We start from the raw sequence: 69,771 nt of genomic DNA on the forward strand, positions 1-69,771 counted from the left end.
TGGATCCCAGCCCCTGACAGGAACTCGCTGTCCTGTGCAGAGCAGCTGCTGGAGAGGGGAAAGCAGCTCCAGCAGCACCGAGGGAGGGCAGGCATCTCCAGCCCCCTCAGCTCCATGTGCACGGGGCATTTTGCCACTCTGAAAGCCAAAAGAAAAGGGGAGAAAAGGGGGGGAAGAAAATATAGAAAGAAGCTGTGGGAGGAGGGCCAGGGAACACACAGGGAGCTGGATGGGTTCCTTGGAGTGGTGATCCAGACCCAGGATCAGCATTCCCAGAGCAGCCTTGGGGACAGCTGCAGAAAGGCACCAATGAAACAAAATACCTTGGAAAAAATCAATTCAATCAATTCCATATTCCCCATGAAAGCAGAATGTGACCCAAATTAAAAAGTGCAGAAAACCCAGGTACAGATTCCACAGAATCCCAGAATCCCAAATCCCTGGGGCTGGCACAGCCCTGCCAGCCCATGCAGTGCCAGCTGTGCCCACCTTGTGCCCAGCCCAGAGCACTCAGTGCCACCTCCAGGGCACACCTGCAGGGATGGGCACTGCAGAGCTCCCTGGGCAGCCCCTGCCAAGGCCTGAGCTCCCTTTCCATGGGCAAATTGCTGCTGCTGTCCCAGCTGAGCCTGCCCTGGCCCAGCCTGAGGCCGCTCCCTCTGCTCCTGTCCCTGTTCCCTGGAGCAGAGCCCTGGATGTCCCCTCGTGGCAGGGACTTGGGGACACTGAGGGTCCCCTGAGCCTCCTCTGAGGTGGGAGATGAAAATGGATGGAATCAATTCCTGATTCCTTCCTGCAACCACTCCCAAAAAGCTGATATTTACCCATCAATAACAGACATCACCCCCAGAACTGTGCAATTCCCAAGCTGAGACACAACTTCACTCCTGGAAGGTTCCTTTGGTGACAGAATTTAATTTCTCACTCTCACATTGGTGCAGTGACACAAAGCCAGTGCCAAGGTCCCTCCCTGCCCCAGTGCTGGGTCCAGCCCTCACCCACCTGTGCAGCTGAGGCTGGGTTGGGAGCAGGGACTCACAGCTCCCCGGATTTTTCAAATTAAGAATACACATCAGCAGATAATTAAAATGAACCTCATTTAATTCCCACTTCAGCTGCCAAGTTTCCCACAGACATCAGTTCATCCCACCCTAAAAACTTCACAACTTTGCACCAGGGAAGAATAAATTCCATAGAAAAATGATGCCAGTGGGGATATCCTTAAAAACATCATTTCTCATTAGAAAAAAATAAACAGATCTTTTCTTAAAAATAAACCAGGTCTTTCCTTACAAAATAGTATTTTCTTTTATAAACATTTTGATTAGTTTTTGTAATAAATAGTTCATGAAAGTTAAATTAATTAGCATTATATATAAATATGACATTTCCTTTTTAGTGTCATAATCAGTGCCAGAATTGCTACAGCTGCTCAGGGAGCCACAACCAGCAGTAGCAAAAGTTATAGATGATTTAATTCCTCATTTAGTGACAAGTTTCTTGTACTTCAAAAAATAAAATGATTCTGTCAAAAGTCTGTGACCCCGTGTTTGTCTGTGGGGTTTCCCTGTTGGAAAACAGCAATGAGACAAACCCAAAAGTGCAAGGGAAGAATGAGGAGGATATTGGGGCTTTTCCTGAGGCTGCTCCCACTCCTGAGTCAGTGTCCTTGAGCAGAGTCCTGAGGGAGCTCTGCTGTCCTGCTGTCCCTGTCCCCAGCCCCTTCAGGGAGGGTTTGGGGGTGCTCTGCCACCACTGTCAGCTTGTCACAAACCAGGAGCTCTTCTCGGGGAGGGAGAGGCTGGGGAGCACCGGGGGGTTTGCTCAGAAACTGGGAAACAAAGAGGAAATGAGCATTAGGTGTCTGCCCTGCCCCATCCTGTTTGCTCACAAACACTGGGGCTATTAAACAACACTGGGGCTATTAAACAACAAACATTGGGACTGTTTTGCACACACCAAGTGGCTTTCCCAGGCCTTACAAGTCCCACAGGGCCAAGAGCGTCACATCCTCCCTAAAATCTGTTCCAGGCCTGGGAGCAAGATGGAAGTGCCTCTCAAGAATAACCCCAGGGCTCGGAGTCTTTTTGGGACAGAAACTTGGGAAAATCAAAGTTTTGGTTGGGAACAAACACCAAATGGTAACTGGGCTGTAGGGGAAGAGAGATTTGGCAAGAACCCTCTCCTCTGGCACTGGGAGCCATTCCCTGTGTCCTGTCCCTCCAGTCCCTCTGCAGCTCTCCTGGAGCCCTTCAGGCCCTGCAAGGCCACCATGAGGCCACCCCAGAGCCTTTCCTTCCCCAGGCTGGGCAATCCCAGCTCTCCCAGCCTTTCCTCAGAGCTGCTCCATCCCTCTGCTCACCCCAGTGCCCTCACTGAAACAATCCTGAACCGAATCTGGAATGAGAAACCAGCTGCTGTCAGCAGTGCTGGCCACTGCAGGTACAAAAATCTGGGCTGATCCAGCCCAGGTTCCTTCCTCAGACACTTTCCTGGAGTTAAAACTCATGATTACACTCCTGACAGGACTTTGCTGCAGGAGAAAAAAGGAGCTGGTTTAAGTCTGAAAGGAGGCAGGAGAGACAGAGATTTCTGTTGCTCATTGGCCAAATGAGGAACTGAAGTTGACACCTGGTACTCTCTCACTTCAAAATCAACAAACCCATCCTGTTTCTGAGCCATAAAAAGCTGGTGATTTCAAATTACAGACCACTGACCATCAGGTGCCAGGGAAAGGAGGCAAAATAAAAGAAGCTCCAAATGTTTTGGCACTGAGAGCCTTGAAAAAACAAGTGGCTCTGCTGGAAAGGGCTGATTTTCCCATGTTAGGCAGGAAACAAACCTCTTTCAAGTGTTCTGGGAAAATGTAGGAAGGGCAGAAAACATGTTTGATCAGTCTGTACAGATAAAAACTGGAGAAGAAACAAACGGTGACAGCTGTGCCCACGACCAGCATGGACCCCACCAGAACAGTCACAATGATCCACACAGGGGTTACACCTGCCAGAGACAAGGAAAAAAACAATTAAAACTGTCATTATTCACTGCTGAGTGATTATTTTTAAATTATCACTTTCTCCATGGAATGTCCCAACCCTGGCAGTGTCCCAGGCCAGGTTGGAGCAGCCTGGGACAGCGGCAGCGTCCCTGCCATGGCAGGGGTGGCACTGCCAGGCTGTGAGGTCCCTCCCAGCCATCCCAGGCGATCCCAGGGTCCCAGGTTACCATTGTGGGTTGTCTGCTCACAGAGCTCCCTGCTCAGCTGCCCTGTCTTGTTCCACTCGGGGATCAGCGCCTGCACTCGCACGCAGTACACCGTCCATGGCTCCAGCTGGGCCAGCACCTCTGAGCTGTGCCTGGTGTCCACCTGAGCTGCCTGCAAACACACACACGGCAAAGGCAACTGTGGGACATCAGTGACTCAGCTGTGGGATCAGCTAAGGAACCACAGAACTGCAATTACAATTAAATTCCAACCGGACTGAATTACAATTACAATTACAATTACAATTACAATTACAATTACTTACTGTACAGCCATCCACACCACTGCCCTCTGGGCTGTTTGCAGCAGCACTAACGAAGTTTCAGGCTAATGAGGGATGAAAAATGAGATCTGGTGGCAGCCAGAAACTGTCACCCAACCCAATGGGATCAGCTTGGAGCACAGCTACACACAAACACCATCCAGCCGCAGAGGGAGCAAGTGGGATGGACAACAGCACAAGAGGAAAAGGCCTCAGGCTGTGCCAGGGGAGTTTCAGATTAAGAAACATTTTAAAACATTTTTAAAACTTCAGGGGAGTTTTAGTTTAGGGACAGGAAAAACTCCTTCACTGGAAAAGCTGTCGAGCCCTGGGATAGGCTGCCCAGAGAAATGGGGCTGCCCCCACCCCTGGAAGTGTTAAAAATGTGTAAATGTGGCACTTGGGGACATGGGGTAGTGGTGAACACAGGCTGCTGGGTTAATGGCTGGAACTGAGGGCTCTTCCAACCTTCCCAACTCTGTGATTCTGTGAGCTGTCATCTAGGCAAAACCAAAAAAAAAAAAAAAAAAAAAAAAAATCTGGGAGCTGTGAGGTGGCTGAGGAGATGAATTTGCTGTTCAGGTTCAGTTCTGTCCCTGTAACTGCAGAGCATCCCTCAGCAGCAATAGGAGATTCCCCAGGCAGGTTTCAATCCTGGAGCTCCCAGGCCCTGCCTGCTGCCTCTGGGGTCCCTGGGGAATGTTCCAGATTGCACCTGCAAGTGCTGCAGGCACAGCCTGCAGGTGCAGCCCTGCTGCTCTGGTGAATGCACTGAGTGCACCCCAGGGCCAGGAACACCTCATCCCTCAGGAGCCTGTGAGTGGAAACCACGGTGGGAAAAAGGGCCCTGATTTCTGGAACTGAATGGCAAAGCACTGAGCAGGCAACAGATACAAATCAGATTACACCTGCTGGGCTCCATTCTAGAAAACTGCACTGATGGACAAAGCACTCATTAGCTGGGACTGGAGCTGCTGGTCAGAGGCTCCCTGTCTGCCGGAACTGAGGCCAAAATGCTCTAATTAATACATTATTAATGATCTTTCTCCATGCACTGTGTTTGGAGGAGCAGAAGTGCCTGTGGAAGAGGCTGGCCCTGACAGGGAGAGAGGGAACTGCAGTGGATACAAACTGCAGAGCTGCAGGGGCCACAGGGAGTGAAAGCCTTACCCATTTTAGATATCTTTGGGGGTAAAAACCCAAAGTCCCACTGAGAGGGAAAAAACACAGAGTTATTGATAATTATGGAAAGAGAAAGTTCTGTCCATGCTGCAGTGTAACTACACAGCTCCTGCATTTACTCTGAGCCCCAGGTGTAGTAAATAGCCTTGATTAACTGTAATTAGGAGAGATCCATTTTTACTCCTAGAATCACAGAATCCAGAATGGGTTGGGATGGAGGGACTCTAAATCCCACCCCTGCCATGGCAGGGACACCTCCCACTGTCCCCAGTGTCCAGCCTGGCCTTGGGCACTGCCAGGGATGCAGGGGCAGCCCCAGCTGCCAGGGCCTGCCCACCAGGGAACAATTCCTCATTGCCAAAGTCCCACCCAGCCCTGCCCTCTGGCACTGGCAGCCATTCCCTGGGTGCTGTCCCTGCAGGCCTTGTCCCCAGTCCCTCTGCAGCTCTGCTGGAGCCCCTGCAGGCCCTGCCAGGGGCTCTGAGCTCTCCCTGCAGCTTCTCCTCTCCAGGTGAGCCCCCCCAGCTCTCCCAGCCTGTAACCCGTGCCAGAGCCTCCAGGAGCTCCCAGGACATTCCCAGGATGGTGTTTTCCAGGAAAAGCACAGCTGCAGCTCAGGAAGTCACCGTACCCGGGAAGCAGAGGCGGGCTCTGCGTCCCTGCTGCCCTTCCTCCAGTAGAGGATCCGGTAGCTCCAGGAGCCGTAGTAGAGCCGCAGCGGCCACCGGTCCTGGCCGTGCTCCGCGAAGGGGCCCGAGAGATCCACGTGCAGCGCCCCCTGCTCCGAGCGCAGCCGCACCGCGGGGGCACCGATGGACGCTGCGGGAGGAGAGGAAGGGAAGGGAAGGGAAGGGAAGGGAAGGGAAGGGAAGGGAAGGGAAGGGAAGGGAAGGGAAGGGAAGGGAAGGGAAGGGAAGGGAAGGGAAGGGAAGGGAAGGGAAGGGAAGGGAAGGGAAGGGAAGGGAAGGGAAGGGAAGGGAAGGGAAGGGAAGGGAAGGGAAGAGAAGAGAAGAGAAGAGAAGAGAAGAGAAGAGAAGAGAAGAGAAGAGAAGAGAAGAGAAGAGAAGAGAAGAGAAGAGAAGAGAAGAGAAGAGAAGAGAAGAGAAGAGAAGAGAAGAGAAGAGAAGAGAAGAGAAGAGAAGAGAGAATTCAGCTTCAGCTGGACATTCACCTGGGCATTCTCACACAGCCCAAAAGTCACCTTTAAATCATGCATTAGAAGGAAGTAATTTCTTTTTCCCGGGTCAGGCATTAATGAATGCCTTCCTCCCAGAACTGCCGTGGAAATTGATTTTGTTTTTGCAGCTAAACCAGGTACCAATGCAGGCCCCATTCCCACACCCTGTAAATGAACTCAGTTCCCTTTTGCCAGCTGTGGTGACTCCAGGAGAGGAAGGACCATTTCCATGGCTATCACTCATTTCTCCTTCTGGCCAAACTGCCACAACATCTGTCTGTCCTAGGCAGACCCTCTAGAAAAGTGATTTATTGGGGCTTTTGTGGGTTTTGTGGGATCATGATCAGCTTGAAAAATGAAAACATTTTAATTATTTATGCCTCGTGCAATCAAGATTCCTTGGCTGAAAATTCACCTTTCTGTGTGAGATGGGGGTTTTTTTTTTGAAGTAAGAAAAAATAGAAATTAAACTTTTTGTCTGGCAAAGCGATGAATAAGGAAGTAACTGAATTAATTTAGATATACAGGAAGTCTGGCTCCTTGAAGACAACTTCTCCCTGTCTGGAAAATAGAAATGTTCCTTATTTTAAAATAAAATGATGCTTTGTTTGAAAATCTCCTCCAAAGAAGTGATCAATGGCAGTGGACCTACTGTGCTTTCTGTGTGTTACAACTAAGATTTTATGGATTATGTAATTAAATGTATTTAATTATGTAATTAATGATAAAATGTTATTAATGATAAATAGAAAGTAGAAATGTTCTTTATTTTAAAAGAAAATGATGCTTTGTTTGAAAATCTCCTCCACAGAGGTGATCAATATTATTGACAGTGAACCTGCTCTGCTTTCTGCCAGTGTTACAAATAAGATTTTATAATTCAATGTTGCTGGAACCCTGGTTACTGAGAATTCCAGACTTTCTGTGCTGCCAGGCACTGACCCCCAGAGAACACTGCACTGACCTGAGGCCCTGGAGAAGCTTCCAGAATGGAATGACAGAGCTGGGATTGTGGGGGTGGAGTTTGGATAGAAGTGTGTGATATCACAGGGTGGGAAACTCAGAGTTGAAGGGTTTAGAATGTAAAAAATATAGAGAGAACAAGATGGAGGTTTTAGGGTGAGGCTGCTCCTTCTCCTTCACCTTCTTCATGGGTTTGGGTGGTTTTGTGTCATTGGACAAAAAAGTCCCCATTGTGGGCAAGGGTGGTTGGGTATTGGGTTAAAAGTGAAAATAATTGAGGTGTCATTTCTTAATTGGGTAGTTTAGCCTTAAAAGACTTTGTAGAGAAAGACAGTGAGCCGTTTTGTACCTTGTCAGTGAAATACTGCAGAACTCACTGCTGTGAGACTGTAACACAGATAAGTAAAAGCAAACACCTAAGCCTGAAACACCACCTTGAGTGCCTTCAATCCTGACCTTCACAGAGGGACAAAACGGCAGCCAAGCCCTGGCACAACGATATTAAATGACAAAACACTCGTCACCCTCCCTCCCAGAGCAGGCAGTGTTTTCGGGAAGAACAGGGAAGCTCACTGTCATCCATGGGCTGGAAGGGGAGGGTGACCCAGGGGGAGCGCAGCTCTCCGGCCTCGGCGCGCAGCCGCAGCGCGTAGCTGCCGTAGGGGGACAGCGAGGACACGTCGCAGCGCGGCAGCCTCAGCCCCGTCCCCAGCGTCTCAAAGCTGTCCCCAGGGTAGTAGATGCTGCAGGGAACAGAAGCAGCGCGTAAGAGATGGGCAGTTACAACTGCCTAAACGGCTTTAAGGCAGCAGAGCTCTTAATGCAAGCGCTTGGCGCTCGTGGACACAAAAATCCCGTGTGTGTAATACTCGCATTAGGGATTTTACACCCATCTATAAATCTATAAATCCATTATAAACCTAATGATAAACTTAATGATTAAATTATAAATTTAAGGATTAAAATTCTAACTTTGCAAGAAATGCCCCTTTCCTGGCAGGGTCCCAAGGCTGCTCTCAGCAGGCAGAGGTCAGAGCACCAGCAATCACTCAGGCCGTGCCAGGGCAGGGCACTGCTGTCCCACTGGGACTCTCTCAGAGCTGGCCCCAGGATGGGCACACGAGGAGAAGCCAGGGAAAACAGGGCTGGGAAGGGACCAGGAGCTGCTTGTGGAACACAACCACAGAGGGCGTGGGTTAGAGGGACCCTAAATGCCACCCAGTGCCACCCCTGCCATGGCAGGGACACCTCCCACTGCCCCAGGCTGCTCCCAGCCCCAGAGTCCAACCTGGCCTTGATCAATACAGGATTTTAATAGATTATATTTAATATATTTTATCCTTTCTGCTTTGCACCAAAAGCCTGCCCAGAAATGTACTGATCAAGGCTACAGAACCCAGAAATACCTCTTGACTAAGCATGAAGAGAAGGCTCTGGGCAAGACTTAGAGCTCCTGCCAGTGCCTGGAGGGTCTTCTAAAGAAAAGGGAGATTTGTATATGGGCAGAGAGTTCAGGACACAGGGAATGGCTGCCAGTGCCAGAGGGCAGGGCTGGGTGGGATCTTGGCCATGAGGAATTGTTCCCTGGCAGGGTGGGCAGGCCCTGGCACAGGGTGCCCAGAGCAGCTGGGGCTGCCCCTGCACCCCTGGCAGTGCCCAAGGCCAGGCTGGACACTGGGGACAGTGGGAGGTGTCCCTGGGATGGGATGGGATGGGATGGGATGGGATGGGATGGGATGGGATGGGATGGGATGGGATGGGAGATCAGGGAAAAGCAAACACTCAGCACAACCAGGTCCCTTCAGTCACAGAAGAGAAGAACCACACACAAAGCCAATAACAGCCAGGGTTAAAATGTGTTTGTGGCTCCAAACCAAACAGGACAAGGCTGCCCTGGGTGTGAATGCCCAGGAAATGCCTCTGCCCCGTCCTCCAGCTCAGCAGAGAAGCCTCTCACAAGCTGAAATGAAGGGACAGCTCCTGGGACAGCCAAGTCCCTGAAACAAAGGCACAGAGTGTGCTCTGCAGAGGACACAGATCCCAAGCACACAGAGCTGCAGGGTGTGAGTGAAAGCCAGCCCAGCCCAGCCTCACCTCTTGGACTGCACAGTGTAGGTGAGGTTTTCTCTGGGGAACCTTGGTGCATCCCACTGCAAGGTGCTGTGAAGATTGACTGAAGAAATTCTCACGTTCTGGGGCTCTGGGACCATTGCAGAAACTGTGGGAGGAATCAGAACCAACATTTCAGTGTTTGCTCCAGCACTTGTCACTCATCCAAAATCTAAATGCAGCCTCTGCTTTGCCTTAGGTGCTTATTCAAAAACAGAGCCCAAATAAATTAAATTTAAATCCTGATGCCTCTCCTGCCTCCTTATGCAACAAAGCAAATTACTGGCTCCACTGACTTCCAGTAAGTGCTTGTGACACCAACATTTCTGGGGCATGACTGAGCTGGTGCTGCCCAGCACTCGGGGCATGAACTCTCCTGAGATTGTCAAACCCCAGTTTTTCTAAGCAGTGCTCCAGCAGCACTGTGGGAACAACAAGGGCGTGGGGATTGATAAACTTCAGCACCTCTGAAGGTAAGAGAGCTATTACATATAATTAAATGTAATTAAGTATCACTAACCAGCATTATTCACAAGTGATAAAACCGCAATTGTTCTCCTTTCTTGGAATGGAATCAAAGAAACCCTAAACTAGTGTAAATATCAATGAAAAGCCCATAACTGTTATGACTTAATTATTCTTACATAATTGTAGGTGTTGAGACCAAAATAGCAAAGATTCCAGCCCATTACTGCACCACAAATGAGCAACGCAAACAAACCCTGCCAGAACAGAGCAGTGTTTAATGTCACAGGTGTCACATCTGGCGAGAGACTCTAAGATAAATAACACATTTTCCATGTCTGTGCTTCACAGAATCATCACGGCTGGAAGAGACCTTCAAGGTCACCCTGTGTGACCCCAGTAGCCCACAATCACCCCTGAGCTGTGTCCCCAGCTGCTGCACAAACGAATGAAATTCCTGTGTCAGTCACCCCCTCTGGCAGGCAAGAGTTTGAACCTGGCTTAAACAAAACCGGTTTCAGACTCTGGTCCTATAGTGTTACCCCTGCACAAATAAATAAATAAATAAATAAATAAATAAATAAATAAATAAATAAATAATTCACAGTGCACATCACAAATACAGAAGTTCAAATCACACACTGGCTTGGGCTGGGAGGGACCTTAAAGCCACCCAGTGCCACCCCTGGCGTGGCAGGGACACCTCCCACTGTCCCAGGCTGCTCCAGCCCCAGTGTCCAGCTGGCCTTGGGCACTGCCAGGGATGCAGGGCAGCCCCAGCTGCTCTGGGCACCCTGTGCCAGGGCCTGCCCACCCTGCCAGGGAACAATTCCTCACTGCCAAGATCCCATCCAGCCCTGCCCCATGGCAGAGGCAGCCACACCCATTTATTATCCTGGCATTCCATTCCTCGTCCAAAGTCCCTCTCATTTCTCTTGGGGCACTGCCCCTGCTCTGAGGATGAGGTCTGAGGCAGGCATGCAAATTCCCAGGGAAAATCCCATTTCCTTGCCAGGCTCCCTTCCCTCACAGTGCTGCCTGCCTGAGCAGCCTCCAGGTAAATTGCTACACTGGGCACTGTGGATCCAAAGAGATCAGGAAATATTTCTGGGTTTTCAGGTCTGTGTACAGCCCTGTCAGCCCATGCAGTGCCGGCTGTGCCCACCTTGTGCCCAGCCCAGAGCACTCAGTGCCACCTCCAGGGCACACCTGCAGGGATGGGCACTGCAAAGCTCCCTGGGCAGCCCCTGCCAAGGCCTGAGCTCCCTTTCCATGGGCAAATTGCTGCTGCTGTCCCAGCTGAGCCTGCCCTGGCCCAGCCGGAGGCCGCTCCCTCTGCTCCTGTCCCTGTTCCCCGGCTGTCCCCTCTGCAGACAGTGACACGGGGCTCTCGGGCCGCGGTTTCGCCGGGATTTGCAGCGTCCCACTCCCGGTACGACCGGCCTCGTTTCCCAGCACAGAGCCGATAAGGCCCGCGGTGGCCGGCCAGGCTGGTCCCGTGTCCCCGCTGTCCCCACAGGGCACTCCCGGGGCCGCTCGGTCCCTCACAGCCCCCGCGGAGCCGCGCCGGGCTCGGGGCAGCGCGAGGCACCGCCGCCTCAGGCGCCCCTCGCTGCCGCTGCCCATGAGGGCACCGCCGCCCGCCGTGCCCGCGGCCAGGCGGCAGCGGGAGCTCGCTCCGTCCCTCCGTCCCTCCCCGGCGGACTCACCGACGAGCAGGAACCCGCTGCAGAGCGCGGCCCGCAGCGCGGCGGCCATGGCGGCTCCCTCAGCCGCGGCGGGGCGGCCGCGCCATGGCAGCGGGAACGGGGCCGCCCCGGCACCCCGAACCTTCCGCTTCCCCACAGGGCAGGGCGGGCACGGGGAACACCGGGAGCCCCGGCACCCCGAACCTTCCGCTTCCCCACAGGGCGGCCACTGGGAGCCTTGGCACCGCGAACCTTCCGCTTCCCCACAGGGCAGGGCGGGCACCCCGAACCTTCCGCTTTCCCACAGGGCGGGCACCGGGAACGCCAGGAGCCCCGGCACCCCGAACCTTCCACTTCCCCATGGGGCGGGTACCGGGAGCCCTGGCACCGCGAACCCTTCCGCTTCCCCACAGGGCAGGGTGGGCACCGGGAGCCCCGGCACCCCGAACCCTTCCACTTCCCCACAGGGCGGAGCGGGCACTGGGCATGGCGGCGGCCCCGGGCCTGAGGGCTCCCCCTCACAGACCGGGTCTCTTTCCCTCACACAGCAGGGCTGTTCACACCAATTTTAAATTTCTCATTTGGATTTTAAATGTCATAAAAATATTTTAATATGAATCAGTAATTGTACAAAATTATACAAAAATAAATTCAAGAGTGTATTAATGCCTCGATCCACTCTTTTGTCAGCTGAGCGTTCCTGTCTCTGCCCCCATTTTTCCATTTGATCAGTGCTCTCTGCACAAATACAGTATATAGCCAGCAGAACAGGTTTCACAAAAATCCAGTGACAGAGATAAAGAATAAAAAAATTGTAAAAGTGGTCTGGTTGGGAGACCAACCTCCCACTGTCCCAGGCTGCTCCAACCCCAGTGTCCAGCCTGGCCTTGGGCACTGCCAGGGATGCAGGGGCAGCCCCAGCTGCTCTGGGCACCCTGTGCCAGGGCCTGCCCACCCTGCCAGGGAACAATTCCTCATTGCCAATGTCCCACCCAGCCCTGCCCTCTGGCACTGGGAGCCATTCCTTGGCTCCTGTCTCTCCAGGCCTTGGAAATTGTCTGTCCCCACCCTCACAGGGAACAATTTCTAATCCAAAATTGCCCTCTGTCAGTTTGAAGCCATTCCCTCTTGTCCCGTCCCTCAATCCGTTGTCCAAAGCCCCTCCTTTGGAGCCCCTTCGGGCACAGAAGGAGCTCTAAGGTCTCTCTGGATCCTTCTCCAGACAAACACCCCCAGCTCTTTCTGCAGGAGCCCACACCACAGGATGTTAATGAAAAAGAAAGATCTGTGTGTTCAGTCCAGAAATAAGAGTTGGACAACACTGATTCCTACGTTATAAAGTAAAAGCAGCTCTCCCTTCTTCATCTCCTCATGTAGCCCGTAACTTGCTCTGTGTCTGAGTCCGAAGAGTCGCTTTCCTCAGAGGAAGAGGAGGAGTTTTGCCACTCGTGGAAGTCATTAGCACAAGGTGCTCCCTGCCCACTTGCCGTGTCCTGCAGCAGCTTTGCCTGCCCACCGTGAGCACAGGGCCAGTCCCCTGCATCCTCCTGGGCTGGGGCAGCAGCTGCAGGGCCGTGCCCATCCTGCTCCAGGGTGCCCAGCAGCACCGTGTTCAGGCTGATGGTGAAGCACCCACTGTCCCCCGGGGGCTCAGGGCCGTCCCCACACAGAGGGCTCAGCAGCTCGCTCCCCGTGTCCCTGTCCCCTGCAGGGTGGCCCTGGGGCTCCTGGGGCTCAGCAGCTGGCGCGTGCCCAGCCTGGGGGCTGCTGGGCTCACAGGTGCTGCTCACTGAGTACCGCTCTGGGCTAACGGGGGTGTCACAGCCCCGGGGGACACTGCCCCTGCCCAGCCTGCCCCGCCTGGTGTAGTCGTGGTCACACGGGGCACTGCTGTCACTGTCACTGCTGTCACTGTCACTGTCGTCACTGGCACTGCCTGTGCAGCCCCTGGCCTTGCTCTTCACCTCTCTGAGGATGATCTCCACTGAGCTCAGTTCCACTGTTTCTGACACGGACACCCACGGGGAGTAGGCCAACTTCCTGATGAATGCCTGGAGAGTAAAAGGATTTAAATAATCAGCCACTTTTGCACATATGCACACGACACCATGAAAAAAACTCCAAATAAGCTCCAGCAATGAGGCTGTCAAACAAATGATTCCTTCTGTGCCACAGTTTGGGCTTTTTCTGCAGAGTTCAGGGTATGTAGGTATCCTAGGCTGACTGTATGATGCTTTTATCTCCCAAATTTGCCCTAAACCAGGACAAATACAATTGTTCCTTCTTTTTCATTCCTGAGCATCACAGAACCCCTGAAAGGTTTGAGTGAGAAGGGATCTTAAAAAATCATCACAGTCCAATCCCCCGCCATGGCAGGGACACCTGCCACTGTGCCCAGTGTCCAGCCTGGCCTTGGGCACTGCCAGGGATGCAGGGGCAGCCCCAGCTGCTCTGGGCACCCTGTGCCAGGGCCTGCCCACCCTGCCAGGGTGAGTTGAGTCTTGTCACTCTCCCAGCTCTTGCAGTCACCTCTATCACAGCTGAGCAATTTTAACATCCTTGAAAAATTATCTTTTGAAGAATTTTCACAATTTTAACATCCCAAGCCCTGTATTCCCCCTGCACTTCAGAGGATTATTCAATATTTGAAGCATTTATCAAGTTGACAATAAAAAATAAATAAAGCTTAGATATTCCTTAGTAATGTGTTCAGCAATTGTTGGGATGTGAGTGATGACAAGGACATGATAAGCAAAGGACAGAAACACGTGGAAGAAGTCTTAGAAAAAAGTGACACCCATCTGCTCTGGGTATGTTTGTAGAAAATGGAAAATATTTGTGCTGAAAAGCCCTACAGAATTAAATGTAAAAGAAATCAGAGACTCTAAAAAAAAAGAACAAGTAAAAAAGATAAAAGATAGAAACAAGAAATCTTGTTATTTGTGACTGAAATTTAATGGCACAATTATTTGTGAATGAAATTATCCATTTAAATTCAATCTATGGAAATAAACTAGCTGGCTCTGGAGTGGCTCCCTCTGTGCTTGATCACAGAAAAAGTCCAAGAAAGATTATTTTATTATTATTATTATTATGAAACAGTGGAACAAGTCCTCCAGGCTCTCCTCACAGGGCAGTTTCTCCAGCCCTCTGCTTCCCCCTTGGCCCTGCTCTGGCCACAGCTTTTGTGCCCTGTGGGGACCAGAACTGGGTGGACTATTCCTGGATGTTCCCCCCTGAGCAGGGGTGGGATGATCCTCTCTGTTAGTAACTTGTCACACAAATAGCAAGAAGTGGTTTTGAACACTTGTTCTGAAGATCAGACAAAGCTTAACAGCCTAGAGAGCATCTTGGACTGAGGTAAACTACAAATGCAAACACACTGTGCTGTTACAGAACTTGTACCTAAAGCACAGGACTGGAAATTCCAGCTGTTAAACCTCCTGCTGCCAGCCAGAGAGGGCAGCTCTGAGAGTTGTTACATACCAGGGTCTGAGGAAGGGAGAACTTTGGGAAAATGAAACCTGCTGCATGCACACACTTCAGGACTGCAGCAATGATCAGTGCAACACAGACAGCACCTGCCACTGTAGCTTCACGGTACCCTGGAGTGAAAAAAAATCAAATAAACACACATGGAGGAAGTGTCCCACCACCACATTCCAGATCTGTCAGTCACAACAGCTAGCAGGAATCCCCAATAATTTTGGTTACAAGGGATCTGTGAAAGTTAAAGTCAGAACAAGACCAAATCCCAAATTAGCTTCAGGAGTTACAAAAGAAGTGACTCCATCTTTCTGCAGAGCTAGTGGAGATCTGTATGGCTCAGGGGACTGCCAAGAGATTTGTTCCCTCTGAGTGCTGAGGGTTTATATTTCACTCCTAAATACCCACAATGGTTCTCTCTTGGGATGTTTCTCTCTGCCAGTGAGGCCCTGAGAGACAGCACCCAGGGAGAGCCTGGGCCAGGAGGGGTTTAGGTTGGGTTTTAGGGACAGATTCTTGCCCAGAGGGTGCTGGCACTGCCCAGGCTGCCCAGGGAATGGGCACGGCCCCGAGGCTGCCACAGCTCCAGGAGCCTTTGGGATACCCAGGCTGGGCTTGGTGGGCTCTGGGCAGGGCAGGGCTGGCACTGGGGGATCCCTGGGGGTCCCTGCAGCTCAGGACATTCTGGGATTCTGTGATCATTTGTTTTCAGGACTGAACTGTAAATGTCCCTGCACCAAAGAACACAGAGCACACCCAGCCCAGCACCCTGCCCACAGCCCCATCACCTTGCTGAGCCTCTGAGTCTGCAGTGACACATTTCCAGGGGGAGGGGACAGAATTCTTGTTCAGGGATGCAGTGACTCCCACGGACAGGCAGTAATTCCTGCTGGGATACAACTCCTCAATGACAACACTGAACACCTCTTCAGTGGTTCTCTGCCGCGACCTCTGCCATGAAAAGCAATGGTTTGAAGTCAGTGATTGGCTGCAGGAGCCCCTGCTCCCTCCCCCTGACCTGCCCCCTGCAGGGAAAGGAAGCTCAGATTCTGCTGGCCATGCTCTCTCTTTTCTTCTAAGAAATCTATTTCTATGTTTTCTTTTGCTTCCATCCACATATTTGGTTTTGGGAGCCTGTTAACCATCAGAGCCATTTCATGCCCTCTATGTCCCTCCTCTAAAGCAGAACTATTCCCAAATTTCCCTACCTTGTGCTCTCCATCCTGTGACTTCAGGGTGATATCATAATCCAGCTCTTGGTAGATATCAATTAAAGACTGCAGCTTCCCATTCTGTCTGAAGTGAGTGGCTGGCAGCTTTATGGTGACATTGAGGCAGTTTGGACAGGAAGTGACATTCACTTCTGGTGGTCCCAGAATTGCTGTTGGAAAACAAGAGAGAGGAAAAAATGATGGAAAAATACAGTTCTAATTTATCCAGGACAATTCCATTTCTGTGATGCACACGGGGCTGGCTCAGCACACTCCAGGAGAGGTCACTGCTGTAAATCCACAAGGCCTTGCAACATTTAACCTCCACAGCCAAACCATCATTTCCCACAGGGCCAGACTTCAAAGGAAAAGGAGTGGAAGGAAGAGGCAGAAAGGGAATAGAGGCTTTACTCCAGCTTCACAGAAATGTGATCTTTGTATCTACATGAGACTAAAGCTGAGGTTAAAGTACAGAACAGAATCCTGGAATGGTTTGGGTTGGGAAGAACCTCAGAGCCCACCCAGTGCCACCCCTGCCATGGCAGGGACACCTCCCACTGTCCCCAGTGTCCAGCCTGGCCTTGGGCACTGCCAGGGGTGCAGGGGCAGCCCCAGCTGCCCTGGGAATTCCATCCCAGCCCCTGCTCACCCTGCCAGGGAACAATTCCTCATTCCCAATATCCATGTAACCCTGCTCTCCTTCAGCTAAAACCCATTCCGCCTTGTCCTGCCCTTTTTATGAAACCAACTGCAGGGACTGCAGGGCTCCTCCTCAGGATGTTCTCCTTCAGTTCTCCTTGTCCCATTCTCCCCATTCCCTCCGTGTTCCCTCATTGCTGACCCTGCAAGGGGACACAGCAGCTGCCTCTGCTGAGCTCAGAGCAAACACCATCACTTCACCCTCCACAGCTCTCCAGCTGCTGCTCAACATCTCTTAGCTCTGACAGCTCAAAACTTCATTTTCAGCAGAGCCAAGGGTGAAGCCATCTCTGGCAATAAAGACAAGGGCAGATGGATTGTTTGTGCATCAATCTCTTCCCTACACCTTATGCAGACCTGGCACTTTTTAACTCAACGTTCACTATCTGAACACACAAACACAATGTTGCTCTTTCAGTTATGTAGCTTACACAGTCAAGAGATTTTTACTTGGTGTTTGTCAATGCACAACTGTATTTTCTTTATAATTATAATGTATTTATTTCAAAACCAGAGCCTCATTCCTTTATCAGAACTACAAATCAGGACTACACATAAATGAAATACTACATACAAATAGCCACCCACACAGTCAATGTGGAGTCTTACAGCAAAGGTAACAGAACACAATTCAGGATCAGCTGTTAATGAAAACTACAAAAAGAAATGCAGAGACAGAACTTACTCTCAGCGAATGGCACAAAACGCAGCAGAGAAGAATTGAGCAGCTGAGCTCCTCCAATGCTCTGAACAAATACAGAATACTCAGTATATATGGCCTTGAACTCCTCTGTCAGCTCACAGGAGAGCTGGGCAATGCCTGAACACTGCTGAGCACTCATCCAGTCCTGGCTCCTGCAGGAAAGAGCAAGAGTCTCACCCCTCTGATGTGAGAAGGCATGGCAGTGTGAGGAGAGCATCTCAAGGGGAAAAAAAATCAGAAAAACTAAGAAAAAAACCAAGAAAAACAGAGAAAACCTCAGCCTTACTATTTTCAGAGAATCCCTGGTGCTGGCAAAGCCCTGCCAGCCCATGCAGTGCCAGCTGTGCCCCATGGGCACTTTGTCCCCAGCCCAGAGCACTCAGTGCCACCTCCAGGGGACACCTGCAGGGATGGGCATTGCAAACCTCCCACCTCTTTGGGTCAATAACCATTAAAAGCAGAATTTGTGCCTTATTTTGTGTCACTTGCCTGTAGTCTTTGTAGAGCACGTTGTAGGATGCTGGCACAGCTGGGTCATGTTCTGCCTGCCAGGACAAAATGTGCTGGAAATTGTGGGAGTCCATCTGGAGGTTGTAAGGAAGCCCCTTTCTCTCTAGAAAGGAAAAAATAACAAAATAAAACCCCAACAAAAAACTCTGAGCTTTGCAACCATTCTAATTAATAAACAAACCCATTTAGAGCAGCTCAGGATTTGCCCCAAAAAGCAGCCACAGGGGAGAGCTCAGCACAGCAGACACAGCAGTGCAAAGCACTGTGCACATGGATTACATTTCTCTAAGTTCTTTCTCCAAAGAGCATGAAGTTCCAAATGATGATTGGTGAGGATGTGCAAGCTATGAAATGTGTTAGGAAAAGCATTTTAGAGATGGTAACACTCTTACCAGGCAGGCTGCAAACAGCTGCAGACAGAAAGGTGAGGCACACTGGAAAGTGAAACTCTGTATTAATGCTTTGGCGTATCCATCCACAGCACCTGACTTGTACTGTAATGACTCATTTGCAACAATTGGTTCATACCCAGCACTCCCCGGGGGAACTCTTACTTTCTTTCACACCTTCCTAGAGTTTCCCACCCTTCCCTCCTCCTCCAGAGCCTGGGAGAAGTGTCCCTGAACCTGGGGCTCCAAGGAGGAGCTGCATCCTGGATCCCTCCCTGTGAGCTTCAGGATTCGAGGTCAGCAAAACCACCCAAGATGTTCTCATCAAATCATCTCTCAGAGGACTCTGACTCTATTCAAACACCTTTTCAAGCCACCCCAGGAATTTTAGGGCTGATCTGGGAAAATATTCCCTTGTTGCTTGACTGATCCTCATAGACCCCAGCAGGGTTTGGGTTGGAAGGGACCTTAAAGAGCACCCAGTGCCACCCCTGCCATGGCAGGGACTCCTCCCACCGTGCCAGGCTGCTCCAGCCTGGCCTTGGGCACTGCCAGGGACCCAGGGGCAGCCCCAGCTTCCCTGGGCAATCCTGCATTCCAGAGGTTCCTCCATGTTCCTGTAAAACCTCCCCAGGAGGCTGTGACTCACCCTGGCTCTCACTGCATCCAGGATTCTTTTCCTTGATCAACCCAGCTTCTCATCATTCCCATCTTTTCAACACAGTGCTTCCAAACACTTGAAGTTTTTGTCCTGACCCCCCTAATTTTCTTTTTTCTCAAGACCCTTCAGCCTCCCTTTTGCTTTGAGTGCAATAAAAAGAAACTTCCCGTTCTTGTTTTAAGGCATTTTTGTGGTCATGCCTGACTCAGGAGATGCTGACTCCCACACCCAGTTGGCCAAAGCAGTCACTGCTTTAATTCCAAACACATTTCTGTTTTACATGAATTCCATGGGAAAATCTGGACAGTTCCTTCCTTATCTTCCCTAAAACTCTCTTTTGTCTCAACCTGTCATGATAAAAAGATGTGCCACAGTCAGCATGACTGTGAAAAGAGAAATCTGGGCCTTGAATTAGAGAATTTAAACAATCTGTATGGAGATCCACAAATCACGGGTTTAACTGCAGCTAAATGTAGAACAATGGATTTCTTACCAGCTAGGAAATCACCCATTTGGAAAAAAAAGGCCAGTGGGGATAAATCAAGCAATATTTTAACTATTATTATCTGGACACAAGCTCAGATTCATAATCAATTGTGTCTGCTGAATTGCTGCTGCATTCCAGTGAGCATTATTTAATTTTCCAATGCCTCTTCTGCATCCAAACCAAATTCCTTTCAGTTCTGAGCTCAAACTGCCTCTGAACTTTGTTTCAACAAACAAGTTTAGCAAAGGAAGTTGAACAGTTGCAAAACTATTTGTGCTACACTCTTACAAAGGAGACACGGCCAAGACAAATATCTGAGAACGAGTAACTGGGAGCGTGGAGCCTGGGGAAACAGGGATGGACTGGAATCTGCCTGGGGAATCCTCTGCAGCATCTTTGAGTGTCTACCACCCTGGCAGTGTCCCAGGCCAGGCTGGACACTGGGGCTGGGGCAGGGGGAGGTGTCCCTGCCATGGCAGGGGTGGCACTGGGTGGGATTTAAGGTCCCTCCCAACCCAAACCAGTCAGGGGTTTTGGGATGATGATCTCACCCTTTTTACCCTTTTTAGAATTAAAGGATCCTAACCTAACAAATCCCCTTCTCACAACAAGTACATCTCAGCCAAACTGAGCTGGTTTCACCTGCTGATCCAGAAACTGAGGAGTGCCGGAAAAACTCAGATTAAAAAATAAAAACCCTCACATGTACCTGAGAGCTCCTGGGCTTGCAGGGAGGCAGAACCACGGGATGGAATGGCCTGGAAGGGACCTAAAGCCCACTCTGGGGCCAGAGTCACCAGTTCAGGCATGGGGGAATCAGGCATGAATCCCATACTAATTTGGGTTGGCAGTGATCCTAAAGGTTATCCATCCCCACCCTGCCATGGCAGGGACACCTCCCACTGTCCCCAGTGTCCAGCCTGGCCCTGGGCACTGCCAGGGGTGCAGGGGCAGCCCCAGCTGCTCTGGGCACCCTGTGCCAGGGCCTGCCCACCCTGCCAGGGAACAATTCCTCACTGCCAAGATCCCACCCAGCCCTGCCCTCTGGCACTGGCAGCCATTCCCTGGGTGCTGTCCCTGCAGGCCTTGTCCCCAGTCCCTCTGCAGCTCTGCTGGAGCCCCTGCAGGCCCTGCCAGGGGCTCTGAGCTCTCCCTGCAGCTTTCCCTTCCCCAGGTTGAGCATTCCCAGCTCTCCAGCCTGGCTCCAGCCCTGCTCATGGTTTATGCACAGAATGGAGCAGGCAGGGGTAACACCAGAGATCCTTACTCTGGGAATTACTCCAGGGAGGTTCCACAACACCATGATGGTCTCTTACGTCATTAACTCAGCAGGATAATTAATGAATTAACAACCCCCCTGCAGTGCTGCTCTCTACCCCAAAGGTTCAGGACTTACCAAGCTGACAGAGAGGCATTGGCACATCCATTGGGGTTCTCATGGAGATTAACAAACAAACCTCTCTGCTTGCAAAAGGAATATTTTGCTTCTGCTCCTACAAGCACATGAAAAACAAGCACATTTTACTAAATGATGACAGTAAATTGCCTAGTAAATCACTTTTAACTAACCCAAGGTTTCTGTACAGAATTGTTTTACCCTCTCCAGTGGCTGAGGGAGGGCAGTGGTACTGAAAGAGTTACTGGGGGAGAGCACTGATCTTTATCATTTAATGGCAATTTTGGTCCATTTCCATGGCAACAGCACTTTCCTTTTTCCACATGGAATGGGCTCCTACCACTTCAAATAAACAGAAACCACTGTATAATTATTTATATTAACTTTGCATTTAGACAGTATCTGAAAATTCAACGCCACTCACTCCAGCTTCATTAATACAATGAAAACAAACTGTGCTTGGCTTTGTTTGAAATAAACTCATCACCATTGTAGGAATTGTTTCCAAAAAGGGAAAAGATCAACAGAGCACTTAGAAAAAAATTAATTACAAAGAAGTTATGAAGTTTGTTACAAATTTTTAATGCATAAGATCTATTAAAATAATCCTTCTTTTCACTGTTACTTTTTACTCTAATTAACATCCTCATAACATTAATATCCACAGCATGTGGTTTTGAGTTAGCTGGGCAAAGGTGTATCTATTTCTAAAGAACCTTCCCCTCAGCTTTAACAAAAATTAACTGCTTTTTAATTCAACATTATTTGCAAATACAACTGGAATTATTTTTCTGCAAAACAACCAGCTTAAAATCATGCCAGAGCACACTCTATATATGAATATATGAATATATTAACACATAACCCTGTATATTCATATATTAACACAGGATAGAAGCAATCTGTTGAAGTCAGGTGAACTAAGCCCTTTATCTGAGAAGTCAATCTCCCAGTGCTCAGAGTGTAGGAAGGCACTGGGTAAGTGTTAGGAACTTGGATCTGTGCAAGTGACAGTCCCACAGCCCCAGGGGATGCTCTCCTCCCCTCACTCTGTTCATTCATTCCAGCAGAATTCATTCCAAAGAGCAGCTGCACCTGCAGGCTGGGACCTTCCAGAGAGTTCCCTTCAGGAGCAGCCTTGGGCACCTGCATTCCCTTGGTAAATGATTTCCTTTCCCTGATAACCCCTCGGCTCCCCCCAGGCCCTGTCTGAAGCACTCCCTGCCCACGGGGATGTGCTGTGTGGAGCTGGGATCCTGGCTGGCCATGCTGCAGGGATAACACTGGGAATAATCCCACTCTGGGAACCACACCAGGCTCCTGGCTGCCTCTGGCTGCTGAGCAAAGGGGGCTCCCACATGGGGCACGCTCGGAGCCAGGTTATTTGTTCAGCACCTTCCACTGCCTGAGAAAACGTGATAAAATGCGCTCATCTCCAGGATTCTAAAGCTGGATGTCCTCTGCAGAACTACCACTGCCAGGGAGATTCCAGGGGAACACCATTTCTGTCAGAACTCTGGTGAGCTTTTGTTGGTCCTCCTCTTCAGAGCTGCATCAGTCCCTGTGAAGTATGGAGAGCAGTGAGTGCAGCCTCATGTCACTCTCTGACTCATAAAATCATGGAATCACAAAAGGTTTGGGCTGGGGAGACCCCAAATCCCACCCAGTCCCAGCCCTGCCATGGCAGGGACACCTCCCACTGTGCCCAGTGTCCAGCCTGGCCTTGGGCACTGCCAGGGGTGCAGGGGCAGCCCCAGCTGCTCTGGGCACCCTGTGCCAGGCCCTGCCCACCCTGCCAGGGAACAATTCCTCATGGCCAAGATCCCACCCAGCCCTGCCCTCTGGCACTGGCAGCCATTCCCTGGGTGCTGTCCCTGCAGGCCTTGTCCCCAGTCCCTCTGCAGCTCTGCTGGAGCCCTTCAGGCCCTGCCAGGGGCTCTGAGCTCTCCCTGCAGCTTCTTCTCTAAAGGGATCGTTTTAGTGGCTCTCAGGTTCACGCTGGATGGGGTTATATTTGCTTCTTTTCTTCAGAAAAGAAAAAAAAAAAGCAGCTTTGAGATTTTGAAAGTCAGTGGCTCATATTTCAGAAAAGCTCTCCCCCAGTTCTCTGAAAGAAGCAGATGGTCTATTTACTTACATAAATCAGCTTATGGGAATACTGAGAGAGGCAGAGACCTGACTGACAGCAGGAAGTCTGCAGAGGAACATTCTGAGCCTGCACAGGGAGCTCTGAGCCCACCCAGCCCAGCCCTGCCCAGGCAGGGTCACTGCAGCAGCGACACAGGAACGTGCCCAGGGGGTTTGGGATGTCTCCAGAGACTCCAGCCCCTCCCTGGGCAGCTGTTCCAGGGCTCTGCCCCTCCAGGGAAGGAAGTTCTGCCTCAGGCTGGGCTGCAATTGCTGTGTTTTATTTCCTGGCCATTGCTGCTCATCCTGCCACTGGCACCACTGAGCAGAGTCTGGCACCATCCTGACACCCCTAGAGCTCCATAAAATCCTGAATCCTCCCGAGCCAGGGAACCACACTGTGCCTGTAGCATTATTCCCACCCTTGACTGCTGGGAGACTTTGGATAAACCGCTTCTAAGGACATGGAAATCACTTAACCTCCACAACCCAAGGTGATTACCAACAGCCCTTACCCCATGGGCTGCCACAGTGCTGGGGAGGAGACACCTCAGGCTGGGCCAGGGCAGGCTCAGCTGGGACAGCAGCAGCAATTTGCCCATGGAAAGGGAGCTCAGGCCTTGGCAGGGGCTGCCCAGGGAGCTTTGCAGTGCCCATCCCTGCAGGTGTGCCCTGGAGGTGGCACTGAGTGCTCTGGGCTGGGCACAAGGTGGGCACAGCTGGCACTGCATGGGCAGGCTGGCAGTGCTTTGCCAGCCCCGGGGATTTGGGACACAGCAAACCACGCCTGGGACAGGGGGCGCTGCGAGAGCCCTCGGCAGCCGCTGTTCCTGCAGCCACCAGCCCGTGCGATCCCCACACCAAACCCTCCCCAGGCACCTCCCGGGCCTGGCCGGGGTCAATGCAGCGAGCGGGACGCTGCCAAGAGCGAACCCGGCGGGGTTTTGGGGCTCCGTGTGCGGTTCTCGGGGCTCCCCATGGGCCCGAGCTCCACAAGGCTCCAGCAGAGCCCCCAGGAATGCCCGGGCAGCGGCCCAGACCGCTCTCCTCAGCCGGGGGAAGCAGCGCGCCCCGCTCCCCCCGGGGAACCGCTCCATTGGCACCGCAGGGCCGCGCCCGGGGGCAGCGGGGGAACACGGCACCGCACACACCCACGCCTGCCAGCCGTACCTCGCGGCGGGGAACGCCCCGGCGCTCCGCTGCGGCTCCTCATTGCTGCTGACCGCGTCTATGGCCCTTGATCAATGCGACCGACGCCCACCGACCCCAGCGCTACCACCAGCTTCATCGCCTAGCGGAAAATGGCGGCGGGGACGGCTAGGTGTTAGCCACGCCCCCACACAGACCACGCCCATAAGTGACCAGACCACGCCCCTATACAGGCAAACCACGCCCCAATCACTCACATACCACGCCTTCATCTCACAAAGCCCCGCCCCTTCCCCTCAGGCCCCGCCCAGCGGCGCTTCCTGAGGGCGCCGCTCGCTCCCCGCACTCGCGGAAGGGCATTTGCTGCCTTTAGTTCGGTTCCTGCCTTTATTTCCGTTCCTGCCTTTATTTGCGTTCCTCCCTTTATTTCAGTTTCTGTTTTTATTTGCGTTCCTGCCTTTATTTCTGTTTCTCTCACTCGTCCGGGCCCGCTCCTCCCCTGGCTCGGCGGAGTTCGCTGACGAGAAAGCAGCGGAAGCGGTGGCTGATCCCCTGCCGCGGTTACAGAGCAGGTTTGGCATGGAAGGGACCTTAAATCCCACCCAGTGCCAGCCCTGCCGTGGCAGGGACACCTCCCACTGTCCCAGGCTGCTCCAGCCCCGATGCCAACCTGGCCTCGGGCACTGCCAGGGATGCAGGGGCAGCCCCTGCCCTGCAATGCCATGGGTAGGGAAGGGCCCGGCGGGTCCTGTCCGTGGGCAGCGGGGTCTGATCAGCCCTGGAGCCAGGAGCGACATCCCTGTCCCGGGGACACCATCACCTGCACGTCCCTCTGAAGGTGTGAAAAACGCCAGTCACTTGTTTTTAAAATGTTAAAAGTTTAATAGTAATAAAATGCTTATAAAAATAGTAATACAATTAGAGTAATAATAATTTGGACTTGGGACAATCCAGTAATTTGGATTAGGACAATATGAGACAATAGAAACAAAGGGTTATGGACAGCCCGGGTACCTTTTCTGGGCAGCACAAGCCCGAAAAAGCCCCACGTTAACAGAGGATTAACCCTTAAAAACAATAACCTGTTGCATATTCATACACCTCATCCATGATGCATAAATTCCATTCAAACACAGGATTCTGGCTGGGCAGTGTCAGCTCCTTCCTCTGAATCCTGACGGCATCTCCAGGGCTGAGTGAGGCAGGAAGAAGTTCAATGCTCCCGATGATGGAGCAATAAATTCTCTTTCTCTGAAAGATTCAGGTGTTCTGTGGCTGCTATCTCAGTGAGAGTCCTTTCCTTAAAAAGTATCTTACATAGCATAGTTTCTATATTAACATTTTGTTATAACTTAAACTATATTTAACACACTACTTAAGAGAATCAATACAACATAACTTTCTAACACAACATATATAATATTCATTTGAATATTTGCCAAAAGCCAATCATGAAATAGGCATTCTTCACAGAAGAGATTGTCCCACTCTGCTCTGGGCTGGAGCAGCCTCACCCCCCGTGCTGGGGCAGCTCTGGGTGTGTCAATGAGAGACCAGAAGCTGTTGGAGAGGGCCCGGAGCAGGGACACGGGGCTGGGGCAGGGGCAGGAGGGCCCCGAGGTGCCCTGGGCAGCCCAGGCTGGAGCAGCCTGAGCTCAGAGCTCCCCGGGGCTGCAGCTCCTCCCGAGGGGCAGCGCAGGGACAGCTCCGAGCTCTGCTCTGGGACAGGGACAGCACCAGGGAGCGCCTGGGGCCGGGCCGGGCCAGCTCAGGCTGCACAGCAGGGAAAGGCTCTTGCCCAGAGGGTGCTGGCACTGCCCAGGCTGCCCAGGGAATGGGCACGGCCCCGAGGCTGCCACAGCTCCAGGAGCCTTTGGCCGGCGCTGCCAGGGATGCCCAGGCTGGGCTTGGTGGGCTCTGGGCAGGGCAGGGCTGGCACTGGGGGGTCCCTGGGGGTCCCTGCAGCTCAGGATATTCTGGGATTCTGGGATTCACTGTCCACTCTGTGCCAGGCCCTGCCCACCCTGCCAGGGTGGAGCAGAACTCCTAATCCCAGTTCTACTGTCTCTGAATCCTACCTTTTACAGCTTTCCCAAAACCCTCTAATTTTAAAGTTTCCCACATTCCTGATTCCCAGTCTCCCACCCAGCCCTGCCCTCTGGCACTGGCAGCCATTCCCTGGGTGCTGTCCCTGCAGGCCTTGCCCTCAGTCCCCCTGCAGCTCTGCTGGAGCCCCTTCAGGCTCTTCATTCCCCCCAGAGCATCCCAAGGTGCATCCCCAGCGCAGGCTGTGCTGTCCCTGGCAGCTCTGACCCTCCAGGGCTGTTCCCTGCCCTGCCAGGCTGGTGAGGAGAGCTCAGGCCATGGCAGTGCCTGCAGAGCTGCCCGGGCAGGGCAGGAGGTGTTTGGGAAACAGCTGAAATGCTGAATTTCCTGCTCGCTGCAGCCTCTGCCCTCTTTTCTCAGTTGCGGAACAGAATTAGAGAAAACAACCTGGAGAGCTCACTGTGATTTCCCTGGCACAGTGAATCCAGTCTGGTTTAAAAGCCAGAGTTGTGGAGTTGGTTTGGCTGGGAGGGAGCCCAAAGCTCACCTCATCCCGTGCCCTGAGCAGGGAGCCTCCCCTTTGCTCTCAGCAGAGAGGGTTTGCTCTTTGTGGGGAGCAATGGCACAAGCATTTCCTTCTGTGGTTTAGTGTCGGATGTCTGAATTTGGAGCAGCCATCTGATGTCTGCTGAAAACCTCTTCTTGCACAGCCTGAAACATCCTGTTTTTACTGCTCCTCCACCTGACAGACCTTTTGTCTGTGGTGTTGTCACTGGATTTCAGCTTGCAGAGTAATTGCCACAGTACTTGGTAAAAGTGGCCCTTTTCAAAGAAATGGAGAACAAAAAATGCATATTTATATTTTTGCTGTCTTGATTTTTTTTCTCTGTGGGCTCTTCTGAAACTTCAGTGCATCCAAAACTAGGAGAGACTGCTCCTTCCCTCCAATTTTTTTAAAATTTGTGTACAGTCCTATTTATTTTTCTTTTTTGCATGTTCATGTTTTGCAATCTTGGCTCAGAAAGAAATAAAAAATGTGCAAGATTTTGAGAAGAATTTCTCTATGTTTTCCCAATTAAAAAACTGGAATGTGTCTTTTTTTGGCCTGAAGGTGATGCTGTTTCTCTAGGAAAAACTACTGGAAAAGCCTTTGGGAAGTCTGCTGGGAGCTACTTGTGTTAAAATTCAGTATACACTGATTTATACTCTTTGTCTTGGCAAGTTTTCACAACCCTTTGGAAGATTGAATTCTGTCTGAGCATCAACTCAGTTTATTAAACCTCCCAGTGTGTCATGGATCAGCACACTCAAAATAAAAGCCAGCAATTAATTTTTTTTAATTATTATCATTATTTTCAATGCACACCCTTCCTGTGAGGTGCTGGCCCTGTGCTCCGCCGTGCTGCCAGGTTTGTGGTGGCCCAGCTGCGCTTTCTGTCCCCACAAAAGCTGCTTTCACTTGTTTGTTTTGGGAGATTTCCTGCGCAAGGCTGGAGCCACAGCAGCTCTGTGCGGTTTCTCCAGCACACGACTCGTCCCTGTCCCTTTCTGCCCCTCTGGGCTTTGTCTCCAGCTCACACTGGGCACATTTCTGCTCCCTTTGTTGGCTCTGAAACCTGGGGAGACCCTCTGTGTGCTGAGAACCCTCTTGTTTTGGGCAGGGTTGTTTGAAATCCCTTTCCAGGCTCAGGTTCCTCCCTGGCAGGGTGGGCAGGCCCTGGCACAGGGTGCCCAGAGCAGCTGGGGCTGCCCCTGCACCCCTGGCAGTGCCCAGGGCCAGGCTGGACACTGGTGATGCCGTGGGAAGGCTGACCTAGAGCAGAGACTGGCAGAACTAAAGGGTAAAGTAGGGATTTATTAAAAGGCCTCCATGTGTGGGAGAGGTTTTACAGTGACTTCTGTGAGCCAGAGAGAAGTTTGATCCATGTTCACCCCTGAAAGAATTTCCTGCCAAGGTCATTGACACAGAAACCACAAAACAAAGGAGAAAAAAGAGAAACCTGAGAAGGTTTCTGCACCTGCCCATTCCAATGAGCACTTTGTTTTTGTGACCAATGAGTAAAGTATAAACTTCTGAGCTTTGTAAGAATGTCTAAAAAGCATCCATGCTAGAACAAAAACAGCTGGAAGCCTTCTGAAATGGAGTGTCTGGCTTTGCATTGTCTCCATCTCAACTACAACATCCATGGACGCACCTTGGGCAGCACCAGAGCCCAGCCAGGGCTGCACCCGGGATGAACCAAAATGGCCCCAAAATGAGCCCAGGATGAACCAAAATGGCCCCAAAATGAGCCCAAGATGAACCAAAATGGCCCCAAAATGCACGGCCGGGCACGGGCTCTGTCCCTGGGATCAGTTCTGCTCCATTTGCACCTTGCAGTTCATTGTCCCATTGCAGCTTTAGCCCTGCAGTCCCACCCTGCTTGTTTTTCTCTCTCCAGCCCACGGGGTTTGTGCTCCTGGGCTGAGATTTGGATCATCTGTCCTTGGTGCCCAGCTGGAGCAGGAATTGTTTTGTGTCCCTGCTCTGTGCACAGAGCTCAGCATCCCTGAATGTGAGCCCAGACCCACCCACTAAAGCAGCACAGAATGTGAAAAATATAAAAACTAAACCTGAGGCATCATTTCTCCCCCTTTAGAGGCTGGACAAGGCCTTTGCTGAGTCTCTAATCTAAATATCTACTAATAATAAGTATTTAATAACAGACAACTATCTAACAATAGTAAACAACTAACAATAATAAGCATCTAAAATAGTAAACATCTAACAAGAGAAATATCTAACAGTAAATAAATATCTAACACTAGATAAATATCTAGTAACAGTAATTATCTAACAGTAAATATCTAACAGTCAATATCTAACCCTAGATAAAGTTCTAACCACAGAAATTAGCTAACAACAGTAAGCACCCTGGGACAGGGGAAAGTGTCCCTGCCCGTGGCAGAGGTGGAATTAAGTAATTAAATGATCATTGAGTTCCCTCCAACCCAAAATATTCTACATTTCTATGATTCCACGACTCTTTAACCCAAGTTTTGTGTGAATTTGTGGCACGTCAGTGAAGCCAACGGAGCTTACAGGGGGGCAGAATCTCTGGTGATTTACACTCATTAAAAACCAGCACTGAGCTAAAAGACCATCAAGTGCTTTCTGGGGCTGCTAAAATTCCTAACTGGTCTGGGTTTTTTTCTGATTACTCTGTTTTAGGGTAACTTTAATCCTTGCTGGTAAAGAGCTGCAGGAACTGCACAATCCTGGCTATAACAACACATCATTCCCTGGGTGGCACTGCTGGAACTGAGAATTTCAGATTTTTACTGAGAATTCCAGATTTTTACTGAAAATTCCAGACTTTCTGTGCTGCCAGGCACTGATCCCCCAGAGAACACTGCACTGACCTGAGGGCCTGGAGAAGCTTCCAGAATGGAATGACAGAGCTGGGATTGTGGGTGTGGAGTTTGGACAGAAGTGTGTGATATCACAGGGTGGGAAACTCAGAGTGTTATAGATACAATATATAGGTATTATAATATTGGCTTTTTGCAAATATTAAAATGGATTTTATTTTATATGTTTGGTGTTGAAGTAACTTTGTTATAATTATATAATTTTTATTTCTGTTATTAATCAAACTTAGACATAGTTATGAAATAGCTCTGCTTGTATTAAAATATGTACTTAGATGAGATAACATCCAATAAACATAAAATGAGAGCACTTGCTACAAATACGCTAATCATTAACACTTACCATCTAAAGACAGTGCAGATTAAGGCCTAGAAACTGGAAGTGATAAGAATTTACTAAAACTACAACCAAATAATATGCATACTCTAAACAGACAGACCTAAAGAGGAGTCATCCTAAACGACTCTTGAAACATGTAATCTAAGTGTGAAGAAAAAGTTCACTATACATGAAAGTCTATAAATATACAGCAAGCTAATATAATGAAAAAGGTATTTAAGGAACATCCCAAAAATACCAGTGTGCTCTTGGCTAGGTGCCAAAATACACCTGGTTGTAACAACCTTTGCCCTTTGTCCTTATCTCCTGTTATCCTTTATTAAACTTCTTAATTTTCACAGGAGAGTGAACGTGGTTTTCACATGGAGTTTAAGGGTTTAGAATGCAGTAATAGATATTTAATAATATACTGTTAGAATACATGAATAGATAGAAAGCCAGATGGAGGTTTTGGGGCAGAGGCTGCTCCTTCTTCTTCTTCTTCTTCTTCTTCTTCTTCTTCTTCTTCTTCTTCTTCTTCTTCTTCTTCTTCTTCTTCTTCTTCTTCTTCTTCTTCTTCTTCTTCTTCTTCTTCTTCTTCTTCTTCTTCTTCTTCTTCTTCTTCTTCTTCTTCTTCCCCTTCTTCTCCATGGGTTTGGGTGGTTTTGTGTCATTAAATAAAAAGTCCCCATTGTGGGCATGGGTGGTTGGGTATTGGGTTAAAAGTGAAAATAATTGAGGTGTCATTTCTTAGTTGGACAGTTTATTATTATTATTATTGTTATTATTATTATTTAAAGGCCTTAAAAAGCCTTGGAGAGAGAGACAGGGCTCCATTTTTAGTTTGTCAGAGTGAAGTGCTGCAGAGCTCAGGGTTTGTGAGACTGTGACAGAGATAAGAACTGATAAACATCTGAGTCCAACAAGAAATACCCTCTCACACATTTAATCCCAGCCTGGCAAACAGAAGGTAAGGCTCCACATGGCCCCAGCGGTTTCCAGGGCTCTCAGACAAATACAAACACAGGAACATGCAACCAGTGTTCCCCAGAGCAGATCCTGCCCCAGCTGGGATTTCACAGCCCCTGGGCCTTGAATCCCCACGTGTTAATCAATATGGATGGCAATTGTTCTCAGTGCACGCACCAGATGAAATAATAATTTCTGTTTCTCTGCTCTGCTCTGCCTCCTCACTCAGGTGGAGCACAGAAATTGCAAAATGATGCAGCAGTGCTGGTGGAGCAATTGGATTTGTTTTGTTCTATAAGAGAATGTGGGAAATGAATTTGTAGAAAAATAGAAAACAAATTGTAGAAAGTCAAAAAAGAACTAAATCTGACAGGATTGGGAGGCGGATACTGGAAAATCCCAACCCCCTTGGTTTGGGGGACCTGTGAAGCCTGAACCTCAGGGGGATTTATTTATATTTTCCCTTTTGTAAACTTCTGGGAAGCTGGTGGATTTCCAGTCCTGGGAAGTTTTTCTTCAGGGTTTGACATGAAATGCACATGAACCAGCCCGTGGAGGCTGAATAAAGGGGGATGGAATTTCAGAATTTCAGTGTTCCTGTAGCTCCCCCAAGCATTTACTTGATCTTACTCACAGGAAAATAAAATAAATGAGATTATTAAATGAGTGTGAGCAAAGGGGCTTGGAATGGTAGAGAAAGAATAGAGAAAGGTGCAGAAGGGGTGGAGAACTTTAATTTGCAGTGGGAATTTCAGCCTCCAGAAGGTGCTGAGCTCTGGGTATGGGGTGGCACAAGGATTTCTGCTCTCTCCTGGTCTCTGGCTGCTCCCGCTCGGTTTGGGGCTGGGCTGAGCCTTGTGCCCCACAGGAGTTTGAGCAGATGGGAAATAAGCCAGGAGCAGGGCCCTGTCAGGACCCCAGAATTCCAGAATCCCAGAGGTGGGAAAAGCCCCCCAGGATCACCCAGTGCCCCCCCAGCCCCACCAGCACCACCCCAATCCCTGTCCCCAAGGCCACATCCAGACTGCTCTGGGACAATGCCAGGGACTCCAAACCTCCCTGGCAGCTCCTGCCAAGGCCTGACCACTCTGAGAGGGACAAAAATGTTTCTAATCTCAAATCTGCCCCTCCTTGGTGCCATTTGAGGCTTTTCCTTTGCGCTGTTCCCTGGGGCAGTGCAGGGGGGAGATGTGCTCTGGTGGGCCTGGAGGGAGCTGCAGGGGTGTGGGCACAGATTTCATTTCTATGGGCCCAGATTTCATTCCTGTGGGTACAGATTTCATTTCTATGGGCCCAGATTTCATTTCTGTGGGCACAGATTTCATTTCTGGTGGGCGCAGATTTCATTTATGTGAGCACAGATTTCATTTCTATGGGCCCAGATTTCGTTCCTGTGGGCACAGATTTCATTTCTGGTGGGCGCAGATTTCATTTATGTGGGCACAAATTTCATTTCTGTGGGCCCGGATTTCATTTCTGTGGGTACAGATTTCACTTTCTGTGAGCACAAATTTCATTTCTGTGGCAACCTCCATCCTGGGAGTGGCACAGGAGCCTTGAGCCCCCTGTTAGAGCTGTGCCCTCCCTCGATGCTCTCCTGGCTGTAAATAACCAACAATGGCACAGCAGAGCCCCTTTTTTTCCCGATGAAATCGTTGTTAATATTCCAATAATGTCATTACCAAGGCCATTTACAGCTCAGCTGGCAGCAAACAGCTGCTGTTCCCTGGGATGGGAATCTCCAACTTGCCGTGGGGGTGAATTTCTGTCAGCCCTGCAGCGGGAATTCCAGGGGAGAACAGGTGGGTGTTGGGTTTTCTGTAGTTATTTTGGTTTTTTTGTTTTTTTGTTTTTTTTTTTGGGGGGGGGGGGTTGTGTTTTTTGTTTTGTTTTGTTTGTTTTTGTTTTTTGGGTTTTTTTTAGTGGGTTTTTTGGGGTTTTTTTTGTTTGTTTATTTGTTTTTGGGGTTTTTTGGTGTTATTTTGGTTTTTTGTGGGGTTTTTTGTGGTTTGTTTTTTTTGGTTGTTGTTGTGGAGTTTTTTTGGGGTTTTTTTTTTGGGTGTTTTTGTTGTTTTTTGTTTGTTTTTAATTTTGTTTTGTTTTTGTTTTTTTGGCGCAGTTGGTTTTTTTGGGGTATTTTTCTTGCTTTTGTTTTTGTTTGGTTTTGTTGTTTTATTTTGTTTTTTTTTTTTTTTTTTCCCCTGCAGCTCATTAACCTGTTATTCCCCCCAAATCTGAGGTCTTTGCCACCTTTTTATCCTTGTAGCCTCCCGTGCTTGTGGAGAGCAGCAAAACCCCCACTGCAGCGAGATTTGGTGTTTTCCCCTTCCCCCCGTGTGTTTTTGTTTTTTCGCTGTAAGGAGCATTTTGGCCGCAGCAGGACCCAGAGTGCTCAGGCCATGGCACTCAGCGGCTGCAGTAATCCAGAGTGACCTGGGAATTTCACCTTTCCCTTTTTTTAGCAGAACAGGGTGAACACTTACAGGCCTTGGGAGGAAAATCATTGTTTAGCCTGATCCCTGCTCTTTATTTTGGGGAAATCCTGCAGAGTTTTGCCAGAAGATGGCAATTGGAAACGCTCCTTGTGAAACTCCTCCTTTAATTTTACAATCTGAAACACCTCCTCATAAAAGGATTTATTGTAGTGGGGACGTGTTGTTAATTATCATTAGACCCCTGCTTTTGATTAATGCTGCTAATTAGTTTCTGCCCTTGACTTTTTCCAATTAAGGAGGGGATGCCTTGGTGCTGAGCACGTGGGCAGATTCCCTAATTAGAGGAGAGGAACTCTCTTTGTAGGTGATGATTGGAACTTTCAGGAGTTGCTGGAGGGAGGTTTTAGGGTTTAACAGGAGGTTCACACAGTAGGTATTCCTATATAAATTTTGAGTTAAGGAATATTGATTCAGAAATGCTATGGAATAGGATACACATTGTCGAGAGAGAAATTAAGTTAAAAAATTAGTTTTAAAGGATGGTCTTACAAATAAGAGTAGATACTTTGGAGAAATAGAACTATGAAAGATATATTGTAGTGGGACCATGAGGTCATCTGCAATATATGTATAATATCAAATATGTACTATATATATATTACATATATAGATATTGTACATATTTAATATGTACACATATATATACATATACATACATATACATATATATGTATATATATGTACATATTAAATATGTACAAAAATATATATACATATATATTACAATATATATATTACATATAGTACATATATACGTACTATACTCATCGTTTTATATTATTAACTAATAATTTTCATTTCAGTTTAGTTTTAGATTATTAACTTCAGATTAGTTTTAGATTATTAACTTTAAGGCATTTACATCATGGTGTGGCAAAAGCTGATAGGCCAAGAAACATTTATAGTGTATTGTAATTAGGAAATAGTTGGCTTCTGATTGTGAATTAGAGCATCTATGTGTATTGTCTCTCCCTCCACATGAGACTGAAAATGGAATAAAAGTTTGTAAAACACCTCTCAGTTGCCCCATCTCTGGCTCAGAAAAGGGTATTATCCAACAAATTGGTGTTTTGTGTGAGGATCGAACTCAGGAGTAACTGTCCTGGTTTACACGTGCAAGAAGTGAAATAATCTGTGATTCTGGGATAGAAGAAATTCTCCAGTTCTGTTCTTCCCTTCTCTTCTGAAGGAGGGGCTGGGGGCCCTGCTGGTGCTCTGGGGGTGCTGGGTGTGGAAAAAGGGGCTCAGAGGGACACAGCTCCTGCCAGGAGGGGCAGGGATGGGGACTGGGCTCTGCTGCCTGTCCCAAGGGAAAGGAGGAGAGGAAATGGCCTCAGATGGCACCAGGGCAGGCTCAGGTTGGAGACTGGCACAGAAAATCTCCCTGGCAGAGTGGTCAGGCCTTGGGCTGAGCTGCCCAGGGAGGTTTGGGGTCACTGAATTGTCCCAGAGCAGTCTGGATGTGGCCTTGGGGACAGGGATTGGGGTGGTGCTGGTGGGGCTGGGGTGGCACTGTTGGAACCCTGGTTACTGAGAATTCCAGACTTTCTGTGCTGCCAGGCACTGACCCCCAGAGAACACTGCATGGACCTGAGGCCCTGGAGAAGCTTCCAGAATGGAATGACAGAGCTGGGATTGTGGGGGTGGAGTTTGAACAGAAGTGTGTGATATCACAGGGTGGGAAACTCAGAGTTTGAGGGCTTAGAATACAGGGATAGATAGAAAGCAAGACAGAGGTTTCAGGGTGGAGGCTAAGAAAAGCAATGCATTACTGGGGTGGCTCTGGATGATCCTGGAGGGCTCTCCCAACCCCAGTAAATCTGGGATTTACACCTTTAGCAAGACAGCCCCTAATTGTGATTTACCTTTCCACAATCCACTGAGCTCTGGGGAGCAGCTGGAAAATTGTTCCCAACTGTCTTGGTTTGAGCAGCCAGGTGTCTGCAAGGAAGGCAGGAGCCTCCCCTGAAATGGAAAATGCAAACCTTCTCCCTCTGAATTATTATAATTCTGAAACTAAGGGGCTCTCAGGCAAAGATGGGAATAGGAACAATATTTTTTGCTTTACTAGGTACTGGGTACCTCTTACTGATTCCCTGACTTCTGGGTCTCAGGCTGGGCCCTCCCAGGGGGCTCCTCTGTCAGGGGAGACCCTCCTGGGGTGGTTTTGTGTCAGGAAAGAGAGACCCACTGGATTTTTTCAATCTTCAGGTTGTTCTTTATTGCTATCTTTTCTAGAGTTTTGCACGCTGTCCACACCAGGCTCAGCACACTGGAAAAGCACCACAAAAATGGCCAACAATCTCTTGTAACAAGGTATTTTAAAGCTAAACTATCCAATTAAGAACTGACACCTGGATTATTTCCCTTTTAACCCAATAACTAATCCCAGAGAGCCCCCAGTGGGGACTTTTCTGCCCAATTACAAAATGCCACCCAAACCCGTGGAGAAGGAGGAAGAAGAAGCATGGAGAACAAACCCAGGACAACACCCTGTGCCCCCCATCTTGCTGCCATCCACAACAGACTAAAAACCCCAAACCCTCAATTTCTCACCAAGTGATGCACCTACACTGCTCTCTATAATCTATTGCACACTTTTGTGGATGCCAGTCTCTTCTGGAGTTTAGGAAACTTTCTCCATGGATGAGGGTGAGAGTCAGTGCTGCCCTGGGGGTCAGGGCACCCCCGAGCAGACACAGAAATATTCCCAGTGCCCTGGGTTTCCACAACTAGGAAAATTAAAGATACAAATGCAATAGTCTGAAAAAAGAAAACGAACTCTGCCAGAGTGAGAGCAGTCCCTGCCCCCTGTGTGCCAGGGCGGTGTCCCAGCCCCATGCCAGGGGGGCTCAGCCCTCCTGCAGTGCCAGCTGTGGCTCTGCTGCAGCAGGGATCCTGCACAAGGGGGGAGTTTTCCTCTGCAGCTCCAGGGGAAGAGGCAGCTGCTCCTCGGGCAATGCAGGGGGCAAAGGCTGCTCTGCTGTCCCAGCACCTCAGATTGGATCCAGGCAGGAATGCTTGGCTCCTCCCCTGGGCGGAGCATCTCCCCATGGGATGCTGGCATTGGATCAGCCCTGCAGGGACACTGAAGGTAATTAGTATCTTAAGTGAAGATATTAATAATTAATGAATATGAAGATAATTAATAATTAATGGCCCATGAGCAGAGGGTATCTCTTGGAGGCAGGATTGGCTGTGGGAGAGATAAAGAAAAAACTGCCCAATGAACAGCAGAGAACTGCCCCAGCTCTGACAGATGGAAATTGAATTCACACCCCATTTCCAGCCTAAGACACCAACTTCCCATGTGGCAACGTGTGGGAGCTGCAAGGAGCTCCTGTGGGATTTTTTGTTTATTTACATCAAGTATTTATTCCAAACCATCAGGTTTAGGGCCAGTTATAATTATAAAGCAGTTATAATTATAAAGAATTCACATAATTATAATATATAATTATATAATTAGAATTATGTAATTATAGTGATATAATACATCATTGTAATTATATATTATATATTATATTGTATATATTATATTGTATATATTATATTGTATATATTATATTGTATATATTATATATTATATAAAATTATTATATAAAATTATTATATAAAATATTTTTATATTTATATATATTATAATTATATAAAAATAATTATATGTATTTAATTCTTTTTATAATTCTAAAGCATTCACATCGTGTTAAATGCACTTTATTTCATTTAGTGCAGTCAAATGTTGCAGCCATGTATTTTCACAGCTGATTTTGGTGATATAAATTTGGATGGCCAGAGGGAGCACTCCTTCAGGACACTTGGAATTCTGTGTATGGAATCCCCTCTCAAAGTGCAGAGTGCTCCTGAGCTGATGCTGCCCTGCAGTGGAATTTCCTCACCCTGCACATAAAACCAGGAAACCTCATGGTCCTTGGCACCAACATCTCCCTTCACACTTCTCCACAATGGGGGAAATCCAGAGAGGATTAAAATAAATAAAGGGACTGATCATTTCCAAAGGCTGGAGCTTTGCAGATCCTGGACTTCAAAAAGCATAAAATAACCCCATTTCTTATCTTTATTTTAGAGTAACCCTAAGAACATCTCTTTGCTTTAAGAATAAATTTCCCCCTGATTTCTATTTACTTTTGGTGTTGTATCCTTGGACCTGAGAGACGTTGGGCCTGTCCTTTCTCTCTAATTAATTTCTCTCTAATTTCTCTCTAAAATTTCTCTCCAATTTCTCTAAAATTTCTCTCAAATTTCTCTCAGATTTCTCTCCTTCCCTGTGCCCCAAATTCTTCTCTGCGATATGACAATAACAATTCTGCCTTTGAAAAAAGACTTTTCTCTCTTTAGCACTGTTTGATCCCAGTTCTGCTTTGTGAATAATTTCTCCAGCTATTCCATCAGGTGAGGTCTGCCTAAAAATGTAAAAATTCGGTAGAAATAAATGGGATAAACAATGGGATAAAAAAAATGGGATAAAACTATTTCTCAGAGTCTGTGGGGGAGTTACCCTGTATATGTAATCAAGGCATTATATTTATAATCTGTTTATTTTTAATCCTCTCCACATCTACAAGTGGCTCAAGTAACTGTGGCCTCTCGTGTTGCCCAAACCAAAGAAAATTTATCTCAGATTATCAACAATTTTTTCAGCACTGAAACTGTCACAACACATTGTGAAAGCCTGGATTCAAAACAACCCACAGCAGGTTTTTGGGAAAATGGGTTGGGAGGGCTTTGTACTCAGAATATTTCATAGGATTCAAGAAAAAAACCCTGTTTTTGGAGGGAGAAAGTGTTAATTTCATTAGTTGTATTTAATTTTTGGTTTGGTTTAGTGGTGGGGGTTTTTTGTTTTTGTTTTGTTTTATTTTGGGTTTTTTTGGTTTTTTGGGTTTTTTTTGTTTTTTGTTTTTTGTTTTGTTGTTGTTTTGTTTGGGGTTTTTTTTGTTTATTTTGTGCAATTGAATTTTGTTCCTGGGGGGAAATGTGCTTTAATTAAAATATAAAGAAGAAATAATTTTTATTGCATTATTTCTTGTTATACTGTAACCATTGGAACAAAACACGGTCAGAATCTGTGTTTCCTTAAAAAGTTACCTGGCTTTAACCTGGAGGTCTGTTAAAATCCAGTTACTCTTGAACAATCACCTTTATTGGTTCCTTTATTCTGTTTTCCATGGATCAGTCTGACAGTTCTGTCCTAGCCTGGATTTATCAGAGGGATTTGATGCGACTGATCTCAAACATTTAATGCAAAATCCCAGATTTGAGACTTAGCAGAGGAGCCTCCAGTGGTTCTGCTGTCCCAGAGCTTCCATTCCAAGCTTTTGGCTGGGTGAGTTTGGTTTCACGATAAAATGGACAAGGTTCACGTGCCTTAAATCAATTAAACTTATAAAATAGATTTTTATACTCAAATTTACCCTTCTGGGAGTGTTTCTCCTTGATTTTCCATTTCAGCACCTCTTCCCAGTGGGATACACCCAACCTGCAGCTGCAAACCTTGGTTAAAAGCCTTGAATCCTCTCACAGGAATTCCTAAGTTTGGCCTTTGCCAAATTCTGCCTTCAGTGTGCCCTTGGTGCAGCCTGGATTTCCAGGGATGAAGGGAGAAGATGGGAAATAAAGGTGCTGGTTTGATTTTCTCCCAGTGAAATGGCACCCTAGTGAGGCACTTCTTGTGTGCTTAGTTTAGACATGAAATAATTTCCCTTCTCTGAGCCACAAATAATTTAATTGAAAGAGAACAGGAACCAATGCTCACGACAGCCAGGGTTTGGGGTCTGTCTGGGGACATCGATCTGGTGCTGGACATTTCACCCATTTTTGGACATTTCACCCATTTTTGGACATTTCACCCATTCCTGGACCCCTCATCCCTTCCTGGCCATGCTTTTCCTGCCCTAATCTTTTGTCACTTCCACTCGAGGTGTTAAATGTCCCTGGAAGCCTTGAAAGGGCTCCATCCCCTTTTCATCCCCCTGAGCAGTGCATGGAGAAGAGAGAATTCAGCGACGAGTTCTGGGTTTTGTTCTCTACTTAGAAAGTCTTGTGTCACCCTCTTTGACTCATAAAACCGTGGAATCATGGAAAGATTTGGGTTGGAGGGACATTAAATCCCACCCAGTGCCACCCCTGCCATGGCAGGGACACCTCCCACTGTCCCCAGTGTCCAGCCTGGCCTTGGGCACTGCCAGGGGTGCAGGGGCAGCCCCAGCTGCTCTGGGCACCCTGTGCCAGGGCCTGCCCACCCTGCCAGGGAACAATTCCTCATTGCCAGGATCCCACCCAGCCCTGCCCTCTGGCACTGGCAGCCATTCCCTGTGCCCTGTCCCTCTCTTTCCCCACTCCTGGAGCTGCCCCCAGACAAGGGGCTGTGCTGGGGCTGCCCCTCCTGCTCCTTGGCACAGCATTTTGCTGGGATTTATGGCTGGGCTGTGACTCCTGCAGCTCCTCTCCTGCTCAGGAATTCTCCAGCTGCACACAGACCCTTGTCACCCCATTTCTCTTCATCACAGAGAAAAGCAAGGCACAATTCTTCCCAGGAATATTTCTGGCTTTCACATTCTCTGAACCTCAGAGAAAGGAAGAACAATTCTTATCCTTTTTGCTGTGCCTGTGTTTGTGCAAAAGTAAAATGCAATATAGAAATTATTTACCCAAAATAATAATATATTGTTTCCTTGGCCTATCAGGGCCAAGCGTGTGTGTGTGTCAGGACTGTCACTGACAGTCACAAATGCTGGGCAGTTGTGTGCAGTTAAGTACTTAGAAAATTCAGATAGAATAGAATAGAATAGAATAGAATAGAATAGAATAGAATAGAATAGAATGTGATATAATATAATGTAATGTAAAATAATAGTATAGTATCATATATAATAGTATATTATAGTATAATATAATAGTATAGTATATAATAGTATAGTATAGTATAGTATAGTATAGTATAGTATAGTATAGTATATAAATAGTATATAATAGTATATAATATAATAGTATATAAAAGTATAGTATAGTATAGTATAGTATAGTATAGTATAGTATAGTAAAGTATAGTATAGTATAGTATAGTATAGCATAGTATAGTACAGTATAGTATAATATAGTACAGTATAGTATAATATAGTATAATATAGTATTATAAAATAATTAAGTAGCCTTCTAATACAATAAAAATAAAAATAAAAATATATCAATAAAATAACAACACATAATATATTATAATAATATATTATAATAATATATTATAAAAATACAAATGAAATAATTTAGTAGCCTTCTAATAAAATAAAAATAGAAACAAAAATACATAAATAAAATAATAATATGTAATAATATATATTATAAAAATATATATAAAAATAAAATAACTAATTAGCCTTCTAATAAAATCCTCCTCATCATTCCTCCTTCGCTGTAGCATTCCCTGCAAACACTCCAGCCCTTCACCTTTCTCCTGAGCCAAACGCACCCGGGTCCCCTGGAGGCTGCAGTGCCACCAGGATGTTCCGTGGAGCTGTTTGGGTTTCCAGCCCGGCAGAGCCGCCCCCTGGCCCCTCATTTCCATCCAGCCCTCCCTTAAATGCAGATTTGCGGGAGGGCTGGAGCACAAATCCCATAACAATGGGTGGGATTTGTGGGAGCTGTCCCCTCGGAGGATGGCAGAGCATTAACTCCTCGTGGGTGAATGTGTTATTGACTCGGAGCAAACAGCTCCTTTGAAAGGCCCTACAAAGTGCTAGTGGCCAATAATCCACGGCAAACACACAAAGAGCGACACTGTGACAGTCGGGACAAAAGGGACACGCAGGGGTACAGATAATGAATCATTAATGACCTGTGCTGCTCCCTGAGGGGAGGCTGCAGCTCCTGCACGGCTGGGGACACCAGGCTGCCTCTGGGGACACTGAGGGATGGCTCCTTTCCCTGCGGATGGCTCCTTTCCTTTCCCTGGGAATGGTTCCTCTCCCTGGGGATGGCTCCTTTCCTTTCCTTGGGGATGGCTCCTTTCCTTTCCCTGGGGATGGCTCCTTTCCTTTCCTTGGGGATGGCTCCTCTCCCTGGGGATGGCTCCTTTCCCTGGGGATGGTTCCTTTCCTTTCCCTGGGGATGGCTCCTTTCCCTGGGGATGGTTCCTCTCCTCTCCATGGGGATGGTTCCTTTCCTCTCCCTCAGGATGGGGTTCCCTCCTGCATTCCCAGATCCAGAGATCTTCCCGAGGCTCCAACCACGGCCTTGTGCCACAAGGTTTTGATTTGAAAGGCAAGGCCAGCAACAGAGAGCTGGGGAAAGAAAGAGGCCTTCCCTTCCCTTCCCTTCCCTTCCCTTCCCTTCCCTTCCCTTCCCTTCCCTTCCCTTCCCTTCCCTTCCCTTCCCTTCCCTTCCCTTCCCTTCCCTTCCCTTCCCTTCCCTTCCCTTCCCTTCCCTTCCCTTCCCTTCCCTTCCCTTCCCTTCCCTTCCCTTCCCTTCCCTTCCCTTCCCTTCCCTTCCCTTCCCTTCCCTTCCCTTCCCTTCCCTTCCCTTCCCTTCCCTTCCCTTCCCTTCCCTTCCCTTCCCTTCCCTTCCCTTCCCTTCCCTTCCCTTCCCTTCCCTTCCCTTCCCTTCCCTTCCCTTCCCTTCCCTTCCCTTCCCTCTGCTGTCTGCTCATCCCATAAATCTGGGCTCTGCTCACCTGCATTTAACAGAGGAAAGAAGGGAATATTCCTCATTTTTAATTAGCGTAAAACATCAGCAGCTAATTAATATTCATTCAGCATCATAGAAATCTCCTGATTTACCTGAACAGAAAACCCCAGACACTCAAAGTGACTCGGCTATTCCTTAAAAGCAGAGATCAGATCAGTCCCCAGATTCCTGATTTTGTGGGGAAAAGAGAACCCCAAGCCCTTTATGACTGTGCAATGACCCTGAGCCATCCCCAAGGGAGACTCCAGAGCTGCCATATTCCTAAATAGTGGGGAGGAATACAGAACCCCAGAGAGGAGAATCAGCGGGTCACACAAGGTTTGGGTTGGGAGGGACCTCAGAGCCCACCCAGTGCCATGGCAGGGACACCTCCCACTGTCCCCAGTGTCCAACCTGGCCTTGGCACTGCCAGGGATGGGGGCCCCAGAGCTCCCTGGGCAGCCCCTGCCAAGGCCTGCCCACCCTTTCCACGGGGAAATCCCTCCTGAGAAACCCCCTGATTGCTCCCATACATCCGTGCCATTCCTTCACCATTTCCAGTTTGTAAATTTAGAATTTCCAAGCTGGCCGGTGAGAGGTGAGGGCAGGAAAGGACTGAGAGCCATCATTTGCAGGCAAACCCACACTGGTTCCCTTGCTTAGGAATTCAGATGTGTGAGGGATTTTGAGACTCTCCTCAAAACGATTTTATTTAAGCTGAGGAAAAGGTGAAGGACAAAAGTGAGACAGTGCCTGCGAGTCTGAAAGGTGGCAGATGCTCGGTGTGAAACAGGGGCACTGCCGCAGCCAGGGCTGACAACCAACAGCTCCTGCGATTTTGGGATGAATTGCCAATGGTGCTGGAGTGCCCATCCCTGCAGGTGGCCCCTGGAGGTGGCACTGAGTGCTCTGGGCTGGGGACGAGGTGCCCATGGGGCACAGCTGGCACTGCAAGGGCTGGCAGGGCTGTGCCAGAATCCTCAGGGATTTGAGGATTGTGTGAAAGAGGCACGTGGGGACTCACTGATGGTTCTGGTGCCTGTGGGCTGGGAGGTGAGGGGGAGATTCTCCTCTGCTGAGGTCAGGAGCCTCCCTCCATCCCCACCTGAATCCCTGCAGCTCCTCGGCTCCATCCCCACCTGAATCCCTGCAGCTCCCAAATCCACTCTGCAGCTCCTGCCTTTGCTGGAGCAGGGACAGGCACAGCAGAGCCACTGCAGGTGGCACTACCCAGGCAGCATTTTCCTGGCACGGTTTCAGCTCCAGGGCCACTCTTGCTGCTTGCCCTGTCCTTGTCCTGGGGGGTGTCCCCAGTGCTGGGGACACTGAGGTGTCAGCAGTGATGGGAGGAGCACCGGGACACAGCACAGGTGACATCCCAGGCTGGGTGGCAGCAGGGGTGGGACGAGCACAGGTGACAGGGACACAGCACAGGTGACATTCCGAGCTGGCCACAGGGACACAGCACAGGTGACATCCCAGGCTGGGTGGCAGCAGGGGTGGGAGGAGCACAGGAACACATCCCGGGCTGGTTGACATCCCGGGCTGGCCATAGGGACAAAACACAGGTGACATCCTGGGCTGAGTGGCAGCAGTAATGGGAGGAGCACAGGTGACAGGGACACAGCACAGGTGACAGGGACACAGCACAGGTGACATCCCGGGCTGGGTTATAACAGTGATGGGGGGAGCACAGGTGATAGGGACAGAGCACAGGTGACAGGGACACAGCACAGGTGACAGGGACAGCACAGGTGACAGGGGCACAGCACAGGTGACAGGGGCACAGCACAGGTGACAGGGACAGCACAGGTGACAGGGACACAGCACAGGTGACAGGGACAGAGCACAGGTGACAGGGGCACAGCACAGGTGACATCCCGGGCTGGGTTATAACAGTGATGGGGGGAGCACAGGTGACAGGGACAGAGCACAGGTGACAGGGACAGCACAGGTGACAGGGGCACAGCACAGGTGACAGGGACAGAGCACAGGTGACAGGGACAGAGCACAGGTGACAGGGACAGCACAGGTGACAGGGGCACAGCACAGGTGACAGGGACAGAGCACAGGTGACATCCCGGGCTGGCCATGCCCTGCTGATCTCAGGGCTTTTCCTGGCCAGAGAGGTCCCCGGGCCATGGGGTGGCCGATGCCAGCCCCCATCTGTTCTGGGACATTCAGTGAGCTCTGCCCTCCCCCTGGCCGGCGGGCAGGAGCTCCCACGGGCTGTGCCAGGGCATGGACGGGCAGTGCCCCGTGCCAGGGAACGTTCCTGTGCCCTCCCTGCTGCCCTGGAGCCACCCGACACTGCCGTGGGATGGAATGAACCTGGAAAATGGATGTGTAAAATAAATAAATACTAATTAAACCCCGATAACGGGTGTATAAAATAAATAAATAATAAATAGACTTGGATAATGGGTTTGTAAAATAAAAAAATCAATAAATAAACACGGGTAACGGGTGTATAAAATAAATAATAAATAAATAAACCTGGATAACAGGTGTATAAAATAAACAGTAAATAAACCCTGATAAGGGGTGCATAAAATAAATAAATAAATAGTAAATAAACGTGGATAAAGGGTGTAAAAAATAAATAAATAATAAATAAACTCGGACAACATGTTTGTAAAATAAAGAAATAATAAATAAACCCGGGTAACGGGTGCATGAAATAAATTAATTATAAATAAACACGGATAATGGGTGTATAAAATAAATAATTAATAAATAAATAAACCCGGGTAATGGATGTATGAAATAAATAGTAAATAAACCTGGATAACAGGTGTGTAAAAGAAATAAATAATGAATAAACCCAGATTATGGGTGTCTAAAAGAAATAAAAAAGTAATAAACCAGATAAGGGGTGTATAAAATTAAAAAATAAGAAATAAACCTGGGTAATGGGCATATAAAATAAAAATATAATAAGTAAATCCGGATAACGGGTTTGTAAAATAAATAAAGAAGAAAAATCTTGGATAATGGGTGTATAAAGTAAATAAATAAGAAATAAACCCAGCTAACGCCCAGCACTGGGGGATAACGCCCAGCACAGGGAGCCTGCAAAGAGCTGCTCCTCCTGCCCTGCTCCAGCCCCTCCTGCCCTGAGCTCTCTCTGGGGCTCCTCTGCTGCAGCTCCACAGAATCCCCAAATCTCCAAATCCCTGGGGCTGGCACAGCCCTGCCAGCCCATGCAGTGCCAGCTGTGCCCCATGGGCACCTTGTGCCCAGCCCAGAGCACTCAGTGCCACCTCCAGGGCACACCTGCAGGGATGGGCACTGCAAAGCTCCCTGGGCAGCCCCTGCCAAGGCCTGAGCTCCCTTTCCATGGGCAAATTGCTGCTGCTGTCCCAGCTGAGCCTGCCCTGGCCCAGCCTGAGGCCGCTCCCTCTGCTCCTGTCCCTGTTCCCTGGAGCAGAGCCCGACCCCCCCGGCTGTGCCCTCCTGGCAGGGACTTGTGCAGAGCCACGAGGGCCCCTGAGCCTCCTTTGCTCCGATCTCGGTGGAAAATCACAAGTTCAGGTTGCGCTTTTTCCCCGCCCTGCCTGTGCCACAAAAGGGAAACGCGAACCTCTCTGGGTGTGTCACAGCAGGTTTTGCACCACGGGGCTCATGCAGAAAAACAAGACCACTCTCAACAGGAAAAGGTTCGATTCCAAAATTTATTTGCCTAAAAACAGAACAATTGTTATTTTTAGTGTAATCCAGTTGCCCATTCTCTGCCGTGGGTTTCCCTTTCCCTGTGAATAGGCTGGGAATGAAACGATTCTGTGGGAGGCGTTGGGATCCCACCGGCAACCATCAGCACATGTTCTGAATGAATAAAATCGGGACATTCCTGCCAAGTAGTTCCACAAATGCTCAAATATCGTCAAACAAAGACTTAATCTGGGCTCAAAGACACGTATCTCAGCAGATGTGTGTAAACCAGCCCAAATCCCCTGGGATCAGTACTTAGGAGTTATTCTTAGGCGTTGGAAGGACAAGGATGGTCCATCTGTGAATTTATTACACGAGATGAGAAGCATCGGATGAAAGTCATTGCTGGCCTGGAGGACAGCCTGGTTTGATTTTTCAGGAAGTTTAGAGGTCATTCCTAAAATCTCAGTTTAATTACACCAGAATCCCTCAGAATCTGAGCAGGAAATGCCGTGTGGAGCCTCTCCTCTCCCGGGGTGTGGCACAGGTAATTCTGCTGCTGGATTCAGTGGGGCCAGCGTTTTGTGGACGGACTGGATCAATACAGAAGCTTTTTCTGGCTGTTCTGATATTTCCTCCCTTGTCAGAAAAAATAACCAGCAGGAGTATAAATGTTTGAGGTATTGATGATTTTAAAAGGTGTGGAAGGATCCTGGTGCAAAAAGTCTCTGTGGTACAGAATGTCAAATATTATGTGGGATTTAAAAATTTTCTGTACAAGGTGTCTGATAAGAAAATAAAATATGAAACCACCAGGAATTGTAGCATTTAAAAATCCTCTTAGCCCTGGAGCTTTTTAGAAACCTCAGGGAAGAAAGAGTTTGGAATAATGCTTCCTTCTGTATCCACAAAAGTCTGGGGGAAGGATGGGACTGTGGGAAGCTTTCCACACCTCAGAGCTCTGGGAGTGGGAACCAAACCAGGATTTTAACCTGATTGCAAAGGGGGCGCTGCCTTTGGAGATCAAACCAGCGCTAAGGGTTCAGGTGGGGTTTGGCCAAAGAAATGTAAACAGATCCCAAATCCCTGGGGCTGGCACGGCCCTGCCAGCCCATGCAGTGCCAGCTGTGCCCACCTTGTGCCCAGCCCAGAGCACTCAGTGCCACCTCCAGGGCACACCTGCAGGGATGGGCACTGCAGAGCTCCCTGGGCAGCCCCTGCCAAGGCCTGAGCTCCCTTTCCATGGGCAAATTGCTGCTGCTGTCCCAGCTGAGCCTGCCCTGGCCCAGCTCTCATCCTGTCTATAAGAACAGGCTTTGGCCCCAGTGCCACCAGAACATGGCAGTGGCTCGGGATGGCACCCAGTGGCCACAAGAGATGTGTCCTCGTCCCTTTCCCTTGCAAAGGGAGTGAGGTGGAAGATTCCAGCCTAAACCTTGTGCTGGTGAATTACCAAGGATCAAGCTGCCTTTTCAGGAAGGATTTTTTTTTACTCAGGTAAAATTTTCTTCATGGAAAGAGTGGTCAGCCTTGGCAGGGGCTGCCCAGGGAGCTTTGCAGTGCCCATCCCTGCAGGTGTGCCCTGGAGGTGGCACTGAGTGCTCTGGGCTGGGCACAAGGTGCCCATGGGGCACAGCTGGCACTGCATGGGCTGGCAGGGCTGTGCCAGCCCCGGGGATCCCATGGGGCCTTTTCTTTGTACATTTTGCCTGGATTTAGAGAACAGGAATTCAGCTCAGTGTCCCTCGATGTTTCTCACACCTCTGTCCTCACTTCTGCTCCTCTGGCAGGAGACAGAAGCAAAGCCCAAGAGCTCACCTGATCCTGCCCCCTCCCAGCTGTGATTTTTCAGCACCAGAATAACCCTGCGACTGAGAAATGGGGAACAGGAGAAGCTGAAAATGTGGCTGCAGTCATTTTATATATATTTTAAAAAATTATTTATATTTTGGAAAAGTGTTTTCAAATCCCTCTCAGAGAAAGAATCTTTAAATTCTTCACATTGTTTTACTCAGTTGGTTACTTGTGACCAGGGCAGACTTGAAGGAAGCTCAGATGTGTTTTGTGGGTTTTTTTTTTTTGCTTCCATTTAGGTAAAAGCACTAATCACAACTAATTACACCTTCCTCAAAGGCAGAGGCTCAGGAGCAGCCGTGGCTGCAGGCAGAGCATCCCTGGATTTCTGCCGGGAGGGCTGCGCCAGTTACACAGGGATGCTGGTCTGAGGTGGGAGGTTTGGGGATCTGCCCGGGAAGCTCCCCCCGCGCCTTGGCTCTCACACTCCCCTCTTGCAGTGCCCGTTTTAGCGCTGCTTTGGCACCCTCGTTGTTGAACAAAACGTTCTTTCCTGTCCCGGGATTCCTGCCGGTCCCAGGGCCGTCCCTGAGTCCCAGCCGTGAGCGGGGCCGCTGATGGGGGCGACCTCAGCCTGACCCCACAAACCCTCCTCGGTTTGCAGCATCGGGATCTCTCCCTTTCTCTGCAGAGGGCCGGGCAGGAGGTGTTTGCCCTTCTCTCCAGGGATTTCCCTGCCCCTTGGGTACATCCCAGCGATCCGTGCTCTGCATGTGGGATGCGCTGAACGCCGCGGATCCCACCACCGCACGCTGCTATAGATGATTTATTTTTAATTAAAAAGAGCTTTTTCAAGTGGCTAAGGGGCTTTTTAGCCTGGTCTCAGCTGTGCCCTGCCGCGGGGCCGCTCCGGCGGTGCGCGGGATCCGCGGAGCTGCACCCCACACCGAGCGCTGTGTGCTCAATGCGCTGAACAGCGCAGATCTGATCACAACGCCCTGCTACAGATGATTTTTTTTTTTAATAAAAAACCGGTTTTCAGGCCATTTACGAGGGGTTTTAGCCCGGATTTCCCCCCTGTGCTACCCCGGGGCCGCTCCGGCGGTGTGCGGGATCCGCGGAGCCGCGCCCCGCACCGAGCGCTGTGCGCTCAATGCGCTGAACAGATTGTGATCAGATTGTGACCAGCTCAGGATCTGATCACACCACCCTGCTACAGATTGTTTATTTTTAATAAAAAAAGGTTTCCAGGCGGTTTAAGAGGGCTTTTAGCCCGGTGTTCCCCCCGGCGCTGCCTGGGGGCCGCTCCGGTGATGTGCGGGATCCGCGGAGCCGCGCCCCGCACCGAGCGCTGCGCAATGCGCGTTACAGCACCCAGCTGATCACACCGTGCTGCTAGAGATGATTTATTTTTAATAAAAAAAGCCGTTTTCAGCCTTGATTTAGGAGGGATTTTAGCCTGATCTCAGCCGTGCCCTGCCTCAGGGCCGCTTCAGTGTTGTGCGGGATCCGCGGAGCCGCGTCCTGCACTGAGCTCTGTGTGCTCAATGCGCTGAACGGCGCGGATCTCATCAACCCGCCCTGCTACAGATGATTTATTTTTAATAAAAACCCGGGTTTCAGGCCATGTTTAGTACGGTGCTCCCCCCTGAGCTGCCTCGGGGCCGTTCCTGCGTTGTGCGGGATCCGCGGAGCCGCGTCCCGCACTGGGTATGCAATGCACTGAACGGCGCGGAGCTGATATACCGCGCTGATAGAGACGATTTAGTTTTAATAAAAAAGCCGCTTTCAGGTGATTTAAGAGGGATCTAATCACACCGCGCTGATTTATTTTTAATAAAAAGGCCGTTTCCAGCCGTGATTTAGGGGGGATTTTAGCCCGGTCTCAGCGTGCCCTGCCGCAGGGCCGCTCCGGTGATGTGCGGGCCCCGTGGAACCGCGTCCCGCACAGAGCGCTGTGTGCGCTGAATGCCGCGGATCGGATCACACTGCGCTGCTACAGATTATTTATATTTCATAAAAAACCGGTTTTCAGGCCATGTTTAGCCCGATGTTCCCCCCTGCGCTGCCGCGGGGCCGCTCCGGCCGTGTGCGGACGCCGTGGAGCCACATCCCGCACTGAGTGCGCAATGCACAGTGTGGCACGGATCTGATCACACCGCCCTGCTAGACATGATTTATTTTTAATAAAAAAGCCGTTTTCTGGCCATTTAAGAGGGATTTTAGCCCAGTGTTCCCCCTGCCCTGCCGCGGGGCCGCTCCGGCGCGGTGCGGGATCCGCGGAGCCGCCCAGAGCGGTGTGCGCGCAATGCGCTGAACAGCGCGGACCCCATCACTCGGCGCTGCTCGAGATGATTTATTTTTAATAAAAAATCCGCTTTCAGGTGATTTCCGAGGGCTTTTAGCCCGGCGTTCCCCCCGGCAGCTGGCGGCTCAGCATGGAGCGGCGCCGTGCCCGGCCCGCGGCAGCTGCGCCTTCAGCTGCTCCTGGGGCAGAGCAGCGGCCCCGGGCCGGGTCAGCGCGGCCCGCCTGCCAGGGCGGTGTCAGAGTGCCACTCTGTCCCCTGGCTGTCCCCTCCCGGCCCCAGCCAGGGCGTGTCAAAGTGCCACTCTGTCCCCTGGCTGTCCCCTCCCGGCCCCAGCCAGGGCGTGTCAAAGTGCCACTCTGTCCCCTGGCTGTCCCCTCCCGGCCCCAGCCAGGGCGTGTCAAAGTGCCACTCTGTCCCCTGGCTGTCCCCTCCCCGGCCAGGGCGGTGTCAAAGTGCCACTCTGTCCCCTGGCTGTCCCCTCCCCGGCCAGGGCGGTGTCAAAGTGCCACTCTGTCCCCTGGCTGTCCCCTCCCCGGCCCCAGCCTGGCCCGCGGGCATCACGGACATCAAGGATGCCGCACTTGCACCGAGCTCGGCAGCTCCGGGCACTTCGACTTTTGAAGTTAAAAACTTCACTCAAAGCTCTTTTTTTAAAATAAAATGTATTTTTTTATATAATTCCGCTGCAGTTGGTGCGTGCGGCTTCTGCGAGTGATGCAGCAGCAGAAGATCTGCGGGGAGCCGACTCTCCAAATCTAACAGCACATCACGTTATTAATTGCTTTAAAAAATTATGCTCTGCACGGTGATCAAAATATTTTAGAGAGAGCTTTTAGTGCTGAGGAAAACCTGCCAGAACCTCAGGCGGTGATGCTGATGATCCCTGCCCAGCTCTGAGACTCTCTGTGGTGTGAAATTCCTTTCTCTCATCACCAAATGGAGCTGAAACTCCTCGTGGCTCTCGGTGAAACGTGGCAAAAATCAGGGGTTTATGCTATAATATTTATATACTATTTATATACTATTTGTACACTATTTATATTATATTTATACAATATAATACAATATTTATACAATATGACAATATAATATTATTATACAATATAATGATACAATATTTATATAATATTTATGTACTATTTCTACAATATAATACCATACTATATAATATTATTACACAATATTTTTATAATATACAAATATTTGTATACTATTTATACATCATTTATATAACACACAAATATTCATATAATATTTATTATTTCAATATGTAGAAATTACCCACACTGATCTTTTAGCTGCTCATTGCTGCACCAAAGCACCAGAGTGAAACATTTCAGAAAACCTTGCAATTATAAATCCAGATTTTTACTTCACCCATTGACCATTTTCTCCTGCAGAAGTTAATTAGGAGGCTCTAAAGCATCCCAGTGAAATCTTCTGGACACTGCCCAGAGGGTGCTGAGCACATCCTCACGCACAAAAAGCTTCAACCCTTCCATCCTAAAATATTTAAATGTTTTAAAAATGAAATGCCCTTCCTTTCCTTTGCCAGGACAGTCTTTAACCGAGTAAATAAAACCACAAAAGGGAAATGCAGAGAAATCCTGGGCGAGGCAACGAGAGAAAGCTTTGTGATGGGGCAGCTTTAGGTCTGCATTAAAAGGCGACTTCTTTGGGTCCTCAGCACCGAAGGGGATCAGGTTTTATTTAAGAGGGATCGGTGGGATCTGGGGATCAGGGGGATTGAGGCATGGCTCCACTGCTGTAGGAACAGAAGGGAAAGGGAAAAGGACAGTATGGAATGGGGTTCAGGGCTTTGTCAGCTCCAGGTGCTCCTGTTGGACCTGTCCTGAGAGCCCGGGCTGGGGGGGCTGTGCTGGGATCCCCCCCCGGCCCAGGGAAGCTCTGCAATTCCCTGAGTTTTCATTCCTGAGCAAAAGCTGAGTGTTCCGGGCTTTTAAAGCCACATTCCCCTTTCCCCCAGCACCCCTGGAATTCTGTGGTGAGATCACCAGCACAGCTCACTCTAATTTAACTGCTGTGCCTTAACCCAGCCCATGCCCTGGAGCTGGGGCCGAGGAGCAGCACCCTCCCCTGCAGAGCACATCCCTGATTCCTGGTACCTTCCTCCTGAACATCATCCAGGAATGCCAGGCAGTTGCTGGGAAAATGATCCAGAACTGATTTCTAGAATTTGTCTGCACCCAGCCCTGGGCCCAGCCCAGGGAGGAGCTGGAGCTGCTGCAGAGCCCAGAGGAGGCTCCAGGATGGGCAGAGGGATGGAGCAGCTCTGCTGGCAGGAAAGGCTGGCACAGCTGGCATTGCTCACCTGCACAGGAGAAGCTTTGGGCTGAGCTCAGGGTGGCCTTGCAGGGCCTGGAGGAGCCCCAGGAAAGCTGGAGAGAGACAATTGCCAGGGGATGCAGGGACAGCACACAGGGAATGGCCTCAAACTAAAAATTACAGGTTTAGATCAGATATTAAGAAAAATTTCCTCCCTGTGAGGGTGGGCAGGGCTGGGATGGAATTCCATCCCTGCATCCCTGGCAGTGCCCAAGGCCAGGCTGGACACTGGGGACAGTGGGAGGTGTCCCTGCCATGGCAGCGGTGGCACTGGGTGGGATTTAAGGTCCCTCCCCACCCAGACCATTCCATGATTCCATGACTTTTCCACTGCAAAAGAAAAGAAAAGTAAAACCAGTGAGAGCCTCCAAGCACCATCCCTAAATCCCCTCCAGCTTTGCCCTGCTGGGGTGCATGGATGGCCTGGTGAAATCTCTGCAGAGAGGATTTTCCTGCCTGAAGCAGAGCCTGAGATCCGTGGCTGGTTCATGCTCCAGTTCTTCCTCTGATTTTTTGGCACCACCTCGGTCAGTGGAGATGCTGAACCTTCCAGGGGCTCCAGGAAGGTGGGATGTCCCCATCTCCAGGGGACAGGTGTCCCAGAGCTCACAGGAGCCTTTTCCCTGAATCCTGCACTGAATTCCCACCCGGGGAATCCTGCCTTGGGATGCCCTGGCTGGGTTCTACCAGAGGGTGGAATTTAGGTGGGAGGGGTCCAGCGGGGCCAGCTCTGGGATCAGACCAGCTCAGGAAGGGCTGGAAAAGCCAGGATGGATCCAGCACAGCTCACTGGGGAATGGTTTAACCCAGAAAGGTGATCAAGGGCAGGAGGGGAGGAGTGATGGGGTGAGGAGAGCCCTGGAGCCCGTGGGCAGCGCCTGGAGCTGCAGCGAACGGGTTTGGGAAAAGGAGCCTGAGGGATAAAACTGCATTGCAGCCACGGGAAGTGAATTCCCGAGGGAACCATGGTCTGGAACAGCTGTTTTGGGGGGAATTCCCATTTTCCATAAGGCGGGATCTCCGTGGAGAATCCTGGAGCAAGGAACCCCTGAGCTCAGGCACGATGGGGGGGGGGGGTCCTGGCGGAAAGAAATTGGTCCCGGTGGGTGGAGGGACGCCGTGGGATCGTGATGGGGGAGGTTTAGTTCAGAAATCCCCCATTTTTTACAATATCTATGTATTCTTTAAAAAATAAACCCCGGAACGCATTCACAGAATATCAGGGAATTTCTTACGAAGGGATCCCGGAAAGCTCCGTTACAATCACGACACGGATGTGCAGGGCACAGAAAAACGCCCGAATTTTGCTCTGTTTTCCTTTATGACATCATTTATTGATACAGCCGATCTGCTTTTCTCTGACATTATTGCCTATTTTTTATCTGGGTTTTTTTGAGGACCACTTTAATTTAATAGCTGAAATTTTAATTCCTCCATACCCTTTTAATTCCTCCACTCCTCAGGACAGGGAACCGCTTTGCAATGCGTGAAGAAGCCGCGTATTTAAGAGCTCTGGAAATGTGGGAATTTCCCCTTCGGCTCCAGGATCAAGGAGCGGATCCGTTTGGGATTTGCTGGGAGCAAACCCCGGCGGCAGCAGCGGCGGTGCCCAAACCCCGGCGGTGCCCAAACCCCGGCGGTGCCCAAACCCCGGCGGTGCCCAAACCCCGGCAGTGCCCAAACCCCGGCGATGCCAGAACCGGCCCGGCTCGGTCCGAGCATCCCCCGGGACATCCCCGCTCCTGCGGCGGGTGCTGCCGGGCACGGGGCTCTGCTCCGGGGTCTGCGCTCGCATTCATGGGCTGCCGTGAAGGATTCTCCAGCTGCGGGAATCCTTGTCCCCGCACGGGCCGGGTGACACCGCGCCGGTACCGGCACAAGCCGGGAGCCGCTGCCTGCTGGAAATTCCCATCCCTCGGGATCGGAGCCCCGGGACGGTGCTGCCCTCTGGAAATTCCCATCCCGACGGTCCGGAGCCCGCTGCCGACGCTGGAAATTCCCATCCCGAGGGTCCGGAGTCCCGGGACGGTGCTGGCGCTGGAAATTCCCATCCCCCGGGTCCGGAGCCCGGTGCCGGCGCTGGAAGTTCCCATGCCCCGAGATCGGAGCCCCGGGACGGTGTTGCCCGCTGGAAGTTCCCATGCCCCGGGATCGGAGCCCCGGGACGGTGTTGCCCGCTGGAAATGCCCATCCCCCGGGATCAGAGCCCCGGGACGGTGTTGCCCGCTGGAAATTCCCATCCCCCGGGTCCGGAGCCCGCTGCCGGCGCTGGATATTCCCATCCCCCGGGTCCGGAGCCCGCTGCCGGCGCTGCCCGGCCCTGGCGGGACCAGCCGGAGCCCCGAGCCGCAGCTGGGGCCGGCAGGGGCAGCTGGCGGAGCCGGGGCTCAATTAAACAGCCCGAGCTAATGAGGCTGGGCCAGCCCGGCCGCGCGGGGGGCGAGCGGCGGCCACAGCGACACCGGAGGGGCCGGACCCGGACCCGGACCCGGACCCGGACCCGGACCCGGACACGGAACCGGACCCGGACCCGGACCCGGACACGGAACCGGCAGCGGAACCGGCAGCGGAACCGGCAGCGGCTGCAACAGGTCCGGGCCGGGCCGGGCGGGTCCCGCCCGCTGAGCTCCGGTTCGGGGTGCGGTTCAGGGCAGAGCTGGGAGGGACAGGGCAGAAATTGAAGGTTTGTGGTTTTTCCTAGGGATAAGTCAATATTCTGGGGGAAGGGAAGAGAGGATTTTGGGTGGGAAACACGGGAGATTTTATTCCCGCCCTGGCACAGGGTGCCCAGAGCAGCTGGGGCTGCCGCTGCATCCCTGGCAGTGCCCAAGGCCAGGCTGGGCACTGGGGCTGGAGCAGCCTGGGACAGTGGGAGGTGCCGGGGCTGGAATTTGGGGATCTTTGAGGTCCCTCCCAACCCAAACCACTCCATGGTTTTGTAACTCCGTGAAAAAACTTCAGGAGTTTTCATGTGGAGGATTCTAAAAATCCTCATATCCAGCGTTACAGTTGGAGTCGATGATCTTAAAGGTGTTTCCAGCCCAAATGGTTCCATGAAGAATTTCATTTCCTTCTCCTCTTAACTGCCCGACACCTTTTCCCTTCCCTGTGTCCTCCCTGCCGAGCAGGGAGCTGCAGTGACAGTCACAGCCCACCAGAAACCTGAATATCTGCTCTCCAAAATACTGATTGGGCAGTATTCACTGATGGCAGGGAAGCTCAAAGAAAATTCAGATAATTCTAATTTTTCAAGTGAGGTAATTTAAAATTAATGCAAAAGATGTGCTACATAAACCCTTCGTCATTTTAGAAAGTAAATTCTATTATTTTTTGTCTTTCTATGTCACTCAGCAGTTTGCACATAGAGATGAGACCAAGATAAGCCCAGAAAGGATTTTTAGTTTTAGCAGGACATAAATCAGCATTTTCCTTTCAATGAACCTTGCCACTTCCAATTCATATTTCCAAATGCTACCTCTTTTAACATTCTTTAAATTTCCTCTATTTAATTTACTTTTAAAATTTTTATTTTTAAGTTTTCATTCCATTTCATTCATTTCAAAATGCTTTGCAGCTGATTTACAGCTGTGGGTATTCCTGTATGTGTTGGGTGTTTAGAATTCTGCAATAGAGATTTTTCTGCCGAACTTTAGTTTTCTCTAGAATTGTTTTTTAAAACTAAAAGGTATTTTATTATTTGGAATACCATGGACATTTTTTGCTGGGAGATAACAGTTAAAGCTTGAATGTCCCTTTGTTAATGGCTGTTATTCTCTACCTGCAATGCCTTTAAATGAGCTCAGTGCAAACCCAAATATTTCTTCAGCACTCCAGGGGATTCTCCACTCCGGAGTATTTTTGGCTCAAAATCCCTTGAGCTCTTTTGTTTGCCTGAAGATTTTAGAGGATTGTCCCAAAAAAGGTGACACGGAGATTTTCCCAACGCACCTGTCGCAAAAAGACCATCAGAGACTTTGCCTTTTTCCTGGAAAATGGAATTATGAGGATAAAATGGAGTTACCGAGGATAGTGCTGAAATCAAAGCCCCGGTACAAGGCTCCCTGGGGTTCAGATAATCCCAGGATAAAGTGAAAACTTCATGCTCAGCTTTGGGGGGGAATGGTGCTCCTGGACTGACGTGTCCTGTCCAAGCTCTCAGCCTGGACCAGAGGGAGCATTTGGGGTCACGGTGGGATTAAAACAATGGGGCAGCTGTGGGAGAACACTGGAGATGGCCATTGCTGAGCTCTGCCTCGGGGGAGAGGAGGGAAAGGCTCGGGAAGGGAAGTTCCTCGTGGAAATTTTATCCCAAGCACCCGGGAAGGGCCCTGGGGAGCCTGGATAGCTATGGGAGCCCTGGGCTGGGGAAGGGGCTGCTCCCTGCGGCTGCCACGGGAGGGGAAAAGGCTCAAATCGTGACATTGAGGAGGGTTTGGGATGAGCGGGGTGAGCAGGGATCCAGCGAGGAGGAAAAAAGGGGTGAAAATCTCCGAGATGCCGTTGGGAAGTGGTGCTGGGCTGAGGCTGAGCGCGGGGCTGAGGCTGCTCTGCTGCCTGATCCTGCCTGGAAACAAAAACATCCCTCTCCTGCCTGCAGGAATAAATCTCTCTCCTTCCTGGAACATCCCTCTCTTCCTCCAGGAACAAGCCCCTCTCCTTCCTGCAGGAACATCCTGCTCCTGCCTGGAAAACATTCCTTCTCCTTCCTGGAGGAACGTGCCCTTCCTTCCTGCAGGAACATCCCTCTCCTGCCTGGGACATCCCTGTCCTGCCTGCAGGAACAAATCCCTGTCCTGCAGGACCATCCTGCTCTTTCCTGCAGGAACAAATCCCTGTCGTGCAGGACCATCCTGCTCTTTCCTGCAGGAACAAATCCCTGTCCTGCAGGACCATCCTGCTCTTTCCTGCAGGAACAAATCCCTGTCGTGCAGGACCATCCTGCTCTTTCCTGCAGGAACAAATCCCTGTCCTGCAGGACCATCCTGCTCTTTCCTGCAGGAACAAATCCCTGTCCTGCAGGACCATCCTGCTCTTTCCTGCAGGAACAAATCCCTGTCCTGCAGGACCATCCTGCTCTTTCCTGCAGGACCATCCTGCAGTGCCCAGGGCTCAGGGCAGGCAGTGCCAGCTGATCCAGCTCCACTCCCCACAGGAAAAAGGCCAGAGTGGGGTGAGGCACTGGATGAGCTGCTGTGCCAGCACAAAGCAGGGATGGGGCAGAAATAATCAACAGCAGAACAGCAGTGGGGCCTGGGCAGGGAACAGGGAGGGGAAATTCCCATAAATCCCAGCCTGAGGGCCAGAGCTGTGTCCTGCAGTGTCCCTGCTCCTGCTCCCTCCATCCCAGACAGGGCAGGGCCACCAAAGCGTCCCTCGTGTGGCACAGCCAGGCTGGTGTGGCACCCCAGGACCTGCTCTGCAGCTCCCAGGCCTTTGGTTTCCTGCAGGACAGCCCAGGAGGAGAAGCCAGGAGCAGTGGGGAGTGCCAGCCCAGCTCTGTGGGGTGGGATCTGACCTGTGGGAGCTTCCCTGGAGGTGCCAGCTTGGGGACACATGGGATTCCCTGTCCCTGGTGGGTGGCACAGGTGCAGTGGCTGTGGGGAATTTTCAATGTCCAGGTTAAAACAACCTCCCAGGCCCCAAGGAATGGAATCCTAATTTCTAACCCAGCTGCAGGGATCATTGATGCATTCCCCTCTCTGCCAGCATGGATTTGATTTCTGTTCCTGTTCCATCCTGGTGGATCCGTTGCCAAACTGAGCAAGGCCACTCTTCCCATTTAAGGAAAAAAAGTGGGTGTTTGGTTAAAATTCCTTTTTGGTGAGAAGACTGGACAGGTTTTACTGCAGAGCTCTTGCCCCTTGGATGGATTCCAGCACTCTGGGAAAGGAGAGGGAAGGGGCTGAGAGAAATGTGTACCACCAGCATGAAGTGTTAAAAAGCGGGAAATGAGTGTTAAACCTCTCAATGGATAAACATTTGGAAGATTATGAGGATGAGAATGTGGGAGATGCTGAAGGATACGGCTGCATTTTGGGAATCAGGTGCTTGCTGTGCACAAGCAATTCCAGATTTATTGGCTGTGCTGATTTACACCAGGGCTGAGCAAGGAGCTGAAAGTTTGGAAGTTATTTGGCAGAAAAAGCAGGAATGGGAGGGGGTTTGCATCCTTTCAAGAGTTGGAATAAACATCTGTGTGCGAGATCCCAGAGCTCTGATCAGAGATTGCACCTGAGACACAGCAATTCCGGGAGCTCAGGGTGAGTTTTCTGCTCCTGAGGCTGTTTTGCAGCAGAAAAACAATCCGGGTGATGCTCCCTCGGTGCCATCCCCTCACACACACTGCCCTTCCCCGAGGGAAAACTTCCTTCTGGAAAGGGGAAAATACATCCAGGGCTCCAGACTGACACAGCAAAGCACGAGGGTTTTAAAGGGATTTAATTAATCACCCCTTCCCCAGCTTTCTGTGCTGCAGAGAGCTGAATATCCCCGCCTTTAAACAGCAAACCACGAGGATTTAACCATCCCTTCCCTGCTCATTCCTGTCCTCTGGAGACCTGAAACTCTGATGGAAAAGCTTTGGCTTTGGGAGACCTTGGTTGGAGTGAGTGGGAAATGAGGGAGGGAGGTTTGCAGCACTGGGAAAGGAATAAAAATTAAAATAAAAAGAAAGAAAAGTGAAATTCCTCTTTGCTCCTGCCCATCCTCAGAGCAATCCCCGCAAAGCTGGGCCTGAGAAGGAGCTGCCAGAGGCTCCCGGTGGGAAGCGGCCCCGGCTTTGTCCTTAATTGCCCCGGGAAGGCCGGGCCGTGCCAGCTGTACCTGCCCGGCCGCAAAAAGGCCCCATTAGGGATGGTTTGTTAAACAGACCCCGATAAGTTGTTATCTTTCAGCATCTCCGGCTAATTAGACACCGCCAGCCAAAGTTAATTTGGTGGAAAACATTTCTCGACTTAATGACATTTATGGGCAATTAGGCGCGGAGCAGATTTACATTCCTGGCTCTTCCCGGAGCCTAACAAGAACCCACCTCTCCCTCCACGGGAGGTTTGGGGTCTCTGGGGAGCTCTCCCGGCGCCGACACCGCGGGTCCCGCTTGTTTTTGTGGGAAGGGCTGCAGTGAAACCAGGCACGGGCGGTAATGAGGCACAGCCGGGGAACGGGAGGGAAATAAAGGAGTTTATCCTGCTCAGGCTCCTCCTGTGGCACGGCCAGAATTGGCATTTGCTGCACAGGAGTGGGGTGTGGGTGATCCCTGAGGAATGGGATCCCTGAAGGGCTGGGCTTGGGAAAGACTCTGAGATCTCAAATCCAGCCCTTGGGCCTCTGTGACCTCAAATCCAGCCTTCGGGCCTCTGTGACCTCAAATCCAGCCTTTGGGCCTCTGAGATCTCAGATCCAGCCTTTGGGCCTCTGAGATCCTCAAATCCAGCCTTTGGGCCTCTGAGATCTCAGATCCAGCCTTTGGGCCTCTGAGATCTCAAATCCAGCCCTTGGATCTCTGAGATCCTCAAATCCAGCCCTTGGGCCTCTGTGACCTCAAATCCAGCCTTTGGGCCTCTGAGATCCTCAAATGCAGCCTTTGGGCTTCTGAGATCTCAAATCCAGCCCTTGGGCCTCTGAGATCCTCAAATGCAGCCTTTGGGCCTCTGAGATCTCAAATGCAGCCTTTAGAGCTCTCAGATCTCAAATCCAGCCTTTGGGCCTCTGAGATCCTCAAATGCAGCCTTCGGGCCTCTGAGATCCTCAAATCCAGCCCTTGGATCTCTGAGATCTCAAATCCAGCCCTTGGATCTCTGAGATCTCAAATCCAGCCCTTGGGCCTCTGAGATCTCAAATCCAGCCTTTGGGCCTCTGAGATCTCAAATCCAGCCCTTGGGCCTCTGAGATCCTCAAATGCAGCCTTTGGGCTCTGAGATCCTCAAATGCAGCCTTTGGGCCTCTGCGACCTCAAATCCCACCTTTGGATCTCTGAGATCTCAAATCCAGCCTTTGAATCTCTGAGATCTCAAATCCAGCCCTTGGGCCTCTGAGATCTTAAATCCAGCCTTTGAATCTCTGAGATCTCAAATTCAGCCTTTGGGCCTCTGCAACCTCAAATCCAGCCTTTGGGCCTCTGAGACCTCAAATCCAGCCTTTGCATTTCTGAGATCTCAAATCCAGCCTTTGGGCCTCTGAGATCTCAAATCCAGGCTTTGAACCTCAGATCTCAATCCTGCCTTTGGGCCTCTGAGATCCCTGAGTCCAGCCTTTGGATCTCTGAGATCTCAAATCCAGCCTTTGGGCCTCTGTGATCTCAGATCCAGGCTTTGGCCAAGCCAGGCCTTGTCAGGCAGCAGGTTCTGGAGGTGTTGGTGCAAAATCTGCCAGAGGATTTGGAGCAGCAGCACATGAACCTCACCTGTTCAAAACTCACTGAGGAGGGTTTAATGGGATTTGTTTCTTTCTAATTCCCAGGAAGGAAAATGAGTGTGGTTCTTAGTAATTGCAGAAACCTGGAATCGGCAGGGCTGGAAGAGCCTTCAGGATGAGCCAGTGCCACCCCAGCAGCACCCCTGCACCCAAACCCTGTCCCCAAGGGGCACATCCATCACTTCCAGTGACAGGAACACTTCCCAAGCCAGCCCATCCCGGTGCCTGAGCCTTCCTACCCTCAGGCAAGGACAGGGCAGGACTTCACAGAATTCCCAGAATCCCAGAATCACTGGGTTGGGAGAGACCTTCAACGTCATTGAGTCCCACCTCAACTGAACCCTGGCCCCCAGTGCCACATCCAGGCTTTGTTAAACACACCCAGGGATGGGGACTGCACCCCCTCCCCGGGCAGCCATTCCAGAACTTTCTCACCCTGGCTGCAAAAACCTTTTCCCTGCTCTCCAGCCTGTATTTCCCCTGGTGCAGCTCGAGGCTGTGTGCTCTGGGTGTGTCAGTGCTGCTGCAGCAAGAGCCCAGCCCCAGGTGAGCACAGGCACCTTTCAGGAGCTGTGCAGAGTGATGGGGGCAGCCCTGAGTCTCCTTTTCTGCAGGCTGAGCACCCCCAGCTCCCTCAGGGCTTCCTCACAGGGTTTGTGTTCCCTCTCCAGCCTCGTTGGCCCCTCTGGATGTGCTCAGTGTCCCAGTGTCCTTCCTTTGGGAGGTGCTGCCCAGCTGGCATCCCCTGGCTGCTTTTGCTTTTGCCCCAGTCCCTCAAACACCAGCTGGGATTGCTGCTGCTGCTGCTGCTGCTGTTCCCAAAATTTGCCAAAGCCTGGAAGTGGCAGGGAGGGCCTGAGTTGGGTTAGAGCTCAGATGGGTCAATGGCTCCAAAGGTCACATGGACTGAAAAATCCCAGTGGTGCCATCCCTGTGCCCCAGGAGTCTGGGCTGAAGCGCCCGTGCCAGGGTGCCCTGGGGCTCACCCTGGACCATCCCTGATGGACCCGAGAGCTGAGGCCACAAGTGCAGAGAGGGAGAGGCCAAATCTCTGCTGGGGCAAAAAGGATCTTCTGTGTCCAGGGCAGGGAATGGAGCTGGGAAAGGGCTGGAGGATGCCTGAGGGAGTGGGGAAAGGGGAAAAAGGGAGAGAGCTGGGGAAGGGGAAAGAGGAAAAGGGGAAATAGCTGGGAAAGGGGAAAGAGAAAAAAAGGAAAGAGCTGGGATTCAGCCTGGAGAGAAGGAGCAGAGGGAAGCAAGGGGGAGCAGGAAAGAGCGGAGGGAAGAGGAAAGGAGTGAAGGGCAGCAGGAAGAAGCAGAGGGAAGGGAAAGGAGCGGAGGGGAGAGGAGGGAAGGGGAAAGAAGCGGAGGGAAGAAGAAAGGAGCGCAGGGAAAGGAAAGGAGCAGAGGGAAGGAGCGGAGGAAGGGAAAGGAGCTGAGGGCCGGCCAAGGTTGCGAACGGGCTCGTCCCGGCCCGGCAGTGGCGCCGCGGGGCCCGCAGGGGGCGCTGCGGGGCGGCCGCGCCTCCGCTCCCCCGGGCCGAGGGACACAGGGACAGACGGACAGGAGGACAGGGACAGACAGACAGGGACAGACGGACAGGGATAGAGGGACGGGGGGACAGGGACAGACGGACAGGGACACTCCCGGATCACAGAGAAAGCCGTCCGGCATCCCGGCACACAGCACAGCCCGGACAGCTGGGAGAGCTGGGGGTGCTCACCTGGGGAGGAGAAGCTGCAGGGAGAGCTCAGAGCCCCTGAGGGGCTCCAGCAGAGCTGCAGAGGGACTGGGGACAAGGCCTGCAGGGACAGCACCCAGGGAATGGCTGCCAGTGCCAGAGGGCAGGGCTGGGTGGGACATTGGCAATGAGGAATTGTTCCCTGGCAGGGTGGGCAGGCCCTGGCACAGGGTGCCCAGAGCAGCTGGGGCTGCCCCTGCATCCCTGGCAGTGCCCAAGGCCAGGCTGGACACTGGGGACCATGGGAGGTGTCCCTGCCATGGCAGGGGTGCCACTGGGTGGGATTTAAGGTCCCTCCCAACCCAAATCTTTCATTATTTTCATGATTTGATGAGTCAAAGAGGGTGACACGAGACTTCCTAACTCAAGAACAAAACCCAGAACTCGTCGCTGAATTCTCTCTTTTCCATGCACTGCTGAGGGGGGATAAAAAGGGGATGGAGCCCTTTCAAGGCTTCCAGGGACATTTAACGCCTCGGGTGGAACTGACAAAAGATTAGGGCAGGGAAAGCATGGCCAGGAAGGGATGAGGGGTCCAGGAATGCGTGAAATGTCCAGCACCAGATGGATGTCCCCAAGCAGACCCCAATCCCTGGCTGTGCTGCTGGCTGAGGGTTGGCTCTTGCTCTCTTTGACCTTCTGTTTCCCATCTACAAAAGGTTATCCAGGATCCCCAGAGCACTGTGAGGATAAATCCTGCTGGGTTTGCACAGAGTCCCCACCCTGGGATGGGGCTGGAGAGCTCCATGGACGTGCTCCTGAGCTGGGGCTCCCTGTGAGTGTTTGGCTCCTTCTTTTCCAGCCCTGGGGGTCCCAGATTGCAGGGTGGGAGCTGCATCCTCAGCTTTGTGCCAGGAACGGGCAGCAGGAGAGCTCAGCCCTGCGGCAGCAGGTGCTGGGCGAGCAAACTGGACAAAGGGAAGGTAGGATTCCTCCCCAGGGGTGCTCCTGCTTCGTCCCTGGCAGTGAAAAAGTTAAAACTCATAGGGTTATTCATGAATTCCGCTTTTTAAAAACATGTCCCATTAAAATGCAGATTTAGGCTTCCATTTGCAAAGAACATCGTTATTTCCAATTCTGTATGGGAATCCTTTTTGTATTTGTATCTTTTGGGGAGAAAGTCCAGCTGCCTCTTGTGAGATTGCACATATCTCTTCAGATGTCAACAAATCATTGAAAAGTGTCAGAAAGGGGGAAATGAAAGATAATTATTCAAACCATGGAGAGCTGCTTTGAAAGTGAATAGGATCTGTCAGATAGGCTTTGAGAACAGCAGTTGGCTGCTTGCATGGGATATATTAAATGGACATATCCAGAGGCAAGGGATGCTGGTTTAGATTCACATCAGTGGAAGCCTGAGGATTTTTCAGGTGGAAGTAGCTGAAACCACCAGGAAATACTGAGGAAAATCAGATTTTTTGGGGGGATGGAAATAGCTGAAACCACCAGGAATTACTATGGGGAAATCAGATTTTTTTGGGGAGTGGAAGAAGCTGAAACCACCAGGAATTACTGAGGGGAAATCAGATTTTTTTGGGTGGAAGTAGCTGAAACTAGGAATTACTGAGGGGAAATCAGATTTTGTTTTGGGTGGAAGTAGCTGAAACCACCAGGAACCACTGAGGGACAATCAGATTTTTTTGGGTGGAAGTGGCTGAAACCACCAGGAATTACTGAGGGAAAATCAGAATTTTGGGTGGAAGAAGCAGAAACCAGGAATTATGGAGGGAAAATCAGCTGGGAAGGTGTTTTATAGGGTTAGGGTGAGGTGTTAAAGGGAAGACAAAGGTCCCCAGCAGCTTTCCCTCATTTCTGCTCACTGGCATGGGATGGGGCCAGGTTGGACATTGGGTTTGGAGCACCTGGGACAGTGGGAGGTGTCCCTGCCATGGCAGGGGTGGCACTGGGTGGGATTTAAGGTCCCTCCCAACCCAATCCAGTCTGGGATTCTGGGATTCTAAAACTGTGCCAAGCCCTACCTGCTCCAGATCCCTAAGGGAAAATCCAAAGGAAGTTTTAAAGTAGCTTTGCTTGTTGTAAAATCCTCTCCTAAAAGTCACAAAATGAGATCTCATTAAAAAGCTCCTGTTAGCTTTTAAATTCAATCCAGTATTTCACATTGTGCCACAAGAGCAAACTGAAACTCCACTCCTCCATTCTGACCCTGACCAGAAAACCCCACAGATTAAAGGATGGATTTACAACCCCAAACACCAACCCAGACTCTGAAATCGTTTTTGAAGGAAGGGCAGGGCCCAGGCAGGTTTGGCAGAGCTGAGTCCCCTCCCTGCCCTCCCCAGGTGCCTGCAGGGGCTCCACCAACCTCGGCAAGGCCCAGGTGGGAGCTGTGACACTCATGGAGAGCAAGGATCCCTCCCAAGGGATTCCTCTGCCCAGCTTCCCCCTGCGGAGTCTTTGCTTCTCTTTTCTGCCAGGGCTGGGATTAAATCTGAGATTGTATTTCTTGTCGGGACTCAGATGTTTATCAGTTCTTATCTCTGTCACAGTCTCACAAACCCTGAGTTCTGCAGCACTCCAACAAACCAAAAATGGAGCCCTGTCTCTCTCTACAAGGCCTTTGAAGGATAAACTGTCCAAATAAAAAATGACACCTCAATTATTGTCACTTTTAACACAATACCCAACCACCCGTGCCCACAATGAGGACTTTTTATCCAATTCCACAAAACCACCCAAACCCATGGAGAAGAAGGAGAAGGAGAAGGAGAAGGAGAAGGAGAAGGAGAAGGAGAAGGAGAAGGAGAAGGAGAAGGAGAAGGAGAAGGAGAAGGAGAAGGAGAAGGAGAAGGAGAAGGAGAAGGAGAAGGAGAAGGAGAAGGAGAAGGAGCAGCCTCCACCCCAAAACCTCCATCTTGCTGTATATCTATTCCTGTATTCTAAACCCTTCAGCTCTGAGTTTCCCACCCTGTGATATCACACACTTCTATCCCATCTCCACCCCCACAATCCCAGCTCTGTCATTCCATTCTGGAAGCTCCTCCAGGCCCTCAGGTCAGTGCAGTGTTCTCTGGGGGTCAGTGCAAACCCCCCTGCCCAGCCCTGGCTGTGAGCAGATGCTGTGCCCAGGGAATTCTGCAGAGCTGGGGAACGCCCAGGGCTCCACTCAGCTCCTGCTGCAGCCCGGGAGGATTAGAATGAGGCAGAAACAGAAAGGGAAGAGCTGAAATGAAAGAAGTTTGAAGAAACAAACAAATTTTTTAAAAAGGCTCTCTTTGGGGAGCTCTGTCCTTCCTCCAGGGAGTTTCCCAAGGAGATAATCTTTGAGATGCTGGCACAAGGTATTTAAATCCCTGCTTCAAGACAGGAAGAGAAGAAAGAAAAGAGCAAAAGGAAAAGGTGCCTTTTTTCTGTCAAAACACAATCTACCTCTTACTTTGAGGAAAAAAACAACCAACCAAACAAACAAAAAAAATTGCTCTATTTTACTGTTAATTATTTCTCCAGCAAATGGGGGTTTACATTTCAATGGATTCTTCTGCTGAGAAGGCAGCACTTGGCCTTAGAAAGTCTTCCTCTCCCAGCATGGTAGTGATGTTCATATTTATATCTAGAAAGTGCTTGAGTTTGGTTTTAATTTTAGTGGGATCTGTGTAGAGACCTTTGGTTTAGCTTTTGGGCCTGCAAAGTGTATTTTCATCAGGAGAGATGGAGTCTGGGGTTCAGGCGTTCCCTCATAAAAAGACACTCTGTGTCTGAGGGGAGGAGAAGTGGGCAAAGAGAATTTCTGCTGAAGGGAGAAGAGGGTTTTGAATTGGTCTGAATCCAGTTCCAAAGAGCCAAGACAAAGCTGGGCAGGACAGTTTGCTCCTGATTTTTGTTTCCATTTCACAGTCAGGATGGTTCTGGTGCTCTGGTGTGAGGGAGGAGGAAAAAAGGAAAATTTTTGTGCCCAGCACAAGGTGTGCCTTCCATCCCAGGAATCCCAGATTTCCCTGAGTCATTGCCACAAAATAATTCACGGGCAGCCACACTCATTCTGTGTGTTTGTCCTCATGGATTCCCATGGATTCCATGGATTCTCAGGGATTCCCATGAATTCCCATGGATTTCTATGGATTCCCATGAACTCCCAGGGATTCCCCTGGATTCCCTTGGATTTCCATGGATTCCCATGAATTCCCATGGATTCCCACAAATTCCCATGGATTCCCCGGAACTCCTATGAGTTCCCATTAATTCCCACAAATTCTCACAGATTCCTATTGATTCCCATGGATTCTCATAGATTCCCATGAATTCCCACGAATTTCCATGACTTCCCATGACTTCCCATTAATTCCCATGGACTGCCATGGATTCCCTCAGATTCCCATGGAATCCCATTGATTCACATGGATTTCCATTAATCCTCACGAATTCTCACAGATCCCTATTGATTCCCATGAATTCCCATACATTCCCATGAATTCCCACAGATTCCCATGAATTCCTGTGGATTCCCATGCATTCCCATAGACTCCCACAAATTCCCATGAATTCCCATGAATTCCCATTAATTCCCCTGGACTCCCATGAATTCCCATGGACTCCCATTGATTCCCTTGGATTCCCATGAATTCTCATGAATTTTGACAGATTCCTATTGATTCCCATGAATTCCGACGGATTCCCAAGGATTCCCATTGATTCCCACGGATTCCCATTGATTCCCACAGATTCCCACAAATCCCCATGCATTCCCATGGATTCCCATGAATTCCCATGGACTCCCATGAATCCCCATGCATTCCCATGAACTCCTATGAACTCCCACGAATTTCCAGACATCCCCATGCGTTCCATCCCGTCCCCACGCATTCCTACCCATCGCCACACATCCCCACTCATCCCCACACATTCCCAGGCGTTCCCGCTCAGGTGGGGCCGTGCCGAGGCTGCCCCATCCCATCCCATCCCATCCCATCCCATCCCATCCCATCCCATCCCATCCCATCCCATCCCATCCCGTGGCCCGCTCGCTGCTCCCGGCTGGCAGGGGCAGAAAGCCGCCCTTGTTCCAGCAGGGCCGGCTGCAGGTGCTGCCCGCAGTGAAACCCTGCTGCCTCTGCTGCTGCTGCTGCTGAAAGGCTGCAGGTGCTGCGCGGCACTTCCTGCACCCCGCGCCTGCCAAGGGCACACAGACCCGCTCTGTTGCCTCCCGAGTGCATGAGAAAAGATGTTTCAATGCTGTCGTCGGATCTGGGTTCTTTGCCACGGAGGACAAAACGTCTCCTGTGAAATTGGGTTTAAATAGTCCTATCTCACTTGTGCTCCGGGGGAGCAGATTCCATTGTGCCGGTGTCCCCTCTGCAGTATGATATCATAGCTTCAGAGGAAGCCTTTATGCCGGGGTCACATCAGTTTGTCCTGGCCATGCAATCATTTTTTGTGCCACGGACAATGTTTTACTGTGGAGATATGGGCCAGATGGCTCAGCCACTTGCAGTCCAGAGTGAAACAGGCTCTTTATTGTGGCTGAATAAACAGAACCCATTGTCCCCCGCTCGTGAAACTCTTGTGGCCGCGGCCGGGCGAAGATGAAGTATGAAATTTTCACGGCTGAGGGAAGAATATGTAAAACAACGAGCAGAACGGGGTGTGGGCTTCCAAAACATTTCCTCACTGTTTTCCCCCCTGGTAGAGATGAGGCATTTTCCATGCCCTGCTGCTGTCTGGGGGTGTTTCAGCTCTCCCTGGGCCCCCCTGCTCTGCAGCTCCCACCCAGCCAGGTGTGTGCCTGCACAGGTGCAGCTCTGCCAAGTCTGTGTCTCATCATTTATTGTTTCACAGCCCCCAGAGCTCCCCTTCAGCCCAGGCTCTCCCGTGGGCTGGCAGCTCATGGAACCACAGTGAGTGAGTAGGCAAAATGAGATTTTCCTCCACGCCAAATAAATAAATTCCTTTTCCCCCCGTTTTACCCCCACCAGGGCAGACACGGCAGCTCAGAGGGTTTTTTCCCCGCAGAAAATTCACGTTTTCCTTTTAAACTCCCCCCACCCAGAGTTTCCTCCACGGCAATGTCAGAAGTGTTCCTTTCCTCCCTCTAATTGTAACCCAAGCCAACCTTGACTGGCAAGGAGAAAGTCCCTGACAGGTTTGGGCTGAGTCCAGACCTTCTCAGAGAGTCTGTCAGGCACTGTTTGACAGCATGCAAATGCATGCAAATGAGGGGACACTGGCCGAGCACCTGCGGAAAGTGTCCATCGCCCGTGCCGCTGGGCTCTGCCCGCTCCACACGTGGGGTTTTGGAATGCTGCTCCATCTCCCCGTGCCAGAGGATTCTGCGGCCGTCAGCACAACGCGGCCCGAGCCGAGCCGCGCTCTTTGTCCTGCCGCCGGCGGGGCCGTGGCTCCCGTCCAGCCCTTGTGAAGCCTCCTGCGGACCTTCCCCGCGGCATCCCGAGCCGGCCGGGGGTCCCGGGGCACGGAGCGCCGTCTGCTTGCCGAGAGATGCCAGGCAGAAAGGCGGCAGCTGGAGCGGGATGCGCGGGGAGATGCGGCAGCTCCGGGGAGCGGGGAACGAGCGGCGACAGAGCGGGGACAGGAGCGGGGACAGGAACCCCGAGCGGGGACAGGAACCTCGAGTAGGGACAGGAACCTCGAGCGGGGACAGGAACCTCGAGTAGGGACAGGAACCTCGAGTAGGGACAGGAACCTCGAGTAGGGACAGGAACCCCGAGTAGGGACAGGAACCCCGAGCGGGGACAGGAACCTCGAGTAGGGACAGGAACCTCGAGTAGGGACAGGAACCCCGAGTAGGGACAGGAACCTCGAGTAGGGACAGGAACCTCGAGTAGGGACAGGAACCCCGAGTGGGGACAGGAACCTCGAGTAGGGACAGGAACCTCGAGCGGGGACAGGAACCCCGAGCGGGGACAGGAACCTCGAGTAGGGACAGGAACCTCGAGCGGGGACAGGAACCTCGAGTAGGGACAGGAACCTCGAGTAGGGACAGGAACCCCGAGCGGGGACAGGAACCCCGAGCGGGGACAGGAACCTCGAGTAGGGACAGGAACCCCGAGCGGGGACAGGAACCCCGAGCGGGGACAGGAACCTCGAGTAGGGACAGGAACCCCGAGCGGGGACAGGAACCCCGAGCGGGGACAGGAACCTCGAGTAGGGACAGGAACCCCGAGCGGGGACAGGAACCCCGAGCGGGGACAGGAACCTCGAGTAGGGACAGGAACCTCGAGTAGGGACAGGAACCCCGAGCGGGGACAGGAACCTCGAGTAGGGACAGGAACCCCGAGCGGGGACAGGAACCTCGGGCGGGGCAAAGCGGCCAAAGAGGAGCTGAGGCTGCCTCAGCCCTGGGGAGCAGCCGGGGGTACCTCCAGAGCAGTCCCTGGAGGGCCGGAGGGCGCAGGGATGTGGGGAATTCCTGCACCCGGGAGAGCTCCTGAAGGAGAGAAGGGCTGCGAGCTCAGGGACCTGAATGCAGACCTGGCATGGGAAGGGTTCAGGAGCCTTTGGCACCTTGGATGTGAACCTGGCATGGGAAGGGTTCAGGAGCCTTTGGTACCCTGGGTTCAGACCTGGCATGGGAAGAGTTCAGGGGCCTTTGGCACCTTGGATCCAGACCTGGCATGGGAAGAGCGGCTGGGTTTTGAGAATGTGTCAGACACTCATCCCACACCAACTTCCAGCCAAAATCGGGGTGAATCCTTCCA

At 50.6% G+C, this 69,771-nt stretch overlaps 2 protein-coding genes across 6 annotated transcripts; both read right to left on the reverse strand.

The window, feature by feature from the left end:
• Positions 1 to 1,013: 1,013 nt before the first annotated feature.
• Positions 1,014 to 11,359, reverse strand: IL10RB (interleukin 10 receptor subunit beta). Its single transcript, XM_058824814.1, has 7 exons — positions 11,133 to 11,359; positions 8,944 to 9,067; positions 7,423 to 7,592; positions 5,341 to 5,528; positions 3,226 to 3,376; positions 2,843 to 3,000; positions 1,014 to 1,831 (listed from the first exon to the last, which is right to left on the reverse strand). The coding sequence occupies exons 1-7, from the start codon at positions 11,179 to 11,181 to the stop codon at positions 1,661 to 1,663; spliced, it is 1,011 nt and encodes a 336-aa protein (XP_058680797.1). The 5' UTR covers positions 11,182 to 11,359; the 3' UTR covers positions 1,014 to 1,660.
• Positions 11,360 to 11,734: 375 nt separating this feature from the next.
• On the reverse strand, positions 11,735 to 24,070 carry IFNAR2 (interferon alpha and beta receptor subunit 2). Of its 5 annotated transcripts, XM_058824809.1 has the most exons (10): positions 23,951 to 24,070; positions 22,049 to 22,214; positions 20,654 to 20,750; positions 18,113 to 18,154; positions 17,700 to 17,823; positions 17,193 to 17,362; positions 15,806 to 15,978; positions 15,386 to 15,548; positions 14,598 to 14,716; positions 11,739 to 13,162 (listed from the first exon to the last, which is right to left on the reverse strand). In XM_058824809.1, exons 3-10 carry the CDS (start codon positions 20,694 to 20,696, stop codon positions 12,473 to 12,475), a joined length of 1,524 nt encoding a protein of 507 aa, XP_058680792.1. In that variant the 5' UTR covers positions 20,697 to 20,750; positions 22,049 to 22,214; positions 23,951 to 24,070; the 3' UTR covers positions 11,739 to 12,472. The 5 variants fall into 5 exon arrangements, with proteins under 5 accessions (XP_058680796.1, XP_058680795.1, XP_058680793.1 ...); XM_058824812.1 differs by lacking the exon at positions 18,113 to 18,154 and having other exon boundaries at positions 11,737 to 13,162; XM_058824810.1 differs by lacking the exon at positions 22,049 to 22,214 and having other exon boundaries at positions 11,738 to 13,162; positions 23,951 to 24,045.
• Positions 24,071 to 69,771: the final 45,701 nt, after the last annotated feature.

This window comes from Ammospiza caudacuta, chromosome 2, assembly GCF_027887145.1.
Source record: "Ammospiza caudacuta isolate bAmmCau1 chromosome 2, bAmmCau1.pri, whole genome shotgun sequence".
Lineage (NCBI taxonomy): Eukaryota > Metazoa > Chordata > Aves > Passeriformes > Passerellidae > Ammospiza > Ammospiza caudacuta.

Bases quoted from the DNA above. Each gene is read 5' to 3' on its own strand.
- IFNAR2 (XM_058824810.1), bottom strand. From the start codon at position 20,696: ATGAGAACCCCAATGGATGTGCCAATGCCTCTCTGTCAGCTTG. The intron at 17,824-18,112 runs GTAAGAGTGTTA...TTTCCTTTCTAG, and splicing joins AGCTGTTTGCAGCCTGCCTG to AGAGAAAGGGGCTTCCTTAC. The intron at 13,163-14,597 runs GTATGTAACAAC...TTTACTCTCCAG, and splicing joins TCTCCCTTCCTCAGACCCTG to GCATTCATCAGGAAGTTGGC.
- IL10RB (XM_058824814.1), bottom strand. From the start codon at position 11,181: ATGGCCGCCGCGCTGCGGGCCGCGCTCTGCAGCGGGTTCCTGCTCGTC. The intron at 7,593-8,943 runs GTGAGGCTGGGC...TGTTCCCTGCAG, and splicing joins TACACTGTGCAGTCCAAGAG to CATCTACTACCCTGGGGACA. The intron at 5,529-7,422 runs GTGAGCTTCCCT...CTCCTCCCGCAG, and splicing joins CTTCCAGCCCATGGATGACA to CGTCCATCGGTGCCCCCGCG.